This window comes from Cornus florida, unplaced genomic scaffold (genome assembly GCF_030987335.1).
Source record: "Cornus florida cultivar Cherokee Brave unplaced genomic scaffold, ASM3098733v1 CherokeeBrave_3.0.0_Hap2_Chr05, whole genome shotgun sequence".
NCBI classification, from domain to species: domain Eukaryota; kingdom Viridiplantae; phylum Streptophyta; class Magnoliopsida; order Cornales; family Cornaceae; genus Cornus; species Cornus florida.
In genome coordinates, this window is record NW_026775575.1 from 63806495 (window position 1) to 63878583 (window position 72089).

The 72089-nt window shown below is 35.6% G+C and overlaps 3 protein-coding genes across 5 annotated transcripts; 2 read left to right on the forward strand and 1 right to left on the reverse strand.

Annotated features, from left to right (window-relative positions):
* Nucleotides 1–2600: 2600 nt before the first annotated feature.
* On the forward strand, nt 2601–3644 carry LOC132309365 (uncharacterized). Its single transcript, XM_059807682.1, has 3 exons — nt 2601–2771; nt 2880–2978; nt 3075–3644. Exons 1-3 carry the CDS (start codon nt 2601–2603, stop codon nt 3642–3644), a joined length of 840 nt encoding a protein of 279 aa, XP_059663665.1.
* Nucleotides 3645–16367: 12723 nt separating this feature from the next.
* LOC132306645 (nuclear transport factor 2-like) lies at nt 16368–24237 on the forward strand. 3 transcript variants are annotated; one of them, XM_059804109.1, is made up of 10 exons: nt 16368–16508; nt 16674–16742; nt 16847–16984; nt 17504–17792; nt 17882–18108; nt 18392–18569; nt 18740–18861; nt 18942–19013; nt 22567–22633; nt 23722–24237. In XM_059804109.1, the coding sequence occupies exons 2-10, from the start codon at nt 16704–16706 to the stop codon at nt 23997–23999; spliced, it is 1410 nt and encodes a 469-aa protein (XP_059660092.1). In that variant the 5' UTR covers nt 16368–16508; nt 16674–16703; the 3' UTR covers nt 24000–24237. The 3 variants fall into 3 exon arrangements, with proteins under 3 accessions (XP_059660092.1, XP_059660094.1, XP_059660093.1); XM_059804111.1 differs by having other exon boundaries at nt 16674–16739; XM_059804110.1 differs by lacking the exon at nt 16368–16508 and adding an exon at nt 16560–16580.
* Nucleotides 24238–37891: 13654 nt separating this feature from the next.
* LOC132309366 (galacturonosyltransferase 8-like) lies at nt 37892–40747 on the reverse strand. Its single transcript, XM_059807683.1, has 3 exons — nt 40547–40747; nt 38875–40122; nt 37892–38326 (listed from the first exon to the last, which is right to left on the reverse strand). The coding sequence occupies exons 1-3, from the start codon at nt 40745–40747 to the stop codon at nt 38051–38053; spliced, it is 1725 nt and encodes a 574-aa protein (XP_059663666.1). The 3' UTR covers nt 37892–38050.
* Nucleotides 40748–72089: the final 31342 nt, after the last annotated feature.

A 72089-nucleotide genomic window follows, 5' to 3' on the forward strand; every position in this document is an offset into this window, starting at 1 on the left:
TCGTTAGTTCTAGACTTAGAGCTGGATCGTGCTGAGCAGATACAGTTATTCACTCCACCGATGACCAGGGTTTTATTTCATATTTTAGACTTGGGATTCATTTCCAATCTTTTGAGTTCAGTGAAATATTTTAGGGGTCCACTAGATGGATTCCCGAGTTGTAATAGGAATGGAGAAGTAGGATGTATCAGAATCATTCTTTGTTAATTAAATTTTATTCTGAGATTTTTGGATTATTATTCTAGTTTCTTTTCAACAATTTATTTATTTATTTTTTTTTTCTTTTCTTATTTGTATTCTGTGTTCGATTATTGCTAATTGATTTGATATCCTCGGGTTATCGAGCGTGGGCCTGGCCAACCCGCATCCGGAAATTCGGGGGTATCACAATCACATCTTTGGATGGGGTTCTTTATGTTGACACACCAGTTGGGGGACCAGTTACGTTGGATAGGATTTGTCAGGGTTGTGCTATTGAAATAGCCGGGCGGACATTGTGGTTCGACTTCATTCCTCTTGAGATGACGGGTTTTAACGTCATTCTTAGGATAGATTAGTTGTCTTTTTTTCGAGCCACCATTGATTGCTTTCGAGGGAGGGTGACCATATGTACTCCCAATGGAGATTGTTTTTACTTTGTGGGAGATCAGAGCGATTCACACACTTTGACCGTTTATGGTATTGGTGATTGGGGTTGCCACAGGTTCTACTTAGCCAGCCTTTTAGCCAAGGAAGAGTGGAGTCTGGGTGATAGTTTTCCAGCGGTGGTTGGTGAGTTCATTGATGTCTTTCCAGAGGAGTTAAGAAAGTTGCCTCCCATACGGGATGTTGTGTTCGCCATTGATGTCATACCCGATACTGCGCCTATCTCTATGGCGTAGTATCACATGGCACCAGTGGAGTTGAATGAGTTGAAGAGCCAGTTGGATGATTTGAAAGCAAAGGGCTTTATTCGCCCTAGTGCTTCACCGTGGGGAGCACCGGTTCTTTTTGCGAAGAAGAAGGATGGGTCTTTAAGACTTTGCATCAACTATCGTAAGTTAAACCATGCTACGATCAAGAACAAGTATCCTTTTCCGAGGATAGATAACTTATTTGATCAATTGAAGTGAGCTAAGTGTTTTTCGAAGATAGACTTGAGGTCGGGCTACTATCAGTTGAGAGTAAGGGATGAGGATATCCCTAAGACCGCTTTTCGCACACGGTATAGCCATTATGAGTTCCTTGTGATGCAATTTGGTTTGACCAATGCTCCAGCAGCTTTTATGGACCTGATGAACCGTGTGTTTAGTGCCTATCTTGATGAGTTTGTGGTGGTATTTATTGATGACATACTCGTGTACTCATCTTCGAAGGAGGAGTATGAGTCTCACTTGAGAACAGTGTTGTAGACCCTTAGGGATAACCGGTTGTATGCCAAGTACGAGAAGTGCGAGTTTTGGCTACCGGAAGTGAAGTACCTTGGACATGTTGTCTCAGGAGGAGGAGTTTCAGTTGATCCTTCAAAAATTGAAGCAGTGATGGATTGGGAGTGTCCGAAGAGTGTATTTGAGATTCGGAGTTCCTTGGCCTAGCTGGCTATTATCGAAGATTCGTTCAGGATTTCTCTCGTTTAGCGGCACTTATGACTCGACTTACTCGCAAGGGAATCAAGTTTGTATGGAATGAGGCTTGTGAGCTAGCCTTTCGGGAGTTGAAGACTAGATTAACTACGGCTCCAGTTTTGGTGATTCCTGAACGTGGTTTGGGTTATGTGATCTATTATAACACTTTACGGGATGGTTTGGGTTGCATCTTGATGCAGACGGAACAAGTGGTTGCTTATGAGTCTAGACAATTAAAGACTCATGAGCAGAACTATCCGACTCATGATTTGGAGTTGGCGGCAGTGATTTTTGCATTGAAGGGATGGAGACATTACTTGTACGGGGAGAAGTTTGAGGTTTTCTTACTGGCAATGGTTGTAATAAACCTGCTGGCCTCTGATGCTCGGCCTTCACTTATTGACAAGTAAGGCACTTGGCCACAAACTGTACAATATCCCGTTTTATACCCTTTCACCAAAACTGACGTCTTAAATTGTGATACATCTTGGTACCACCTGGATGAACAGCAAGTCGAGAATGGTGAAAGTCCTGAAGGACCCTATCACGAGAAGGCAAAGGGACATACATCTTTCCCTTGAACCTAAAACCTCCATCTGAGTGTAATGTCCAACCATCTACAGACTCGCCACCTGAAATCCATGTGCGAATGGACTCCATCTCATTATCCTGCTTTTGTGCCTCAATTACCCAGCTAACAAGGGTTGGTTGAGCCACAAGATTAAACAAAGTAGCCAGTGCATCATCATCACTGAAATACAGACCTATCTTTGCAAAATCCTCCATCATTTTCCATTCCCGAATGGCAATGCTGGCCAAGTTTCTATGTGACTTCCTCCTCAAGGCATCTGCCACAATGTTAGCCTTTCCTGGGTGATACTGTATATCAAAATTATAGTCTTCCATATACTCCACCCATCGTTGTTGCCTCATGTTCAAGTCCTTTTGTGAGAAAAAATACTTGAGACTCTTATGTAGAAATGGGAGTACGTTACCATGGATTTTGTGACGGGACATCCGAGGTCAAAGAAGGGGAATGACGCCATTTGGGTCATAGTCGACAGGTTGACAAAGACAGCTCACTTTTTGCCTATGCAAGTATCTGATGATGCAAAAAAGCACAGTAAGCAGTATGTGGGGCAGATTGTCAGGCTCCATAGGGTTCCGGTGTCTATTGTTTCGGACAGGGATCCACGGTTCACTTCACATTTTTTACAGGGTTTTCAGGAGGCTCTTAACACAAGGCTTCATTTTAGCACGGCATTCCATCCTCAGACTGATGGTCAGTCAGAACGTACCATTCAGACATTGGAGGATATGCTACGAGCTTGCATCTTAGATTTTGGAGGCAGTTGGGAAGATCACTTGCCTTTGGTAGAGTTTGCCTACAACAACAGTTATCAGGCTAGCATTAAGATGGCACCTTTCGAGGCATTATATGGCAGACCTTGTAGATCTCTAGTTTGTTAGACCGAGGTGGGAGAGACAGCTGTCTTGGGTCCCGACATTGTTATTGAGACCACGGAGAAAATCAAGTTGATTCGACAGTGGTTGGTCAGGGCTCACAGTAGGCAAAAAAGCTATGCTGATAAGAGGAGGAGACCATTGTTCTTTGAGGTAGGAGACCATGTTTTTCTCAAGATCGCTCCATGCAAGGGATTGATGCATTTTGGGCGAAGTGGCAAGTTGTCTCCTTGGTTCATTGGGCCCTTCGAGATCTTGGATTGCGTTGGTGAGGTTGCGTATCGCTTGGCGTTACTGCCACATTTGGATAGGGTTCACAATGTCTTCCATGTTTCTATGTTGAGGAAGTATGAGCCAGATCCGTCACACATTTTAAGATGGGCCGACATTGAGATTGATGAGAATGCAACTTACGAGGAGGGGCCAGTGCAGATTCTCGACACTAGGGAGCAAGTGTTGAGAAACAAAACCATTCCATTGGTTAAGGTTTTATGGAGGCATCACGGAGTTGAGGAGGCTACTTGGGAACAAGAAGAGGAGGTTCATTCCAAGTACCCGGATTTGTTCGCGACTTGAGGTATGACCTGATTTCAGGGACAAAATCCCTTTAAGTTGGGGAGGTTGTGATGACCAAGTCTTGTCTTCTATTTTTATTTTCCTTTTATATTTATTTTTAATTGCATTTTGTTATGTGATGGGGCCTAGGTTGACTAGTTGATAGGATATGTGTGGATGAGAATGTGTGTGATATGTATATGTGTGTTTGTATAGAGAGAGAAAGACTAAGATAGACCCAAAATCCTCTCATTCCTTCCACTTTACCGACACTCTCTCTTCTCTCTCCCATTCTTTTATTTTTCATTTTACTTCAACCATTTCTCCACCATTTCACCTCCAACCTTTGAGATTTTAAGCTTGCATAGAAGGAAAATTGACGGGGACTACGAGAGGAACAAAACCCCTCAATCAATTTCGGATTTGGAGCACATTTTTCCTTTGGAGTAGCTAGGGTTTGCTCCTAGCTTGAGGTAGGGGTGTATTGTGCTTATAACCTAGGAGTTCTTGGGATTTTATGACCATTGTGTGAGTTATGCATACACTTGAGTGTGTGGGTTTAATTAGAAAGCTTATATAATGATTTAATTGCATGTCCATAATTTTTATTGAGTTTTTATATCAATTTTCATGTGTAATATGTTATTTGTTCCATTGTTGATATTATGGATGTTAATTAAAGTCCTAGATCTTAATGTGTATAATTTCTTGTAATTAAAGTGCCTTATATATTGTGTTTATTCATGAAATTATCATGTATTTGTAATTTTGTGAAGGTTAATTTTGAAAATGTATATATCAATAATGATGTTAAACTTTTACACACTTGAAATTTGATATAATGATAACATGAATTTAAATGACTTTAAAATACCCAATTTGTTGACATTGCATCAAGAGTATGCCATTATAGTGATTTGGACCGTAAGACATGGATTGTGTGATTAGTATAATTTATGTGCGCATGTGAAGTGCATTTTGAGCATATCATGGAATATAGATTATTTTGTGGACTTGTTTGTTGATTTTGAGAGATACTCGGGGGTTGTTACTTTGAGATTGCGAGGGCTCGGCGCTCGCCGGTGAAACATGAGTTTCCCCACTTTATATTGGCCAATCGGTTAGTTTCCGGTGAACTAGTAATCTGAAAATGACTATTTTTATTTAGGCGCATAGCATGGCTATGTGACCGGGAGTGTGGGTGTGTTCCGAGTTATCCCGTTAATTGATTTCGACTTTTATTTTTAAGTTGGCATTTATATATTATTGCAACTTGTGAATTTATGTACATTACACTATATTATTTATGTTTGTCTTGATGAATGAATTAATATTATTTATGCTAGATTAGGATGATCCTATTTAGGTTCCCCTTGAGACTAGACGTTAGGGAGCATGTTCCTTGTATTGTATGACCATGCAATGTTTGTAAAATTTTGAGAAACCTAGTTTATATTCATGAGACATTCCTATGGATCAATTCATTGCTCACCCCATTGATTCTTATATTTTTCAAGAAAGGGCATTGCCCAAGAGGAGGTTCTTCATCCCTAGCTTGATTGGGATATTGACAACATTTTTGAACTACTTGTGATAATTGTGACATCCATTGTGTAGCTTACTTTTGGACTTGTATTTTGACACATGGTGTATTTTGGATATTATATTTGATGACATGTTTGTAATATTCCTTTGGAGGACGGAAATGACGTACGAACTCACCCATCTATCTTTTGGAGTTCTTATGAAATTTCCTCTCTTATCTTTACTCATATAATCCTTTAATATTATTTCTCACCTTAGACTGTAATGAGGCCATGGTAGCCATGACTTATATAGTGGGATTGAACAATTATTGTTTAAGTTGTGTACATGTGGGTTCATTTGGATAGTCTAATATAAATGGTTAATTAATCATGCTATTATTTATTTTATGAAACTATTATTATTATTATTATTATTATTTATGTGGTGGATGACACCGGTTTTCTCCAATTAATTAATTATTTACTCAAGTGAATATAATTATTTATTTATTTATCTTTTTTTTTTTTTTTTCTTCGCGACCCGAGTCGTGGAATTCAGGGCGTGACATCAATTCTGTCGGTGCCATTCGATACGAAGCAATAGAAATTAGAATTGTCCCTGGTACCAATTCAACGGTAAAATCTACTTCTTTGTCTATTGGTAACCCTGACAATTCTTCTGGAGACACATCTGTGAATTCTCGTACCACTAGTATATCTTCTAGTTTCACATCTTTATTTTGAGTGTTAATCACGTAAGCCAAGCAACCCTGACAACCTTTCTTCAACAACTTTCTAGTTTGTATAGTTGAGATGAGACAGTTTGGAATAACATTTCTTTCCCTAATAAATCTGAACTCTTTCTCCCCTTGTATCTAAAATACAACTTCTTTCTAGAAACAATCTATTGAAGCATGATACACAGATAGCCAATTCATACCCAAAATGATATCAAAGTCTGGTATGCTCAACGGTATCAAATTCACTTTTAATTGCCTATCTCCCATTTGCAATACACAATCCCGATATTCATTTGCCACCACTACCACTTCCCCTATTGGTGTGCAAATAAACAATTTACTATCTAGTGATGAAAGTGGTTTACCCAAATGCATAACAATAGATGATGCAACAAATGAATGTGTTGATCCAGGATCAATAAACACAATAACATTTTGTAATACCCCTAATTTTAAAAAGGATAGTCTCAGTATTTCTTTTATTTGCATTTTTATTTATTTAATTGATTAATTGATGATTTGTTTAATTGTTTACGTGAATTATTTGTGTTCATTTAATTGTATGCTTATGTGGAAATTGAACTAATTGTTTTATGTGTTAAGTGTTTAGTTGTAATTAAATATTTAAATTAGATGTTTATTTTATTTTAAGGAGTTAGGCTTGGTTAGTATTTTAATGTTAATAATAGTAATATTATGTTAGTAGGTTTTATATATATATATATATATATATATATATATATATATATATATATATACTTATAAATTATAGGTATATATTTGGTTATCACGTATAGGGCATTATATGTATATGTAATTATATTTTAATTTTCTTTTATTTTCTTTTGTGTAAGCCGACTTAATATCGGGTTGGGATTAGGATTTATATAAACTTATAAATATGTAAGGTGTTATCTGCCTTAGGGTTCATAAAACCCTATTCACACCACCTTATAGAAGAGAGTGGTAGCAGAGAATTGAGAGAGAGAACCGTGAGGAGAGAAGTGAGAACCAAGGGAAAAGAACGGGGTCTGCTTATGGGTTAGAACTAAAGCAGTAGGAGGCTTGACAGTAATTAGAAGTCACCGGAAAATCTAGGAAGACAACGTTGAGATTTTAATCCGAAATCTCGAAGGCAAGTTATTTCTCTTACTCCTTCCCTTAAACTTGTGTTCTGTGCATGCATAGGTAGTCTCCAGGAATTAATCAGATTTTAAATTAATCTTTTGTTCATGTTCATTTTGATCTAAAACAAGTTTTGTGAATTTAATTACAGTTGATTGATTTTGAAGTATATGGCATGATTAATTGTTTTATTATTATTAATGATGCATAATGGACTTTATATAATTATCTGGGATTGCTGGGACATAGAACGGAGGCTTAGGACCATTAATAGAGGTGATCGAAGAGGCCAGAGGTCACCGGAGACGAGGAAGAAGGAGCAGAGCAGGTCGAGAGCCGGCTCCCTTTGTTTTTTGGCTCTCTGTGAGGGAGAGAGCCGGCTCCATGGTGAAGGGAGCCGGCTCCTTAAGGCACTGTTTTAGGCACTGTTTGGATGTTTTGGGTTCCAGAACTGTTTTGGGTTAATGATGGGGATTCTAAATAATTTTTCATGACCTATTAGAATCCCATAATGCATAATTTATATCTATATGCAAATGACTAGGGCAATATGAAATTTTAAACAAGTTTGCATGTTGTTAATAGATATAGAAGATTTAATTGCTTAATATTATTTTAGTAACTTAAATGACTGTGACATGATTTTTAAATCTTGTATTGGATGCATATTATGGTCATATACATATCAGATTTTTATTATGTTTATTCTGGATTAATTGATGTTTTAATTTATTATTTATCTCATCAATTATTGGACTGTATGGATGTGATGCACCAGTATGGGATGGTGACATCTTAGGGATGAATTAACTAATAAAAGTTAAGTCCTACCTACTTGAATATATAAGGGATGGATTAACCATAGAGTTAAGTTCTACTTATTTATGTTAGGCCACTATATCAGATGAATGACATTTGTGTATTAGGATTATACGGACTTTATATATATATGATTATGGTACCGTGATATGAACTTGAGTCTTAGGATTATGATTAGGGTGCGTATATTGCCTAGGATGGATAACTGGATATAGTAGATATCTGGTCCCCTGATAGGTCTAGGTATATATGCCCACTTTATGTGTGATTTGCATGTTGCCTTCTATTTAGATTGTAACAGATGTATGGTCTAGTAAGCGTCTTATAGTGTGTATTTATACATATATGAATTATTTAGCTATTGTTGAGTTGTCTAGGATGTATTTGCGTGTCGAGTCTCTGTTTGGATTGTAGTAGAGTAGAACTTGTTCGTGAGCCTGACCCACTATTATTTTTCAAGTATCGGACAATTCCAGTCTTAGAGCTTGTTGGTGCTGAGCAAAGACATTCACTCACTCTTCCGACTATGTAGGATTATTATTTATGTTTTAGTTTTGGATTTCTTTTCAGTTCAGTTATCTATTTTCGGCTTGGATATTATTAAGGGTCCACTAGATGGATTCCCAAGTTGTAATTTTACTGGAGGATTTGGAGATTTTATTAGAGGATTATTCAATTAGTATTTTCAAGGATTATTATTTAGATTCTTTCAGGTTAATTATTTATTTATTCTTATTTATTTTGTACTCATGCTTGTTTATATACTTAATTGTTTGGTATCCCTCGGATCTGTGCTCGGACTTGATCACCCGTGGCTCTAGAATCGAGGGGTATCACACATTTCCATCCAAAATAGAAAGTGTACCTATCACCACTTCCGATGTTGCTTGAGCATCTTGAAGTATCATAGCAAACACTCTTCCCTAGGCTTATGAACCACTTGTAGAACCCCTACCTCCTCTTGACGAGCTCCCCTGTGCAAAACGTCTACCAGAACCAGCAACACTACCCACTAAGGTCACTCCTGTCAACATAAGACAGCCTCTCTTCCGATGACCCGGCTGATGGCAATGATAGTATTCTTCTGCTTTCAACACAGGACAATCCTTCTTCTGGTGGCCTTTCCTTCCACACTGAAAACACCCCCTGCCAATACCACGTCCCCCAAAGCTACCTTGTTATACAGATTGTTGTTCGGAAAAACCTTGACCTCTTCCAATGCCTGATGTTTGCCCTTGAGATTTACTACCCCTTCCCCTTCCATACCACGAATTTTAACCTCCCTGACTTGAAATTCCTTTGCCTCCTCTTGATTGTAATGGCTTAGATCTATTTCTTTTGTATCGTTCCCTCATTTTTTGCAATTCTTTCACATCTTTTTCCGCAATCATGGCTCTATTCACCAATTTATTATAATTTGTTTCCTCAAAAACTGAAACTCTAGATTTAATAACCGCTTTTAGACCGTCTTGGAATCTTGTACATTTATCTTTTTCATTTTGTATAAACTTAGGTGCAAACCTCAACAAAACTATAAACTTAGCTTCATAATCAGCTATAGACATTCTATCTTGTTTTAGGAGAATAAACTCTCGCTCCTTCTCCTTTCTATAAACTGGAGGGAAATACTTCTCATAAAAAGATTTAACAAATGGGTTCTAGAATATTACCTCTCTTTCTCCTGGAGTAAGCAATAAATGTTTTGTTGTTTCCCACCAATAACTAGCTTCTTTTTTTAACATAAATGTGGCTAAGTTTACTTTCTGGTCTTCAGCTACACCCATTACTGCAAATATTGATTAGATTCTTCTTACCCACCTTTCTGCTTCTTCTGGTTTCGTGGTACCTGAAAATTCTGGGGGTTTTAGCTTTATAAACCTTTCAAGATCTGAGCCTTTCTTTCCTTCCTACTGCCTCTCCTGACTTACAATAAACTTTTCTTTTTGTTTTGCCAATCTTGTTATAGCTCTCTCAATTTTCTGCTTATTAGTTAACTGCTACTGTTCTCTTTCCATACCACCCTGAATAGGTTGTTCTACTTCAGCCTCAACAGAAACATAAGAGGCTTCTTCCTCCGTTCTATAATAACCACTTCCTCCTTCCATCACTTATTATCTGCAATGAATCTCAAATATAACAACATATATATGATATGTATTCGCTCCAACATATTTGTTAGTATCAAATCAAGTCAATTATATGACTTTACTACCCACTTCCTACTACCACTGTCAGTCTAGACTCTTACAACCTCTAGAACCTAAAAAACCTAGGCTCTGATACCAAAAACTGACACACCCCAACCCAATTCACACTATTTAATAAATTGAACAGTTGGAATATATCTAACCATCTGCATTAACCTTATACATACGTGACGTCAACATATATTAGAGTGCCTGCTTAACAGTTATAATTAAAAATAACTATAAACCCATTATGCAAGTTCCGACAACACTAAACTGTTAATTACAAGTTATACTATTAAATTCTACTACAATATTTACATCTTATACAAAAGACGTTCCATTGTTCTTTTCCCCATTCACACTCAAGACTCTATACCTGACAGTAGCCACACAACCTTATACCTGAAAAATATAGATATGGAAAGAGTGAGCTTAAAGCCCAATGAATGCAATACTACTACATAAGAGTAATATAAACAAATATTATCATGTAACTTTAATTAAACTTCATTAACATATAACTTTACAGGCATTAAAATATACTACTCTCCTTTTAGGCCATAGTATGGACCATATATAATATAATACTCTCCTTCTAGGCCAAAGTATAGACCTTATATAATATAGTATTCTCCTTCCAGGCCAGAGTATGGACCTTATATAATGTATTACTATCCTTCCAGGCCAGAGTATGAACCTTATATAATATATTACTCTCCTTCCAAGCCAGAGTATGGATCTTATATAATATTTATAAACATTTCCACATCAATTAAACATTTTTGATACTTCAACATACACATTTAAGTATAAACTTCCAGTGAGTACACTCACCTTGGCTACTCCTCAATTTATTCACTTATCCTTTGGTATTGTTGAAGTTGTCTGCTCCTTCTCCTTGCCTGAACAAAATTGTAATCACGTCATACCTATTTCTAAAGAGAAATGAATAATAATTATCACCTTCCTATAAATCTCAATTCCATACACAATTATAGTGAAAATTCTAACTATAAATATTATATTAACTTCATCTCAACAATCCCAACAAACTATCAATTATTTAAACTCATATAATATAATACTTGAATCAAATAAGATAAATAAAACAGATGTAATTTATGTAGAACCACTTAACCAAGTTGTCCATGGAAATACCAAACAATAAACCTTCAACAAAAAAATTCTCTACCTTTAGTACCATTAACTAGAATTTCATATAGCAATTTCGTCCCCTTATTTCTAAATTTTTTCTTTTCTCTTTCTTTCTATTTCCTCCTCACTCTCTCTCCAACCCCTTCCTCAGAAGGATTTCATCGTTTGGTTAATTTTGTGGGTTCAATACAGTGCGCCATAGAATACTAAAATTTTGTTTTCTCTTGACATAAAACTTTTCACACAAAGCTTCCAAGACCAACTTCTCAATCTCATCCCTTATAATAATTAAATATATCTTAAAGATATTAATATATATCTAATTTACACATACCTATCAAGATTTATATCTCTTCATAGAAAACCACTCAATCAAGAGAGAAACAACGAAATTAAATGAAATATCATCAAAAAGAACTAAATAGCTCAACTTTTGAAGAATTAAAAATAAACTTTCATATACACTAAGATATGAATTTCTCTACCTTTAATATAATCCGGTGGAAATTCTTTCTTAATCTCCTTCTCTTATTATTTTCCTTTCCCTCTTTTCTATTTTCTTTTTCTTCTCTGTCTTTTCTTCTTCTACAGCCGAAAACCCCTCCTCTGTTTCTAATTTTTTTTTCTTTTGTTTTCCATGTTTATCTATAGATACACATGTTTTGTGCATGTGTGTTGTGCAGGAAGCAATTGCCTTTTAGTAAGCCTAAATCTTTACTCCAATTATAATATAATATTAAATATATACTAGTCAACTTTCTTTAAACCTTCAAATCAGCTTAGTATAATTGAAATAAAATTTATATAGAAAACTGTAAGCTTCATTCAGAATAGCTTGGAACTTCCACATATATCTTCATTTGGTAATATCTAAAACACACACACACATAGATCTTCAAACTAACAAACACCATGCTACATTCAACCCACACACAATTTAATCCCACTAGCCGCCACCCACACCACCTCCACGTAACAGTTTCTATATACTAAATATATATATATAGACTACTAGCTTAGTTAGTAAGCATTAACACACACAACAAGAATTTCATGAAAAAACCACTCCTTAAAATATTCATATATAAATCATGTTTAATTTAATTTAAATTAGGCTAATGTAATTAATTTTTTATTGGGGTCTTACAATCTCTTAGCACTGCTACCGCTACCGCTCCTTCTTCTTTCATCTCTTCATTTTCTCTTATATACATATATCACACACATGCACACATATACACATACAATTACAATCCAATCTACTCATACACTGCCCCTAACCTTCACCCAAATTAATCACAAAAATTCTCCCAAACCAGTTTCAATGCCCAAACACTGTTAAGCTTTGGAAGAAAAACAGAGTCAATCCGCGTATCAAAAATTCTCCCAAACTAGGTTCAATGCCCAAACATTATGCATCCCGTAACAAGTTTGGTCCCTCCTTTAATGGCTCAATTGACTATGAATCCTCAATAAAATCATAATTAATATCAACAGTACTAGTAATGGATTATGGTGAATCAAAATCAGCCCCCACCCCTTCAGCAACAAACCCAACAACCTATGTATTACCACCAGCAACCACCGCCTAAGGCGACGGCGCCACTGCAGCAGCTCCAGCAACCACTTCTCCTTGAACGACACCTCCGGAATAGAGCCGCGCGTGCGCACCACCGCCGCCACTAAAGAGAGAAAATGCTCCAACGACCACGACGACTTGAATTTGTCATTGATTCCATACATCACTCTGTTCAGGACAACGCCGTCGTTAGGACAGTCGCCGCAACTCCAGCGACCACAACCACAATACTCTGTCGCCGCTCAGCCCGCCAGCATTGACGAGAGCATCGTCGGTCCCTCCCTTGCCTTCGTTGCCGACTTTACTGACCAAGCTATCGATGGATCGGAGCTCCATTAAAAAAAAGTCCCCGAAGAAGCCAATTATCGCAAAGTCCTCTCTTGACCTCGATCTTAGCCCGTTCCTTCTGCAACTCGCGCGTGATATAATCACCGCTGGTGATGGCCCGATAAAGGCGTTGGAATACGCACTCCAAGCTTCAAATTTATTTGAGCTGTGTGCCACCAATGGTGAACCAGAACTAAGCCACATCACACCTAACCCCATATCTCAGCCTCTACTTTTGAATGTTTAGGGTGCGTTTGGATATATAGAAGAGAAAAGAAGAGAAAGGATAGTATTAGTTAGGAGAGAAAGGAAAAGAAAAGAAATGATAGTAATAATTTGTATTCATGTTTAGATAGATATGAGAGAAAAGAAAAGAAAGAATAGTCACATAAAATAGAGGAGAAAAAATAAAAGAAATGATAGTAACCAAATTACTGTTATACCCTTTTATAATTGTAAGTGGTTAAGTCCCTTTTCCTTGGGTGCAAAAATCTTAAAATTGGAAGCTAACATTAATAATTAGATCAAACTTCATATGCTTAGCCTCTACTGTATATATCTATTAATTGAATCCCACTTGTTGAAACAAACATCAAAATTAATAATAAAAATCACAAATTTATAATTTCTTTGAAAATTTCCAAAGAATATCTCATCTATCTCGTTACCATATTTTTTCAATATAGAAGAGCATTTCTCCTTTTGAAATATGCAGACTCATTTGTTTGTGATATAGTCAGGGTTACATGTAGAACCCTAAAACAAACTTACAATGTTGTTTGGTTGATAAGAAAGTATAGGAGAAAAAAAAAAAAGAAATTATGAATCTCAGATTTTATTCTTCAATTGGAGTCCAGGAAAGAGAAAGTGAAAAACTGCTAACCCAATTGGTGAGTGTGGATCAAACACAAACATAGCATGTAATTCCAAAAAAAAAAAAAAAAAAAGCCACAAACATAGCATAGGACTTGAATGGAATAACAAATTTGTATATTGATTTGTGGAGGCTAGTTTTGGTATTATCACAATATCACTAAAATCACTATACTTTCTCTCCCTATCTTTTCTCTTCATTTAAGCCATCCAAACACACTCATACTCTATTCTTTCTTTTCTTTTCTCTCCCTATCCCTATAAATCATCCCATCCAAACACACCGAAAGAAAGATAGAGAGGAAAGAGAAACATAAAAGGACTAAGGAGAGAGAATGTGTAGAAGGGCAAAAACGTCCTTTTAGTATTTTGATATTTTACAATGGGTTAATTTCACTGATACCCCCTTAGCTTTGGCCAAATATCACCTTAAAATATCTTTCGAAAATAACTATCACTAACATTACAAATTTTTTCTTTGCTTTTCACTCACACCCTAAACGTAACTTTTTAGATGTGTCAAACCACTTTTTCATGTAAAAAAACATTTTTACCCTTTTGACTTTGGTTTGACTAAATAAAGTGTTGTTTGATTATTAAACTAACATTTTTATCCTTATTATTCCATTGAAATCAGTTGAGGCAAGTAGCCATCATTACCTTTAAAAATAAATATAAAAAAAAAAACAAAAATTAGCCCTCATTATTTGGCTCCAATAGCAGCTGTAATTGCTTTGTAATTTTGTTTATAACCAGTAATTACAATATTTTTAAACCTATAATTGCTTTTATAATTGCTAATTTGAAGTTCATAAATGTGAAAAAAAATGTAGATAAAGTAGTGTAAGATAGAGTCTGAATGCTTTGTGTTACTCTTGTTGGTGCCATATTTATTAAAGTCAAACCTGAATAATAAGGACATAAATAACAAAGCATTAATATAAGAATAATAAATGAATTAAATACCTGAATGTTCTGTGCTGGAGCTACTTGATTAGTGGGTTGCATGGGTTTTATTTAATTAGTTTTATTTACTTAATTAGTGGGTTTGATGGGTTTTATTTAATTAGTGATTACTTTGTTTAGGAAGAATAGATATGTACGCTTTTGCATATCATGTTTGAAGTTGAAGTGATAAGTATGGGGTGGGGTCCAGAGTATTTTGGCCAAAGTGATTTCGCATGGTTTTGGTAGTTAATGGAAGCCTGATGGTGAACATCTTTAAATTACAGAGAATTAAGAGGAGAGAAGAAGCCGAGAGTTGGAGAGAGGGGGTCGAGAGTTGCAGAGAATTGGAAGATCCAGTTATGGAGATTAATGCAAAGGTAAACAGATTAAAAATTTGGGTTAATTAAACCTAATTATGGTTAATTAACCTTAATTCAAAAAAAAAATGATCAATTAACCCTAAATTGGGTTAATTAACACTTAAATAATCCTAAATTGGGGTTTATTAAACTTAATTAGGATTAATTAACCCTAATCCAACAAAAGTTCCATCAATTAATCCTAATTTTAATTAATTAACACCCAAATTACCCAAATTAAGGTTAATTGATAGAACTTTTGCTGGATTAGGGTTAATTAACCCTAATTAGGCTTAATAAACCCTAATTTAGGGTTGACTGGACTACGGTTTAATGAAAATAGGTGGATGAACTCTGCTGAGTGATAGAGAAGAGACGGAGACTGAAAAGAGATACAAAAAATATATTAGAGAGAGAAAGAGAGTGTGTAATAATGAGGGGTATAAAAGTCATTTAAGTAATATGATATTTTGGAATAAACTGAATTAAAAAATTAAGGGTAAAGTTGTCTTTTCTATGCTATTAACGGAGACTGTGACGGAAAAATTAAAATGGACTTAAGTGATAGTTATTTTCAAAATATGTTCGAAACTGATATTTGATCAAACCTGAGGGGTGTTAGTGAAATTAACCATTTTAAAATTAAAATTAATTAAATATTCATGGCAATCTTGTATTTTCCAACCTTTTAAAAGCCTGTTTGGATAAAAAAAAATTATAAGGGGGTGTCATCATCTAAAAATGGGTCAACTTGGATATGGCTATTTTTATGGCAAAACTTTAGAGAATGTTATTGTACTTTATCTTTTTTTTAAAAAAAAAAATTCCGAAAAGAAATAAAAAGAAATAAATATTTTATCATGCGTGTGAAAAATACTACATAAATTTTCACTTGTTATAAAACTGAAAACAAAATTATCCTTAACATTTTTTCCTTCCCATTCCTCCCACTTATGAAAAGAAGTACAATTTCTTTCCACTCCCTCTTTTTCATTTCCTTCCAATGAAAACAAAATTCCTTAACATTATTTCCTTCCCATTCCTCCCACTTATGAAAAGAAGTACTCCGTACAATTTATTCCTCTCCCTCGTTTTCCTTTTCATTTCCTTTCCTTTCCGTTCACACACATGTAAAACCTCTATATATTACAAAACCTAGAAAGCGCGAAAGAGGAGAGAGGGTAGAGAGAGTCACTTTCACACATTGCTGCTTCTACGAACCTCTCCGATTCCAACCAAACTCAGGTATAAAGCTCCTGTACTCGAACCAATCAATCTTTATCTTATTTGCACACTTTTACAAGCTAAGGATAAGTTGTACAAACCCTTTTTTTGCAATTTAGGGTTTATGCAAATTTTACTGTAGTCTGCTTAATGGTTAAGTTATCGTCCCCTTTTTTCTTTTTATAGGGTTTTGGTTGCTTTTGAGATCGATCAGTTATGGCGGCGACGGTGCAGCAACCAGTCTCTGCTCAAGTTGTGTGTATTTGTTTGATTTCATAATCATATATATTGAATTTCAATTGACCATGAATTTTAGTGGTTATGGTTGGTTTTGAGTGAATTTTTCTGTGTGGTGTTAGGTTGGTAATGCTTTTGTTCAACAATACTACTATATACTGCACCAATCGCCAGGGCTCGTTCATCGATTTTATCATGATATCAGTAAGGTTGGTCGTCCTGAGGAGAATGGTACCATCAGTATCACTACAACAATGAACGTAAGCTCTCTCTCTATTACACACACACGCGCACACACACAAACACACACACACACACACACACACACACACACATATATATAAGATTTGTATTAACGCATTAAAATTTGCAATTACTTTAGGTGTTCATTTAATCCCCAAAAGTTAGTGTTTTCACGTTTTAAAGCTTTAAATGATTGGTATAGTGAACTACTTTATGCTCCATCCGTTTGCTGAGTTAAGTGAATTAAAGAATTAGCAAAGAAACTAAATTTCATGTTTTGTGCTGTTTTTGGGTTTTGAAAAGAATAAAAACCCATTCTCAACTGAGTCAGGTAGTTGTTTTAGGCTAATTAGAATGTGGAATTTTGTTTTCTAGGTTACCCGTATAATGAAAAATTTATGAGTCAAAATTTTCTAATTTCTTATTTTGCTACTAATTTTGAGCAATTAAAAAGGTTAGTGAAAATTAGAGTGAAAGTACTTGGGAGTTTTGCAATTCTGAAGTCTCCTTGTTTCTGGCCCTATCTCAATGCATAGGATATCAATGAGAAGATAGTGTCACTCAACTATGACAAGTACAAGACGGCTATCACATCTGTGGATGCACAAGAGTCTTTTGACGGGGGAGTTCATGTCCTTGTAACTGGTTATATGGTGTTGACGGATGATTTGATTCGGCATTTTGCTCAAACTTTCTTCCTTGCACCACAAGAGAAAGGCTACTTTGTCTTGAATGACATGCTTCGGTATGTGGAAGACATCAATCACCATGTTGGAAGTCCAGGTTCAACTAGTGACGTGGAGGCTCCTCTCACCTCTGAGCAGGGTAATGGACTGCTCAGATTTATGCTTATAATTTTTGTTTTGTATTGTTTTGTTTTGTTTTGTTTTGTTGATAATTTTTTTGGTTGGCAGAACCTTCTACTGTTCAGGAGAACCAAATTTCTGAGCAAACAATTGTCTTGGCTGAGGAAGTGAATGGGGAAGAAGTCTACAATTCCTCCAACCATGGAGAAGTGTCGGCTGTGGAAGATGAAATGCCAGTACCTGAGGTTGTTAATGAAGTACAGGGTGATTCACGGATGGTCGTTGAATCGAACTCCAAAGTTGAAGAACTGCCACAGAAATCTTATGCTTCCATTGTAAGTGGTCATTGAGGAAGTTTGCTATGGCACTGATTTTTTCCCCCTTACTTGCAGGGATTAACTTACCTTAGTAATATTAGTATATTATCCCTTGGAGTTCTCTACATATAATTATGTATAATTTGGACTGCCAAGTGTTGGAAACAAACAATGTTATTCTTTTCTTTTTTCTACATTATTCTTTTGTAAGGACATATGATGTCATCTGCTAAGCCTATTTGTTGTTTCCTGCTTGTGTATCGATTGAAATGTCAAATAAACAATGGTATCGTTGTTTCAGGTGATGGTTAGGAAAGAGGGTACTGCTACTTTTTCATCTCCTGCACCTGCTCCTCAGAGATCTGTACCAAAGAGCCAAGAGCACCAAGTGAACTCTGCATTGCCTCCTGCCTCAGCAGTTGAGACACCAGTTTCCAGTTCAAACGCTATTGAGAATGATAGTAGTCAGGAGGGGGAAGGTATGCAGTAAATAGCATGCTAATGTTAGTTCTACTGGTTCCTTATTAAGGTTTCATTTCACAACTAAGTTGTGAATATTTTATATATAGGTTTATTTAGTAATCTGCTTATTTTTTATTATTTATCTGTTTATTTATCTATTTTGTTTATGTTTGTGTGTGTGTGACAGCTGAGGGTTACTCAATCTACATTAGGGGTCTGCCACTGAATGCCACACATGCCCTAGTCGAGGACGAGTTTAAAAGGTTTGGACCTATCAAGAGCGATGGCATTCAAGTTAGGTGCAACAGAGTATGTATCAACTAATTCTTTTTTGTGGTTCACCTCTGTTCATCATTATGAGTTATTTATTTATGAGCTTTATGTTGCAGAACCATGGATTTAGTTTTGGTTTTGGTTTTGTGGAATTTGAGGTGGCAAGTGCTGTGCAAAAAGCAATTGAGGTATACGTCGTTTTACTGTTTGTTATATCATTGATTCATCTTTTTCAGTTTTTTAAAATGAATGAGAAGATATTTGTCAAATGAAATCCGTGATTCATTCATTCTTGAGGGAATACAATAGAAATGATTAAACTATGAAGAATTGCTTTACATGGTTGATATAAGCTCATGTTTTTATCCTGTTGTCCATCAGGAAAAACAATTTCACCCTCTCCAAGAGTTCTTTTATTTATTTATTTTATTTATTTTTTATTTTTTCTGTATGATCTGGTTAATTACTTTCTAGTATGGACCGTAATGGTGCTCTTAATTAATGCATACCAACATTCTTGTCTGTGCATATTTCTTTTGTTAATGTTCTTAGTTTCTTTTGGCACAAACAAGTCCATGTGCATGTTTGTATGTGCATTGTAGAAATTCCAAGATGCTAATCATGAAAAAAGCAGCGTGAGAAGCATGCTTGGATGGTTGTGGCAATTTCACATGGAAAAGCATAAATGACCATTGTAAGAAAGATATGGCAGTCATTTTGAAATCAAATGGAAGAAGTATTACTTTTGTTATAAATTCATGAAACATTTTAAATACTGCATTCTTAAAGTAGCAAATTGTTGGGTAGTGCTCGGTAAAAGTGGTTGTATAAGCTTGATGGATTTTTCCTAGTTAGTTTGGGTTTCTAATCACTTTGAAGAGTTGTGATTACGGATGCAACAAATTGAGCTATTCTCGAATGATTTGGTTTGATAAATAGTGAACCGAGCTTGAGCCCATTTTCAAACTTGTTTCTTAATAGACCCCGAGCCCTAGAGAGCTATGATCCACTTGTTTGGCTGGTGAATGTGTCAATTTTTCACATATAGTTATTTTGAAGTTCAATTGTCGTATTAAGTCAAAAAAGTGTTGAGATTCTCTTTACTCATTATGTATTAAGAAAATCTTTTATAGTGAAGAATGGTTGATGGGCTGACTACTCGTTCCTGTTTGTACAGGAAATTTGTTCTTCGTGATTCCATCTGAGAAAGAGACTGGTTGTAGCGTGATGGGTTTTAAAGTGGATTTTTATGGGAATGGGAGGAATGGCTGAAATTTGTCATGGTTTCGCAATATTGGATGAGTGGTTCTCAGTTGGGGCTGGGTTGGGTTTAGGGGACCCATTCAAATATGCGCATTTTCTGCAGTACAGATATTTCTGCTCTATCTTTTAAAATTCAACATCACTCCACTGACTGCAACAAATAACTGCCATGCCCCTAGGTTATGAATTTATTATTATATATAATTATTGTTGTCATTATCATTATCATTAATAACTACTATTCCCACTACTAAATCATTAGCCAGTGTATGTGCTGTCTCAAGGAAGACCGGAGATAGGATTCACCTACATCATTAGCCAGTGTATGTGCTGTCTTGAGGAAGACTGGAGATAGGATTAACTTTTGGCATTATTTTGCATAAAGTGGCTGCTTTAGTCTTGAACTCGTCCTCTTGCTTATACGCCTGAGCTGTTACCTACACGAAATAGTGACTCTTATCTCCTAGGTTCGGCTAAAATACAGTTTCAAAATCAAGTTGTTGCTACTGCTGCCTCTACTCTCCCATTGAGCCCCATGATGTGGTCTCTTTCACCCTGGTATCTGATTTACCCTTCACAGCTGTTGTATTTGGCAAATTGGCTGACCTGTTCGACTGCCTCCAGCATTATCATAAGTACAGCTGTTGTCTTTTACCCTGCCTTTATCATTGCTGAGGCCACCCATACCATCTACTCTATGGACCCGTTTTTACTTACCAACGCCCTTCCAAGCAGTCATTAACATATCACTGCCTCCATAAATGCTGTCTTCTTCAGCTGGGACTCGTATGGAGTCCAGATGTGGAAATTCAACTATTTGAGCTGAAAGCCCAAGGACCAATATCTATTGTAGGCTATGTAACAGGACCAATACCTATTGTAGCCTATGTAACATAATCTGTGGATTAGTAATTGTTAGTTCTATAATCCTTCTTCTTATGCACATCTACTTCACCTCTACTATAATTATTTGAAGTAGTAAAAACTCTGTTTCCATTTCCAAGCAATACGTTGCTCCTGCTCTCACTCTTCAGTGACGCATATGGAAGGAATTTCTCTCCATGCACGTGACCGTGGATACACAAGATTTGGATAACTGATTACTGATTTGTGGTAGCTTTATTTTGACCCAATTACTACTTCCATGACCAAAATCTGGCCTACTTTTTCCTGTGAATTTATATTATCATAATACAATGGTTTTCCTCGGAACTTCTTCATAGTGGCTCCCATCCACGCCTCATTTCATAGGGAACCTCAAAGTGGCTCTATTTCATTATATTCCATTCATATCCCAAATTTCATTCATTTAATATCCCTTTGGTGTCATTGACATAACAGATGTCGTTTCTAGTCTATCTCTTTCTATTTTTATATATGTTCTATATATAGAAAGTGAAAAAATCATCATATAATAATCCAAAAATTGCAATAGAAAAGAAAAAGGGAGTATGCATTTTTCTTCTTTTTCTTTGGGTGAGGTTCAAGGTTGAACTTTTCCATTTCTAATTGTTGGTGATTTTGTTTTGTCATCCTAACTTTAATTGGTTTGGTTTGAATTTCCTTTTCCTTGCCTGAAATTCTGTTAACATAATTTATCCATTTGAAGACAAGTAATAATTGCACATTACATAGATACAATGAGATGGAGTCATCACATTTATTATTGCATTTGGAATCTGTAGCAAATAAGCTGCATATGCACTCACTACTCCGAGATGCATGAATGCATCCGGCTAGCAGGTTGATGCATTTATCACCATAAAAAGTAAAACCTTAGATCAGTGATCACTGGCATGCACCAACATAACTTGTGGCCCTATATGCATCAAATCTGGCTAAATTTTCTTCTAGATCTATAGAGGACATTGTCGGTTTTTTGGCCTCTTTGAAGGCTTAGTGGTTTTTGCTTTTTGTTGTTCCTTTGGGATGCGCTCCCCTCTTGAGCGCTTTTTTTACAATTTTTACTTATCAAAAAAAAAAAAAATTTCTTCTATAGTTGGTTCATTATTTTGTAATTAGATTGCACTTCTTTGATTTACTGAAGAGTATATCTCTTCTTCTGGATGCCAGGAATCTAAGAACACTGAAGTTTTAACTCTCTCTTTGGAGAGGTTCAAAGCTGAACTGTCATTTTCAGTTGTTGCCAAAATTGTGCCATCTAAAATTGATTACTTTGGTGTGAAATTCCATTTCCTTGCCTGGATTTCTTTAGCATGATTATCCAGTCATGGGCTAATGACATTAGCAGATTATGTTGTTACAGTGAGACAGAATCGTCTCCTGTTGCATTTTGAATCTGCCATAAGGAGTCTGCAATGTTTGATTGTTTGTATTGATTTTTTTGGTGTGTTCTTACTTTTTATTAGCCTTTGAAGTTCAGCAGTTCTATTTTAAAAGTAATTTAATATATACTTGTTTTTATTGTGAGCTATATTTCTGCCTGTTTCTGGATGATTTATATTTTCACTTTTTCAGGCTTCACCTATTATGATTGGTGGACGGCGAGCAGTTGTTGAGGAAAAGAGGTCTACCAGTTCTCGAGGCAAGTTAGATTTATGTTAGAACTTATTAATAGGGAACTATTTTCCAAAATGTATGTCTATGTATATTGCACCTAAATGCTTTGGTTGGAGGGATGAAAAAATGGATGGAAGAGATAGGGGGAGGAATGGATGATGTATCTCTAGGGAAGGGAAGGTGCCTTCCCCATTTTTTGTTTGGTTGAATGGAATGGATAGTAGAAAAGATGAATGGAGTGATACTTTTTTCTTGTTTGGTTGGAAGGGAGAGAATGAGAGTTTTTATATTCTTTTTACCAATACACCCTCATTATATAAAATTATAAAAGGTAGATATTCATTTCAAAATTTTTGAAACGGTTAAAATTGTAAATTATAAATTTATAGGTAGTTATGCCTTTTTTTCTCTCCTCTCTTCCCCCCAAAAGTGGGCGGATAGAAAAATATAAAGGAAGGAGGGATGAAGCATCCCTCCTTGTTTCCTCCCTCTCTTCCCTTCCCTCCAACCAAACATGAAAATGTTTATCCATCCTTCTCTCATCCATTCCCCCTCAATCCTTCCCTCCAGCCAAACATAGCAAAAATGATGAATGGAAAATAATGGATATATTGGTGCATAGAATAGCAAAAACAAAGCACATGCGGGGCTGCAGATGTCCTTTACAAAGTAAGACGAGGGGAATACAATTTCTAATTTGCTACTTGTTGAACCAGAGAGGAGGTTCTTTTATTCTACCAAAGTTGCATAAAAATCTGTAGTATAGTCTTGGGAAAGGGAATTATTGATTGAGAGGCATCTTCCCATGTTTTCTTCCATGTTTCAAATTTTCACGTCGCCTTGTGCCATAAAATCAACTGTTGTGGTGGAATTCACATCTGAAGTTCTTAACTGGTGGCATTTTATATACTCCCAAAATAGTAACAATAATAAAAAATAATTTCCGGGTTGGGAGCTGATTTTTCCTAGTGATAACTGCTGAACTTGTTGCAGTTCTCACAGAGAATATTTTTTGCAACAGAAATCAATTTATAATGTTTGATCCAGAGGCTGGGTTTATCCCAGCCACTCCTAAATTGTCCTTGTATAAATATTGTTACTCTTTTACTGCAGCAAACAATAGGGCAAGATTACCAGCTGGAAGGGGGTCAGGATTCAGGAATGATGGAGTTCAAGGGCGTGGAAACTATGGAGGCAGCAGAGGTTATAGCCGGGGCGATGTCGGTGGCAGGATTGAGTTTGGTAACAGGGGTAGCAATCGGGGAGAATTTTCAAACCGGGGAAGTGATGGATATCAGAGGGCTGATAATCATGGGAGCAATGGTGGCCGCATGAACCGTGCTGGTGGGATGGCCAAGACGATGGCACCACGGGTATCTGCAAGTGCTTGAGTATTCATAGCATAGAAGTTTCCTTTTTTGAAATGTAGTGATGATTAATTAGTCGATGTATTTTGGTGGAAGCTTCTTTATCCTTTTTTGGACGGGCTGCTGGAATTTTCTTGGGTATTTTCCAAACTTTATTTTGCTTATTGGGTGGTTATAGGTGGATAAGTAGATTAATATTTTACTGTGTAGTATTATTATATTATGAAAAGGCTCGGGGGATATGTTCTATATTTGTGAGCTATCTGTTGGTCTTTGTTCGCTCTTGACAGAGGAAATGGATTCAATTATGGATATAAAACAGTCTTGCATCAACTTTGGTTGAAGAATATTTCACGTTTTTTGGTTTAGTTACTGCTGAACAGTTTGATCTTATAAACAAATGAGAAAATGTGTTACCTTTATTGCATTTGACAAACTATTCAGTTGTAAATGAATTTTCCTTGGGTAATCATTGAACTTGGATCACAAGATTTCTTTTAAAAATCTAAAAGATCAATTAAAAAATAAATATTCAGCCAAGAAAAATCAATTTGTAAATGCATATGAACCTTTGGAAGCAGAAGCCTAAGAAAGCTTAAACAAACTATCAAAATATTTTAAGTTTTCTTAAGCTTCTGCTTCCAAATGAAAATATTTTTTTATTTTCTGGTATTTGGTTGTAAAATATTTACGAAGAAAAAAAATATTAAAATTTAACAAAAATAATTTATTTGTAAATTTTTGACAAGTTATTTTACATGTCCCACCTGATAGACTTGATCTCAACCTCGACCTAAATCTTTGCCAAACACCAACAAAATAAAAATAAAAAAAATATTTTACCTGAAAAATAAAAATATTTTTCAAAAAAAATATTTTACTATTATCAAAAATAAACAAATATATAAATATTTGTGATTGAGAAAAAGGTAACTTTTGTAATTAGTCAAACGTGGCTTCATTTGAACACAATGCATGAGTTCTGTGCAAATCATTTTGCATAGTAATCCATGTTAATGTCATTTATTTTATGAATATATACTAATCTTGATGGATTCCATTGATTCTTATGGTATCTGTTGCCAATTCAATATTGATGGCATTCAAGCTTAAAAAGAAAAATATTTTATGTTCTACCATTGGAGAAAACTAAAAGGTATTGTGAATGATTCAATTTTTCTTGAATTATATACTTATAATTCTGTGAATACTTAGTGATTTTGAGTGAGATGATTTATAGTGCAACCAAGGGTGCAGCCGATTTGAGAATTGAGAAAGCCTGTGTCTAATATATATATATATGTGTGTGTGTGTGTGTGTGTGGGGTATAATTTAAAACAAAAAGAAAAGTCAAAGGGTGGTGGTGGGACCCACCACCCACTCACCATTAATGGTCTAGAGACCATTTTGCTTTCTCATTTTTTTCTTCCTCTCTTTCGTAGCCCCTCTCTCTCTCTCTCTCTCTCTCTCTCTCTCTCTCGTTTTCTTTCATTTTTCTTTTCTTCTTGTAAACCAATTTTTGAAGCTTTGTAACTTTCTTAATTCTTGGCGGATTAAGGTGCCGTTTAAGGCAAAACGAAGTCCACTACAAGCTCTACGCATCCATACGAACAATTCCAGATTTGATACCTTCCTTGGAGTTCGAAATTCAAGACTCATTTTAAGAGTTTTGTGCAAATTTGAGATATGGGCTCTTAATCCACAAGTTTCTTGCTCCTATGTGAATTACATCTTCTAATTTGATGCTAGACATGCTTACTTATGCTAGTTGTAGTTTAAAGAAATTATAGCATGTGTATGTGGTTATGTGAGAACTTGTTTTAAATGTTTTATGTGAAAATTCTTGCTTATGTGATGATTTATATATGTCTGTTGTGCTAGATGCATTGTTGTACAAGAGCATGTTAAAATCCCTTGAGAAATTCTTGCGAAATTATGTCTTACTTGCTTAAAAAGAGTTGAATGTGAAATGATGATTAAATTCATGGTATTGATACACTCATGCACTTACATTGGGCATGAAACGGGAAGAATGAGTTTGAAATGAAAAATGGGATTTTGGGAAAAATGATTTGATGAAATGGTTTTGAACAGGGTACCAAAGGGCCGGAGTGTTAATATAGCCTAGAGGGGACTAGGGAGTCGCCCTAGCGTGGTTGAGCTAGTTGGGCCCCATAATGACGCCGCGAGGGTACCAAGGGTCAGGGACACTAGCCAATCCTCCTCTCGTGTCGCTGCGGGGTCACCAAAGGGTAGGTTATATTAACAGTTTGAAAGTGATGTTTGAGAACAGAAAATGGGAAGTGACATTGGCATGCATTTGCATTTTATGGCATCGTGTGGGTTGTTCTTGAGTTTGGTTGGAATGTTGTATTATTTCCCGACATTGTATGATCCCCATTTCCTATTGACCTATTCTTTGTATGGATTCGCAGGGAGACAAGAAAAGTGTCTTAAGTGTCACCTATTGAGCGTATAGCTCACCCCATCATATTCTAATTTTTTTTCAGGAAACGGGGAAAGAAGTAGCGAATGACTTTCCACCACAGACCTAATTTGGTTTAGAAGACTTCTTTTTGCTATTTTTGTATTACGTCTGTAATATTTCTATTTTTCATCATTTTTTTTTTCCCGAAATTTTTGTTGTTTCAAGGGTATTTTCGTCTTTTATCATTTACGTATCGGGCACTGCGGAGTGTGCCGGTTGTGTTCGAGAGTTGTTTGGAGCATTTCATTGAGTCCAGGACTCTTTGACATGCAAGGGTAACCATTTTGGCAGTTTTCTATTTTTCGGGCCGAACGGTTCCATGTAGGACCCGCTACAGGGACTGTTGCATACGAGAATTTTAATTGGGTCCATTTGCATTATAATCATTTTATTTAATGTGTTCTATATGGTTGTAATTTAATAGGTGTATGTATATATATGTGTGTGGTGTAAAATAGAAGCAAAAGAAAAAGAGAAAAGAAAAGAAAAATGGTGGGACCCACCTTACCATTCTTTTTAATTGTCTTTAGGCTATTTTGGCAGAATGAAGCTCTCATTCTTTTTCTCTCTCGTCAAACGCTCTCCCTCTGTTTTTGTTTTGTTTTTTTTTTTTTTTTTTCTTGAGCTTCAAATATTCTCCTTCATTTCCCGGCCAAACGGTCGGGTTTCCGGTCATGGCTCCTCGATAGAAAATGTTCATCTCATCGTTCTCTATCACATAGTCAAATGATTTAATTTTTTGAGGAGTGGTGATTATTTTACGAATTTTTGAAATTTTCCGATCTAAGGCTTCTAATGGGGTTTTGGGGCACTTGGAGTCGGATTCCGGAGATAACCATTTGGAACAGTAGAATCACCTCGTCGACGGCTACGTTCCCACAGAACAGTTCTCCGTTCCGCCTTTGACTGACGTTGACTTTTGTTGACTGGCATTGACCGCGTTGACCGGCATTGACTTTTTCGGCCGGGGATATATTTTGGCTACTTTTGAGGTAGGAATGTTCTAATTCACAATTTCTTAGGTTCTATATGAATTTTCCTTCTTAAATTGAGTATAAGCATGTTTAACTTCAATTATTTTGACTATGTGATTGTGGTAGATTATATATAAAGTGGTGGATATATGTTATGTGATAAATGAGTTTGTAAATTTAGTTACATCCTTGAAGTGAAGAAGCATGCTTAGAAATGACAAGGTGTTTACTTTATATATTTCAATTGCCATAGAAATTTGATGTCATGATCGTAGAAATAAATGTTTAAAATATTCTTTTACAAGTTGTGATTATGATATGGGTAAAATGTATGGAATATAGTTGTTGAATTTGGCATTTGGAATCATGAAGCATTTATGCATCCATTGAGAAAGAAAAAGGGGAAAAATATATATTTTTAAAACCAATGAAATTGTTTTGGGGAAAAGTTTTTGAAAAGTATTTGTGAAAACCCGGACGCCTAGGAGGCGCCTAGTGGTCCGTGGTGTTAGTGTGGTCTAGAGAGGGGACTAGGGAGAGACCCTAGTGTGATTGAGCGGACCAGGCCGGATGCGACGCCTTGGAGGTGCCTTGTGGTGGTGGATGGTTAGCCAATCCCCCTTTCGTAACGCCTTGGAGGTGCCTTGGGTCAAATTACACTAACGGTTTGGAAGTTGAAACGGTATGGTTTCGGAAACGGGGAGTGACATTGCATGGCATAGCACATTATTAGCATACGTGGTGCATTTGGTAATGGGTTGAGATATGTATGTTTGTTGATGATACAGTGGTTTTAGTTGATTCCCGAGATATGATCCCGTTCTTTTGCTTTCTATTCTCTATGTGGATTCACGGGGTCATAAGAAGTGTGTCTTAGACACTTCCTACTGAGCATTTAGCTCACCCCATCATTTTAACATTTTTCAGGACACGGATGACAAGTGGCGGACGACGCTCCTCCACAGGGTTCGATGGGTTAGTAGACCTTTTTGACATACTTTGTAGCTATAATCACATTTTATTTTTATTATTATTTCTTTATTATTACTTATTATTTTTAAACCCGGAATGACACGTATAATATGTATTGATGTAGGAAAGAATGGTGTTGTCCTTAGTTGATCTCGGGTTCGGTTAAGGACCCGGCTAACGGTTCGGACCTACGGGTTCGGGTGTTCACAAATTTGGTATCAGAGCGATGGTTCGAAAACCATTAGGACGACGGGTAGAAGCCTACCTAGGGTTGGGTGAAAGTTGAATTGCATTGTTTATGTACCTATGTGTTAAAGTGTTTGTTATTTGAAAAATATGCTTATTTGCTTAATTGCTTATGTGTTTACGGTTTTAAAAATGGCATGCTTATTTGCTAAATGTTCACATGTTATGTGTTTAATTGCTAAAATGTGTGTTATATGGCCTTGACGATGAAATGTATAAATAATTGAAAACATATTAATTATGATATTATGACAAGTGTGATTTAGGTGGTAATGGCAAGTGGTAGGCACGGTGTGTGCAGTTTTATTTTAAATGATAATGTGACAAGTAGTGAGCACAGTAGGTGCAAGCATGTCTCGTATGGTATTGTGATAGTTATTAGGCATGATTATGCAAGTATTTAAAAAAAAAAAAAAAAAGAATGAAAGATGGGGTGTTTTTTTTTTAAAATAAATAAATAATTGATGGGACATGATTGTATCATGGTATGGGGTACGGTTATTATGTATGTGTGTACATACGGTTAGGTACGAGATGGTTATTAGTACGGTAAAGTACTTGTTGCGGCATTGATGGTTGTGTGAATTTTGACCTGAGTAGGCGAGGAGTTCGGTTACTCAAGGGTTGTTTAGGTGTCGGTTCTTATCGAACTAATGGCGTAGGTCTTTAGCTCGTGGATCGAGCTATTTAGTGCATGGTTGCTTCATATTTCTTGTTGTTTTTGGGGTGTAGTGCTTGGGGCACTATTTTCGAATGATTGTGTATGGCATAGTACGACGTCCGGGGTGAGACGTGCAAGTTTCAGGTGATAGTGTATGGGTTTTGTGACTGTGGAGGTCAAGTGTGCACTGTGGGGGAGAGGTATGACCTTAGGGGTTTAGTGTTTATGACTTAGGTCACAATTTAGTATTAAAGTTCTATTCGAACCAGTTTGTGGTGGGTGTGATAGAGGTTGCTTGAGTCATAAGTGTAGTCTATGGATTGTAAACATGTATTTCGGGTATTTTGGTACAGTCTAAAGAAGCATGTTGGTTTTGATTGTTAAGGGGACTTGTTGGACTCTGTAGGTCTAGGGTGACATAGGACCGGGTGCGGGATGTGGATCATTTCGTGGTCATGTAAGAGTATGTCTTAGAGACTTATTAGTCTAGGGTGACTCCTATTTCGGAGAGCTATAGGAGTGACTCTAGGTGAGTTGATTGCATGGCTCGGTGGATGAGCGGAGTTATAGGTTGTCATGGTTGTCAAGACAGTCACGAGGTGAGGTATAGTGGTCAGTTTTAGCTGTGTAGTGTAGGATCACACGATAAGGCAGGTAGTATGAAGTCATTGGTATGTTTAGTTGTTGCAGGTGAAGTGATAGATGGTAGGTACTATGTTACCAAATGAACTGTGTTTTTGAAATTGAAAGCTGTGGAATAGAGTTGAAATTTTATGTTGCGTATGGGGTATGAGGAAGTAGTGCATGTTGTTTAAGAATTCTAAGAGATAGACTGATGATTGGAATGATTGAGATGAGGGTGATCTCGTAGGTTTAGCATTTGACTTTTGTTGGGGCCAAGGGTGTTTTGAGGAACGGTAAAGAATGAGAGTGATGGTGTTGGCGCTAGGGCGTAAGGCTTCTTTAACTGAGTGTGTAGGGTGTCTTGGGAAGAATGGTAGGAGTATCCGATTAAGCGATGTGATTGATTACATTATAAATGGTTTTAATGAGAAAGTTGGATGTTGAGCATTCTAGTTTTTGTGCTCTTTTTTCCTTGGAGATGTGTCGGCATGGTATTACCGTATAGAGGTTCTTTTCTAACAGTAAGTAATGGTTGCCATGGAGAGTATCGAGAGTAATGCTCATTTTCTTGTTATGATGGTGTTATCTTAAGGATATTTGAGGAAGAATTGCTTGGTGGTGGCTTGGTGGTCTGGTGAGATGATAGGTTTGAACCGTTATTTGGGATGAGTGGTAATAAAAGTGTTATAGTATGATGTTTAGTGCTGACGAGCAGGACGGTTTAAGGTATGATCCGATGATGGCTTAGAGATTGTGAGTTGTTTGTTGTATGTTATCAGGTAGGTGATGGTGGTTGTGCATTAGTCGAGGTGATGGTGAACAACTTAGTCTTTAGAGTCAGTGAGGATGATATTGCCAGATAGACACCTTTTTCTTTTGACGAGTCAGTGGGTTGTTATGATTGAGGTCACGAGTAGGGTGTAGACGGTGATCGAGGTAGTATCTTCTGGGAAGGTAGTGATGGAATGGGTGGTAAAGTGTCATTTTATGGCATAAGGGTTGTTAATTGGGAGTGATGGGATGCGGTGTCCAATGGGTTGTGATCGTTTCTAGTGTTGGTATGTTGTGAGCATTGATGCTCTTGTCTGATGGTTGTGTCGTGAGTTGCATCTTAGTACTCGACGAATGAGTGGTAGGGATCTGATTGGTTTTGGTTAGCATGGGCGTTGTGGGGTATCGTATGTGAGGTTTCTGTATTGATAGTGTATGATGATCCGTTAGTGGCAAGGTCGCCTAGAATTGAGTTCGTAGTTCCGTACGGGTATCCGATTGGTTCTTCTCCTTGTGTGTAAGGAGTTCAGTTCATCTCAGGTAAGATTGGGTGTCCACAGTTGGACGATATGTGAGCAGTGTGTGACAGGGTGTCAGGCGCATTCAGGTGCAAGTCATTCGTCTCTTGTGAGAGTGGGGTTCATTACCCTTTTCGTTTGTCCTAGTCCTGATAAGGGCGTCATTTGTTATAAGTCTTGTTCTCTCTTTAGGAGTTGTGCGCGTCCACGAATGGACGGACCTATGTGTGGTTTGTTGCGCTGTTTGAGTTCATCGGTAAGGTTTGGTTGGTTTAGTCGACTCACTCCCATGGAGGGGAATAAGTCATTGGTTCTTAGGGATTGTGTTTCCGGTGTCTAGTTCTGTCAGTGATGGCTAGGGGTGTGTCCTAAATGGTAAGTTTGAGGATGGTTCGGTGATGTGATGTGAGTCAAATACTTGGGTGTTTTTATTGATGCTTGATTTGGACAGTGTCTCGAGGACAAGTGTTGGTATTGGTTAAGTGCTATGCAATAGGAAGTGAATATGGGATTCCATTAAGGTATAATGGAAAAGATTAACTCTGGTTTCGAGATCTCTGGCATGAGATAGTTGTATTGTATGTTTTGACGAGGTAGGAATTAAATTGAATGATGTTATGGAGTTGTCTACCTGGTATGGATGTTATGAAAAGATCAAAGATCTTGTATGCTGATTGATGATTGTGGTATTTGGTGTCGTATTGCTTTTAGCTTGTTATGATTGTGTGATTAAGGCATGATTGGGATTCTTAGAGTATGTATATGACTGTATAGTTGTTGAGGTTATGTGGAACGATGGGTGAATAGTGAGTGGACCTCTTGGTTGTTTTGTGGATTGTGTGTTTAAGGTTTAGACCTGAGGACAGGGACGACATCTATGTTGAGACTGGATCGATGATGAGAATGGCCTGGCCAACCACTTTTCCTGAATCAGTCCCTCTTTAGCATGATGTCGGGTCAAAGGTCAATTATTGTTTTGATTTGTCAAGGATAATGAGGGCACGGTATTGTGCATTGTGTCGGCGTGATAGTGTGGTTTCAAGTGGTTAGTCTCGGGTGACAAGGTGTGTTAGGTATGACCAAGTGTTCGATAAAAGTTTGTGGTGTGACTACTTGATTATCGAGGATCTTGTTTTGAGGATTCGTGTCTTGAATACAGGATAGTGTGCTTTATTGATTTGGTGACTAATGATTGTATAGTTGTTGGGAGATTTGTCGTATAGTCATCTTGAGGTTGTTTAATGTAATGATTGTTGAATGGTGCGGTTGATGGTGGCTTTTATCGAGTTGTGATGGTGTAGTTAAGTGTTAAATAGTGAATATTTGGTCTGACAGGGATGTGTGGATTTGAGTTTGAGCTCGATGGTGTGATAGACAGAGTTCCTAGTTTGGGGTTTTGTGTGTCCTTTTATGGATAAGTGGAGTTTGGATGTTGTCATGTTCGGTGGTCTGATGACCGTTCTTCCTTCGGGCCTTGGAGCCTTTCATGACAGTGTAGAGTGGACCGATGGTAGTAGTGAGTGATTGCCAATTGACGTCTGGTGTCAAAGGCAATAAGGTTGGCTAGATCATAGCATTGTGATCTAGTGAGGTGCTTCTCGAGAAGGTGTGTGGCCGTAAGCTTCATTCTTTAAGGAAGGTAGATTTCGAGGACGAAATCTTTTTAAGGAGGGTAGATTATAATATTTCTATTTTTCATCATTTTTTTTTTTTTGGAATTTTTGTTATTTCAAGGATATTTTCGTCTTTTATCGTTTTACGTATCGGGCACTACGGAGTTTGCCGGTTGTGTTCGAGAGTTGTTTGGAGCATTTCATTGAGTCCAGGACTCTTTGACATGTAAGGGTAACCATTTTGGCAGTTTTCTATTTTTCGGGCCGGAGGGTTCCATGTGGGACCCGCTACCGGGACTGTTGCATACGAAAATTTTAATTGGGTCCATTTCCATCATAATCATTTTATTTAATGTGTTCTATATGATTGTAATTTAATAGGTGTATGTATATATATGTGTGTGTGGTGTAAAACAGAAGCAAAAGAAAAAGAGAAAAGAAAAGAAAAATGGTGGGACCCACCTTATCATTCTTTTTAATTTTCTTTAGGCTATTTTGGCAGAATGAAGCTCTCATTCTTTTTCTTTCTCGTCAAACGCTCTCCCTCTGTTTTTGTTTTTCTTTTTTTTTTTTTTTCTTTTCTTGAGCTTCAAATATTCTCCTTCATTTTTTGGCCAAACGGTCGGGTTTCCGGTCATGGCTCTTGATAGAAAATGTTCATCTCGTCGTTCTCTATCACATAGTCAAAGGATTTAATTTTCTGAGGAGTGGTGATTATTTTATGATTTTTTGAAATTTTCCGATCTAAGACTTCGGATGGGGTTTTGGGCCACTTGGAGTTGGATTCCGGAGATGACCCTTTGGAACAGTAGAATCACCTCGTCGACGGCTACGTTCCCACAGAACAGTTTTCCGTTACGCCTTTGACCGGCGTTGACTTTTGTCGACCGGCGTTGACTTTTCCGGTCGGGGATATATTTTGGCTACTTTTGAGGTAGGGGTGTTCTAATTCACAATTTCTTAGGTTCAATGTGAATTTTCCTTCTTAAATTGAGTATAAGCATGTTTAACTTCAATTATTTTGACTATGTGATTGTGGTAGATTATATGTAAAGTGGTGGATATATGTTATGTGATAAATGAGTTTGTAAATTTAGTTACATCCTTGAAGTGAAGAAGCATGCTTAGAAATGACAAGGTGTTTACTTTATATATTTCAATTGCCATAGAAATTTGATGTCATGATCGTAGAAATAAATGTTTAAAATATTCTTTTACAAGTTGTGATTATGATATGGGTAAAATGTATGGAATATAGTTGTTGAATTTGGCATTTGGAATCATGAAGCATTTATGCATCCATTGAGAAAGAAAAAGGGGAAAAATATATATTTTTAAAACCAATGAAATTGTTTTGGGGAAAAGTTTTTGAAAAGTATTTGTGAAAACCCGGACGCTTAGGAGGCGCCTAGTGGTCCGTAGTGTTAGTGTGGTCTAGAGAGGGGACTAGGGAGAGACCCTAGTGTGATTGAGCGGACCAGGCCGGATGCGACGCCTTGGAGGTGCCTTGTGGTGGTGGATGGTTAGCCAATCCCCCTTTCGTGACACCTTGGAGGTGCCTTGGGTCAGATTACACTAACGGTTTGGAAGTTGAAACGGTATAGTTTCGGAAACGGGGAGTGACATTGCATGGCATGGCACATTATTAGCATACGTGGTGCATTTGGTAATGGGTTGAGATATGTATGTTTGTTGATGATACAGTGGTTTTACTTGATTCCCGAGATATGATCTCGTCCTCTTGCTTTCTATTCTCTATGTGGATTCACGGGGTCACAAGAAGCGTGTCTTAGACACTTCTTACTAAGCGTTTAGCTCACCCCATCATTTTAACATTTTTCAAGACACGGATGACAAGTGGCGGACGACGCTCCTCCACAAGGTTCGATGGGTTAGTAGACCGTTTTGACATACTTTGTAGCTATAATCGCATTTTATTATTATTATTATTTATTTATTATTACTTATTTTTTTAAAACCCGGAATGACACGTATAATATGTATTGATGTAGGAAAGAATGGTGTTGTCCCTAGTTAATCTTGGGTTTGGTTAAGGACCCGGCTAACGGTTCGGACCTACGGGTTCGGGTCGCCACAACGTCCCATATTTTTTTGGTAAAATCTTAGTTTGTTATATTTGGTATAGAGATTTGTGAACTCTTGTTATTGTAACTAAATTTTGGGACTGTAAATATGATATTTGGATGATAGAGTATGTGGTTGTACCACCATGGAGTGTATTATATGATATTTGTGTTGGGACAGGTTTAAAATTCTTTTAAACAGGTTGTGGTAGGCCCATTTTAGGGGAGGTCATGTCGAATTTTTTTTAAATGGTAACAGTTTATGGTCGTTACAAATTTAGAATTAAATAGTTCCTAACGGTTCTATAATACTTAGAATCTAATCATGAAACTATTGGAACTAGGCCGAACCAAACCGTTCCGATTATGAGAGAAAAAGATCATTTTGATGTATATGTTAATTCGTCATTTCCATTGAAAGATCGTACAAAGTTATATATAATATATTTTTAATTATATATTATGATATATACTTTGAATGTTTAAAGGGCTAATCTTATTATTTTATTATTTATATAATATAAAATATATAAATATATATACAATTTATAAAACAGTTCGGTTCGGTTTGGTTACCGAACCGTGTTTATAAACAGTTTCACATTTTTAAAACCGAAATTGAACCGAATCGTGAAAAAGCCAAACCAAACCTATTAAAGTTAATTCTTAAAATAAATAATTTTCCATGTTTAAGCGCTGTGAATTTAAGACCCGGATAGAGGTTAAATATCTTGAAAAGTGACAATTCTAACTACAGTTTATAGTTTTTTTTTATTTATTTTATTTACATTAAATTAATTTTAAAAAATCAAAAAGATAAATAAATAAAAATTTGTGATTGAGAAAAAGATACTTTTGTAATTACTCAAACGCGGCTCAATGGCTGTGAACGCATAAGTTCTGTGCAAATCATTTTGTCATGGTAATGCCATTTATTTTTTTTGCAAGTAAATAGTAGCACTAAAATTCAATATTGATGGTATTCAAACTTTAAGACAAAATATTATATATCGAGACATTGAAGAAAACTAAGAGGTGATGTGAATGATTCAATTTTTGTTGAAGTATATATAATTTTTATTTGATAGGGAGTTCATAAGTTTGCCAGAAATTCTCAATGGGAAAAAGCCTTATCTTTATAGTGCAATTGTGCAATAAAAACATGATTAATAAGTTTATAAACATATTGTTCAATAAATTGAGTGATGAGATCGGGATTTATAAACATATTGTGATGAAATCTTAATTTTTACCTTAAAGTTGACTCTTAATAAATTCTTTTGACAATTTTTAGAAAAAAAAATAAAAAATTACTTCATCTTTCTTTATATCAGGTTAGTATATATATTAACACACATTTTCCGACCCATGTTAGAACTCCTATCCTTTTGTATGAAGTAGGGAGGTTATACCATTAGGTTAATGACATATTAGTTTAACAAAAAAAATTATGATTGAAGAAAATATTACGTTTGTAATTACTCAAAAGTTGGCTTCGTGTCAATGCATTTCACGAGTGATGCGTGCAAATCATTTGTAATGGTAATTCATGTTAATTTATTTTACTTTATTGATATGAAGTATCTTTCTTGTGAGTGGATTTCATGAGTTATGTTTTCAAATCATTTTTTCATGATTATTCATGTTAATTTCATTTATTTTATTGATATAATTATATATTACTGATTCAGAAAAAAATAATTATATACTACTGGGTTTTATATATTTGATGCTAGGTAAAAATTCAATATTTTTTCTTTTAAGTTTGAGACAATATTTAATAATGAGGCAATTGGAGAAAACTAAAGGTAATTTCAATGATTCAATTTTCTTTCATATATATATATACACACACATAATTTTGGACAAAAAGGTACTAAAATCTAAATTTTTTTATATAATTTGTGATGTGACATGAACAAATATATTTTATTTTAACATAGTAACAAAATCATTTTTCTGCATGAATCTATGAAACATTTTTATACTAGAGTAGACATTTTTATACTGGACCAGCTTTAATTTATTCAGGAGTGATAGTGGATAAACTGATTTAAAAAGTGCAAAATTGACAATATGATATTCTATTATTAAAATAAGAAATAGAACTGGGTATATTATGGGCTAACTGCAACCAAAATTGTAAAAAGGCGAAATAAAAATAACTTAATTGTTATACATTTCTAATAATTTCATTTCAAGAATGTCTCATCCATCTATTGTAGTGTCATTGGATTCATTTTCAACAAACAAACAAGCAAAGATAAAAAATAAAAGGAGTATAGAGATTTGGGTTAGCCTCGAATTAAAAAGCTTGTGTTGAAGAAGTTAAGTTTAACTTAACACGTCAACCCACTCATATTAGTATTCTTGTTCCTTACACAACAAATGTTCAGCAAATGGATAGGTTTTAAATATTTTTTTTTTTTGTGAATTAAAATCTCAGTTTTTCTTATACAAGAAATCATTCTAGCAACATGGCAAATTCACGGGCCAGGAGAGCTCAAATGCCCTACAAAAAAAAAAACGAAAAATATCTCAGAATGGAACAATGAGGACAACCTTTTAAAGAACCTGTGCTCGTATCTAGATGCTACTCAAACCAAAAACTATACGACACAGTGCCTAAAATGAGATGATTTTAGCCAATTTTACAAAGTTCTCCCACACTAGAATTTCTCATAATCTCTATGTAGATTTCCTACAAACTGATTCTGTTAGCAAACAGTCCATTGCATTATCACATACTTAAACTCACAAGTACCGATGCACAATCAGCAATGTTGATTACCACCATATAAATATTTATATATATATATCTGTATGTATGTATGTATAAAATGAGATTTCTAAAATCTAAAAGATCAATTAAAGAATAAATATTCAGCAAAGAAAAGTCAAATTGTAAACACATATGAACATTTGGAAGCAGAATCCTAAAAATAATAATAATAAAGCAAAGAAGAATGGCTATGTTGGATGGAGATGAAAATTCTAAATGCAAATACATGAAAACTTGATTTACATGTAAGAAAAAGTTGGGAGTCTAAAAGAACAGATGCTTGCAGCAGGCAGGACTAGCTTTGGCAGATCCCCAAGCAAGGTTTCAACTACGACCATTGATTTAGAGAGCGAAATTGCAGGCCTGAACAAACTCCATGTCATAGTCAACATACTTTGTCCAAAGTGGCCGGAACTGGTTCATGCCAATATCAAGCCATGGCTTCATATTCCCGTTGAAGTGCACAACTGCAGCATTACGAATCTCATCCCAGCTTATGCTTGGATTATAGCCAAGCCCCAGAACATGCCAAGACTTGTCCAGTGGCTTTGTTGTGGAATAAAATGTGATCAGGCCGGGGGGCAATGTCCCCAATTTCCACAAGGTCCGGTTCTCGTTCTGCAACAAAATTCAGCATTTCTGTAAGTGATCAAGCAAAATCAATTTTGCAATAAACAAAGTACCACGATAATAGCAGAACATCCACACATAATTTGGAATAAAACTAATGGGCATTAGTTCAGATGAAATGATCTCTCCTTTCGAAAGGTAATGTTTTCAAGCCCTGCTAGGATAATATTATGGGGGTGTGGACGCTTACTTGAACTTTTGAAAAAAAAAAAATGAAAAACAAAAATTAGAATAGAACAAAAATATAACACAGAGGGAAGATCTTTCTTCATGTGTATGGTTGTAGAGTCCCATGTAAAACATAGATAGTCCTATACACTCGCACAACTACTTTTATCCCAATTATTTGGGAGGTCCCTCATCATTTTGGCAACAAAACATGGTTCATAAGTTTAATATTGTAACCCTCAAAGTTAACTCTAGATTAATTCTAAGGGCTGTGAATTAAAAACTATACGACTATATAGTAGAGTTAATTACTATTTGTGTTATGAATTAACAAACGAATAGCAATATTAAAAAAAAATCAATCTCACCCGTTTCTGCCAGTAGTGATACTGTTGTGTGCTTTTCTCCTTTCTCCAAGCATCTAAATCAAAGAAGTTCATCCCATAAGCCCATGCGCACGCCTTTGGATTAAACTTGGCTTTGATTAAAGGGTGTGAGAAGTTCATGTACTGTGCATATCTATGGAATGATCCAAAACAAGTCTCAACAGCTCCATTAACCTTCCCATCCATATCTATCTTCCACAAGCCTGTCAAATCCCTCTGAACAACCACATCATCATCCAAGAACAAAATTCTGTGCAATTTCGGGTACATTTCTGGCAAGTAGAACCTCAGATGATTCAGGATGGATAAGTATTTGGGGTTCCTAAATTTCATGTTGTTTGCATCTTTTGTTGCGTTCTCAACCCTATTCTCAAAGTAAAAGCTCTGCATATTTGCCGACTCAAGCTGTCGAATCACGGGAACATACGTAGAGTTCAAGAACTTGTAATCCTCCACTGCCTTCACTTCAACATGAGCTCCATTGTAGTCCCTCATCTTGAACATAACCTGCATTGCTCCGAGATTCATCTTATCAGTCACAACATGGAACACATGCTTCCATGGCTCTTTCGAGTTCTTGATTGCAGAATTCACCACAACAGGCGCTGCAATCACATTATCGGAGAAAATGGCGTAGTGGTAGAGTTTTGGATCCTCCAATTCTGGAGGCATTGTCTTTCCTTCGTCGGAATATTTGTTTGGATGCTCAATTCTCTCTTCCATTAACCTCATTGTGAGGCAATGCAGGCTCTTAGGAATCGATTTCGCGGCAATCAAACTCGAGTACGCCCCTTGCTTCTTCACCTTCGAGACCAGCTCATTTGCCGCGAAAATCGTATCCTTCAGCTTCTGAATTTTGAGCTGATTGTCGAAAGACTCTTTCGCCTCTGCGATGACTTTCCGAGTGGCTTTGATCCGTTCTTTGACCGCCTTCTCGAACTGCCATACCTTGGCTTCATCAAATGAGTTCCAATACTTGCCGAACAGAGAACTGTAGGGAGGTTTCGTGATCAGATCTGTATAATTGCGAGAGAGATCATGGAAAACCCTAACAAGCTTGGAGTTCTCGAGCTTGAGCTTCCGAGCATATGCGGCGTAATTGAGAACAAGAGATCGATGATCGTCGGCTTGCTTTTTGATCTGGTCGAGTCTCGGCTTCAACGGATCCAATTTGAGACCGAGTACGGACCTTCCGATCGATCGAACCCCGTTTGGATCATCAGACAAATCCTAATTCAAAGAAAAATAATAATAATCCAGTGATTACACATATATATAGTTTACACAGAGAGTAAAAAATGCATACCAAAAAAAAAAAAACATATGATTCATACGAATCATCAGAGAAATCCTAAATAATTATAATAAAAAACAGTCTACAGATCGAAATACAGACACAATATTGTGTGTGTATATATATGACATATGAATCATCAGAGAAGCCCTAAAAAAAACCGTCATGGAAATACAGAGAAAATGTTATAAATACATGGATTTTATATACAGAGAGTGTGAAAATGCACATAAGAATCAAAGAAGACACCGTTAGTGCACATAGAAATACAGAAACAATGTTAGAACATATATATACATACACATATATATGTTTAATATACACACAGTATATACAGAGCGGGAGTGAGAATGCACATACAGGAGGGGTTATGGTAGTTACGAGGGTGAAATGGGAGGGTTTGGTGGAGGAAATGAAGAGAACATAGAGAATGAAGAAGACGAAGGCTGCGGAGGCGAAGAGTTTGAAAATGAAGATCGGGGATCGAATCACACCGCCGGCGATTCCACTTTTCCTATTAACGAGTGAATCGTAATATCTTCGAAGCATTGTGTTCCTCATCTCATTCGTGTGTCAGAGAGAGTTTAGTGTGTGTGAGAGGGTTTCACTGATAATATCTACGGAATGGAGTCTAGAGAGAGAAAGTGAGAAAGAGAGATAAGCGTGATTGCGCGGGAACAGGGGATCTAGCAGTTTAGGAAACTTGATAGTGCCTATCGGTCATCTACATTCTATATAATATACGCACACAATTTACACACACTACATAACCACTATCCAGTTGTTTTTACCGCAGTGATTATCTGAATGGATGTTAGTAATACTAAGTACATTTATAATTATTATGGGTGATTAATTGATTAATGTTATCATTAATTTTCTTAGATGAACACTGGCAGATGTAACTAAATTTGATCAGGGTTTTAAATCATTCAGTGTAAATTTGTCCCCATCTCACAAGAAGTGTGCGGAGTTTCCACACCTTTTGTGAGACCGAATTTTTAATCTTTTTTAATAATGAGTGTTTCGTGCAATTTATTTTTATTTTTAAGGGTGTTTTTGTATAATTACCCATTTGTTTTAATTTGGAAAGCTGATTGTCCTGGGAGCCCCCAACACCTTTTGTGAGACCATTAGTAGGAATGTCGTAGTTCTAGCAACTGCCTTATTTCTAAGCTTATATGCAATTTGTTATTATTTTTAAGGGTATTTTGTTATTATTTTTAAGAGTGTTTTGTATAATTAACCATTTGTTTTAATTTGGAAAGCTGATTGTTTTGTCTTACTAGACGTGTGTGAGCCACCCGCCACATTTATTTAATAATAAGGCAATTTCTTTTTATTTTTAATGTGTTTTGTACCATTAATTTGGAGACTGATATTCATTCGAACATTCACAAATTAATAAAAAAACAAATTCAAGAGTGCTAACATTTATTTCTCTATAAAATAAAATTTTATAAAGTAAAAGATAGATAATTCGAGAATTGTAGGGAAAAAGTTAAAAATTTATATTGACTACCAGCACAAAATCTCTAACACTCAAAATATCTCCATTTGAGTGTAACACACTATCAAAGAAATAAATAATAATTTTAGTTTCCTGTCAATAAAGTCAAAAAATTTTATTTGTTATGAGAAACATATTTACAAAGTTAAATTCTCTCAAATTATATAAAACAAAATAATCTATTATATCATCTAATATAATGTTGAGTGCATGATGTATCATGCAATGTTGGGTGCATGATGTATTATGCATGAGTTACTCCTTTAAAAATGAAATTTGAATGAATGACAAGGCATAATGAAAATGTTTTGTTTATGCTGTCAAAAAAAAAAAAAATAAAAAATAATAAAAAAAAAACAACAACAAGAGGACAAAGGAGAAAAGTGCGATAAATTGGTTATTTATTTATTTTTTTCATTTTTTAAAATAAAAAAAATGAGACAAAGAACAAAAGTGAGATAAATTATCCTTTTTTTAAAAATAAAAAATAAATAAATAACAAGATTTATGCAGAACTATAATCCTAGAAAATAAAAACATGTAGAATATATCAAGGTTAGGTTTTTTCTTAATCTAATTTGGACTGACAAAACTGTGATTATAATTTATAACTTTGTAAGGTGTCCATTCATATTTACTGAAAAAAAAAAAAAAAAAACTATGGAATTTTCATGAATATATATATATATATATATATAAACTGTATGTGTATATATATATATATATGGAATGCTAATTGCAGTCGCCCAAACGATTGTCCATTCACAGTTAAGATTGGTTAGTTTTAAATGCATTAATTACTTTGACTTTCCATTTTTATGGGCTCTACTAACATTAATATTTAGATAAAAATACCTTTTTAAATTATTCTTTTCTTCTTTTCTCTTTTTTTAATCAATTCATATGGAGATATGCGCGTATAACTGCGACTGTCAATGGACAGTCACTTATGCGTGCGTGTGTATATATATATTTGGCTGGCAACCAAAACAAAAGAAACTACAAAAGGAAAAACCAACTATTGGCCAACAATATGGCCAAATGTCCCATTCCAAATCACTCCTGGCCCAATGATTTTCTAGAATTTTTGTGTTGGGCTGCCTCAGTTACGAAAGGCTGGAAATAAAAAAGAACTCTGGTCAATTAAGCTGCTTTGGGGCTTCCGTGTTGTTATATGACCAGAAAGAAATGATAGACTATATTCTTATCATTATAAGGTTTCATGTTCTAACCAAAATGAGATCATAGTCCGTGACGCACCCAGAAAATTTTGTGAGGGGGTGATCTTTTAATTTTTGGGGCAAACTTATATGGTGGGTCCATTTTTGTAATTGTAATGAAGTTTTCTTCATAAATTTTTAAAATTTTAAAATATAAAATGTGAAAAAAAATTAATTCAATAGGGCAAATTGTAATTTTAGTGCTTCATAAATTTTTAAAAATTTAAAGTATAAAATGTAAAAAAAAAAAAAAGAAAAAAAAAAAAGAAGAAGAATTCAATGGGGGCAAATTGTAATTTTAGTAGGGACATCTTCATAAATTCTAAAAAAATTGAAGTCTAAAATGAAAATATAAAAAATTCAGTAAGGGGGCACTAGTCCAGGTCCAGGTCCAGGTCCAGGTCCAGGTCTGTGCCTAATCACAGCTCTAGTTGCAGAGAGAGTGTCGACTCTTTGAGGCTTTGGTAGATCAGCCGAGGATGTGTGGATCCAGAGAGAGTGGGATTTTCCAGACTCAATCTTTAACTGATGTCCCACAGTCGGTGGATGGCTCCCTAAGACTATTACATACTTTTCTTGGGAGGGTGTGGAGGGAAAAAATCCCCTCCAATGAGCATTGAACACGTCATCACTATATAAATCTACATTTGGTAGATTTCAGAAGCCCATCCGGATCAAACCCAAATTGAGTTTGATACTAGTCCAAGTTCACTGTTCACAAGCCCAATACTATTGTTATTTGACCTTCAGCCCTGTTGAAGCCCAGATCAAGAGATTATCAGCCCAACATGTTAATATTAAACATCCGGCCCATTATTCAAGCCCAACTGATTCAAGGTATATTCAGCCCAGTTTTCCAAGATTGAACAAGTCCTATCGGTAGAAGGATTTGTCATAAAAGGAGAATTCTTTGCTAGGAAGTTCTATACAAGGCAAGTTCTGCGTAGGAAATATTATATAATAGAAAGAACTCTATTTGTAAAGAAAGTCATGTATGGGAAGGATTGGAGGACAAGCAACGCGAGTCCCACCTTAATTCTACCAATTTTTGTGTATAAATAGAGGCCCAAACCTCCAATAAAAGGATCCAAGGAATTCTACGCTTCTCTATACACTGTTCTTATTTCTTATTTATTTTTATTACTTTTTGAGTGAGTTGTTTTATTTTTCTCAATCATTATTGGTTGAGCGAAATTTTGCACCTACACTTTGGCGCCGTTTGTGGGAATCGTATAAAAATATATCCCCACCAAAGTTACAACACTTCAAATTAAAATCTTCAAGACGACACTTCAGATTAAAATCTCCAAGTCTAGCAACGTGACTTGAAATTAAAATCTTCAACTCCAGGATTTGAACCCAAGTCCTCTCCAACAACGACTCTCATGGTCAAATGCCTTCACTATCATGGTCAAAGGCCTCCATGTAACAAGCGCCGACGTCCAAAAACGCAAGTCGGCCCGCAAGGTTCTTTCCATCAAAAACGTCGTTTTTTGGACAATAATGCATAGCAAGGCTGCGGACAATAATGCGTAGCAAGGATGATGAATGGAAAACCCAAGAGGCATCATGTGTGTTGGCCTTGGTAATCAGATGTCCATCCGAGCCCAAAAAGGCATAAATTAATCAGATAAGTGTTCTAATCTTGGTTTCCTCTTAATTTTGATTATATATATATCATCTTGATCAACAAATCCAAACATGCATAATTATTATATAAACGCTAGCTAGAAGTGATTAATTAGTCTTGCTTTGTTGCTATCATATTATTCTTTGAGTATTACATCACATGAACAGAGGGTTTTTAGGTGGATCAGTATGTTAGGATCTCAGTTATTGCAAAATATATTTGTTGGTTCATACTAATCTGAACTCAGGTTTATTAAGCCAAGTTGATCTCAAAAAATAATTTTAAAAATAAGTTCATGTTTTTGAAAAAACTTGAATTACCCGAAACACTTTTTCCGGCAATTCTTGCTGCTTTGGCCACAATTTCTGGGAATCCCAAACCTGACAGTGATCTGTATAGAACTATGCAAAGAATTAGAAAATCGATTGGGGTTGGGAAGCATTGATATGACCGAATTTCTCTCTCCCCAAAGTAAGTTTATGCATGTTATCAGATATGTTTGTCTATTCAGCCAAGTTCTTAGACTGAGAAGGATATCACGCCAATGGGAGGATTCCCCCATTATGGTTGTCACCTTGAGGCAGTCTCTGTTGACACAGACATCCAAGGTTGCCTTGGAGGAGACTAAACTTAAATTCATTGATACAAACCGGAATGAACGTTCTCGCAATGGACATCTTGATCTCGTCTCAGAGCTTGCTATCCGGTATGACGCACATTTTGCAGTCAAACCAACCATCTTCACCCATCACTGGCTACACATCAAGCCCACAGCGAGTTCAACCAAAATTCGCCGTCATCTCAGCCGGAACAGAATCCATCCGAGCCGGCTGCCATCAAGCCCAGCCACAGTCGTTGGCCATCACCGTTCTTTTCACTGGCCGATGTCAACTGAGTTATCATCGCTGCACCGCCATCAGGCCCATGCTCGTCGTCGCTCTCATTTGATCTATCGCGAATCGCCCTCAGAGCTGGACCATTGCTCACAGTTGCACAAGCTGCCATCACTCCAACGGCCTAGATCGTTGCTACCAGCCAAGCCCGTTGGTGCACCGGCGAGAGGTCACAGCCGCTTCCTCACGACTGGACCAGAGTTTATCCTAGCCGAACCACCCGTCTGCCGCGAGCTTGCTGGCCATGTCCATCATCGTCGGCCGCAATTCCTCACCAAGCACAAGAATCTGTCTCGCCGGCGGTTTCCATCTCACTAGCCGTCCATCTCTACCATGAGCTCGCTACCCATCTTTATCTTCGCCTAGCCGTTGCCCACAGGCGGAATAGCCCGCTGTTCACCATAGCCGAGCTTCTCATTGCTCGCCTCCTCTGTTGACAGATATATATATATATATATATATATATATATATCGCCTAATAGCTATTGTTTGGCTGGAAGAGCAAAGTTGTCCTAGTTTTGGATTAGTCCATAACTAAACTGGTTTTGTGATAACCCAGTTCAATATAAAAAGAATATAATTGCCAATTCGAATTGGGGACTGATTCTGGAGCATTCAAAGCTTGAATATGCTTATTGGAGTGCACGTAAGACAAACGACAAACATAGCTTTGTTTTGTAAGAACCTGAAGGAGTCGGGCTCTTAGGTCGACAAAGTTTTTCCCAACATTCAATTTTTCAAGGCTCAACACCACAAACTCCAGCAGATTTATTGGCCGGGTATTTCAAACATCCCAAGCCTTTTCAGACGTGAATCTCTCTAATCAGATAAGTTTTCCAATTTTTACAATTTGGGTTAAGCTTTTCATGATACAAATTATTATTAAAAATTAAATACATATTAAATATATATATGTATATATATACATATTATATATATATATATTTACACATGATGCAATCATATTTTGTTATTCATGTAGACGATTATTATACATAAAGATTTATGACTCAATTTGGTATAACCTATAAGAACCAAAATGTTTATTCAGCACACTCTATTATGTAAAAATATAAATGAAAGGCCACCGTAAGCTTCTGTTTCCGTCAACACTCAACAGATTCTTCAATCTCTCCTTCTTTGGTTGTGATCAGAAATCACTTTTCTTCACACTTAATTTGCATCTCTCCTCATATATATATATATGTGTGTGTGTGTGTGACTATCAATGTTATAATAGATCTACGAATTCATCCCTTCTTTCTCTCATCGAGGATTTTTAGCATTGCAATTTCAGTCATATCCACTAGCTGTTTCCTTCACGATTGACTTTGATCAGACTTTTAGATTATATCCATTAGTTGTTAACTGAAGGTTGATAATTGATCAAAACCTTAGAACCATAACACCTGATATTATTGGTTCAGACTCTTCAGAGGGATGCACTACTTCGTCAATACTCCACTAAAAAACGTTTGACCCTTTACATTAACTTCTGAATAAAAGATCTGAGGCCAAAGGCATTGTTGAATGCACGAGCTGTGCTATTTGGTTTATTACTTGAAATCCTAAAATATTACATACATTGAGTAATTTCAATATACTTGCTGCTAATTAGAATATCTTATTAAAAATTCAATTGTGATGTATAAGTTCTTAAAATTCTTTATTTCCTTCAATCAGTTGCTATATGCTACATGTAATTATTTTACATGCTTCTGATAACTTTGTTTACAAATTACTTCATATTTGCTCCTTATTCGTATATTGATTAATAATATTTGGGTTTGGTTTATTTGCATGGCAAGAAAGACTGATCCCCAAGTGAAGTGGCAAATAACCCAACTATGCAGCTATGCTATATGTGGTGTCAAAACGTTGGAAAAAAAACAAACAAAAAAAAGAAAAAAAAAGAAAAAAAGAAAAAAATTGGGGGTAAGTCGAACACCAAAAAGTAGCCTCGGACCTCAAGAGTTCGAAAGTATCAAAAAGTAAAATTTCTTCTAAGGCACAACAAGCTGCCGAGAAGAAAATTTATCTTCGGACCTCAAGAGTCCGAGGACTTCAAGTTTCCTCTAAGGCACACAGAGCTGCCGAGGAATAAAATTTATCTTCGGATCTCAAGAGTCCGTAAATTTCAAAATTCCTCTAAGGCACAATGAGCTGCCGAGGAAGAAAATTCATCTTCGGACCTCAAGAGTCCGAGGACTTCAAAGTTCCTCTAAGGCACACAGAGCTGCCGAGGAATAAAATTCATCTTCGGACATCACGAGTCTGCATATTTCAAACTTCCTCTAAGGCACACAGAGCTGCCGAGGAATAAAATTCATCTTCGGACCTCAAGAGTCTGCAGATTTCAAAATTCCTCTAAAGCATAACGAGCTGCAAAGAGGAATAAAATTCATTCTTGGACCTCAAGAGTCCAAGGATTTCAAGTTTCCTCTAAGGCACACAGAGCTGCCGAGGAATAAAATTTATCTTCGGACCTCAAGAGTCCGTAAATTTCAGAATTCCTCTAAGGCACAACGAGCTACCGAGGAAGAAAATTCATCTTCGGACCTCAAGAGTCCGAGGACTTCAAACTTCCTCTAAGGCACACAGAGCTGCCGAGGAATAAAGTTCATCTTTGGACCTCAAGAGTTTGCAGATTTCAAAATTCCTCTAAAGCATAACGAGCTGCAAAGAGGAATAAAATTCATTCTTGGACCTCAAGAGTCCAAGGATTTCAAACTTCCTCTAAGGCACACAGAGATGCCGAGGAAGAAAATTTATCTTCGGATCTCAAAAGTCCGAGGATTTCAAACTTTCTCTAACGCATAATGAGCTACAATAGGAATAAAATTTCATGAAAATTACCTCAAATACATCAAAGGTTAAATTTTCATGAAAAAATTCTCTAAGGAACAAAACAGTGCCGATGAATAAAATTACATCAAAATTACCTCGAACTCAAATATGTCGAAGGTTAAATTTTCATGTAAACTCCTCCAAAGCACAAAGAGTGCCGATACGTATAATTACATGAAAATTATCTACATCGCCGCCATTAAACGAGACATATTTTTGTTTCCTTCATGGGGGCAATACCTTCCATAACAGGGGCAATATAAGTAGCCCTAAAAAGATGTTAAGAAAAGAAAACATATTCTCTCTCTTTTAAGCCCAGACTATCTGGCCTAAATACAGTTCCTCTTAGGCTCATAGCCGAGGAACTACATACCTCGGACTTTGAGAGTCCGGTACATTACAATTCCTCTTAGGCTCATCGCTGAGGAACTACATACCTCGAATCTCCAGACTCTGATACATTACAGTTCCTCTCAGGCTCATAGCCGAGGAACTTACTACCTCGAACCTTAAGAGTCCGATACATTACAGTTCCTCTCAAGCTCATAGCCGAGGAACTTACTACCTCGAACCTCAAAAGTCCGATGCCTTACAGTTCTTCTCAGGCTCATGGCCGAGGAACTTACTACCTCGGACCTCAAGAGTCCGATGCCTTACAGTTCTTCTCAGGCTCATGGCCGAGGAACTTACTACCTCGGACCTCAAGAGTCCGATGCCTTACAGTTCCTCTCAGGCTCATGGCTGAGGAACTTACTACCTCGGACCTCAAGAGTCCAATACATTACAATTCCTCCCAGGCTCATAGCCGAGGAACTTACTACCTCGGACCTCAAGAGTCCGATACCTTACAGTTCCTCTCAGGCTCATGGCCGAGGAACTTACTACCTCGGACCTCAAGAGTCAGTTACCTTACAGTTCCTCTCAGGCTCATGGCTCATGAACTTACTACCTCGGACCTCAAGGGTCCGATACATTACAGTTCCTCTCAGGCTCATGGCCGAGGAACTTACTACCTCGGACCTCAGGAGTCCGATACATTATAGTTCCTCTCAGGCTCATGGCCGAGGAACTTACTACCTCGGAACTCAAGAGTCCGATACCTTATAGTTCCTCTCAGGCTCATGGCCGAGGAACTTACTACCTCGGACCTCAGGAGTCCAATACATTACAGTTTCTCTCAGGCTCATGGCCGAGGAACTTACTACCTCGAACCTCAAGAGTCTGATACATTACAGTTCCTCTCAGGCTCATGGCTGAGGAACTTATTACCTCGGACCTCGAGAGTCCGGTACATTACAGTTCCTCTTAGACTTATGGCCGAGGAACAACATGCCTCGGACCTCAAACGTCCGGTACAATACAGTTCTTCTCAGGCTCATGGGAGAAGAATAAACATTTGCCTTCAGACCTCAAGAGTCCAAATACGTCAAAGTTTCTTTAAGGCACAAAAGTGCCACGGAACAAAATGACATGAAAATTACCTCGAACTCAAAGAAATCGACGGTTAAAATTTTCATATCAAATCCTCTGAAGCACAAAGCAGTGCTGAGGGTAAAAATAAATTACCTCAAAATGCTAATCAGGAAAGTTGAAGCTAATTGCTCAAGAAAAACACTATATTGATCTCCAGGATGATCATTAAAAATGATCACCATCATTATTCATTAAGGTTAGTCACGCAAGCTAATCGCCAAGAGTGATCGCCGTCAATCTGAAAAAATGAAAGCACCAATAGCTTGAACAGAAGAAGGCTCAACATAAGACGTCACCTTTGAGCATGGGGGCACCTCAACTACAACCTCCTCAGAAGCCTTGATTTTGGGTCTTCATACTTTCCAAGAAGACAAATATAAGTCACTGCCTTCAAGGCATACTTCTCAAATTTTCAATTCCCTCTAGTTATGACTGCCACGTCAAACTAAAGGGAATTGGGGGCAAACTGTGGAGGGAAAAAATCCCCTCCAATGAGCATTGAACACGTCATCACTATATAAATCTACATTTGGTAGATTTCAGAAGCCCATCCGGATCAAACCCAAATTGAGTTTGATACTAGTCCAAGTTCACTGTTCACAAGCCCAATACTATTGTTATTTGACCTTCAGCCCTGTTGAAGCCCGGATTAAGAGATTATCAGCCCAACATGTTAATATTAAACATCCGGCCCGTTATTCAAGCCCAACTGATTCAAGGTATATTCAGCCCAGTCTTTCAAGATTGAACAAGTCCTATCGGTAGAAGGATTTGTCATAAAAGGAGAATTCTTTGATAGGAAGTTCTATACAAGGCAAGTTCTGTGTAGGAAATATTATGTAATAGAAAGAACTCTATTTGTAAGGAAAGTCATGTATGGGAAGGATTGGAGGACAAGCAACGCGAGTCCCACCTTAATTCTACCAATTTTTGGGTATAAATAGAGGCCCAGACCTCCAATAAAAGGATCCAAGCAATTCTACGCTTCTCTATACACTGTTCTTATTTCTTATTTATTTTTATTACTTTTTGAGTGAGTTATTTTATTTTTCTCAATCATTATTGGTTGAGCGAAATTTTGCGCCTACAGAGGGACAAGTGTATAAATTCATTGAATTACAAGAGGGCCATATAAATGGTGTCTTCTAGAGATCATTTGACATTGTTAAAATGAAAAACATTTCGCGTCTTCCAAATCCCAACTAGGCAGGGGCGGCATTATATAAAAAAAATTTATTTTATTTATATATATATACACATAAATTTCTATATAATGCCACTTCTAAAATTTTTAGTTTCTAAATTATTTCTTACCTTTTTTTCCTTCTTTTCTATTTTACTCTTCAAATTCCTTTCATTTCCTTAAAAAGAAAAAATTAAATTTCCCTTCTCTAATCAAACTCCAATTTTTTTTTCCTTTCAAAGATTTCATTTTTCTTTCATTTTTTTTTTTTTTAATGATTTTATTCTTTCTACTTCTTTAAATTCTTATTTTTGCTACTTCATTTGAACAACCTATTTTTGTCATGTTAAATACTATTTTTTACACTATGCCCCGCTAAGTTAAAATCCTGGCTCTGCCCTTGCAACTAGAGGAGTACGATGCTCGTGGCATGTCTTTTGGTGCATATGGTACCCAAGTGGTCACCCTTCATGATACAACGACAGCTTTCAAAATGTGTACGCAAGTTGAAGGCTTAAATTCGTCTCAATGAAGCCCAAAGATATAATAAGCAATGATTTTAGAACACAAAATTTCTGTTTGGATGGGTGGAGTGAGCTGGGTATCCGAGTTGGTAGAAACATTCCCCTGTGTCGTGTGGGAACACAAGTTCGACTCACCTCATCCTCCCCCTCCTTGCCAAGTTTCTGGCCAGAATGATGCTGAAAATTCACAGGAAATGTGCAGGGGGTGGCTGGACTGTCGCTGAATGATCAACGGCCAACAACTTATATTGGAGAAAGATAGTTGAGAGAGTAGCATGAGTGAGATAAATGATTTGGATAATCAGAATTTGGAATTTGTCTGATCCTGGTCTATTTATGGAGGATATCTCATATCTCTTGACGGTTATAAACTTAAATGCATCAGTAGACCCAACATTATGCCGTAATCATAATCATCTTGATTTTTTTTTTTTACATACATTACTACATATATAATTAAATTAATTAAAATTTTGAATTTTCTTGTCACAACATATCCTCTTCTCATTTGACCCAACTCGGTTGACAATAAGGAAGTTAAAACACTTATATGTACTTTGAAATTAAATTTTTTTTTTTTAATTTCCTCTAATATCTCCATTAAACATTGTTATAAAGAATATAATTTTAGTAATTTTTATAAGAAACATATCTACAAAGTAGACATTCTCTAAGATAATGTTAGAGTGTATGATGAGTCATGCAAGAGTTGATCATTTGAAAATTTAAAAATGAATGAATGATAAGACATACACAAAATGTTATGATCATTTGAAAATGAAAAATGAACGAAGGATAGAACATACAAAAAAATGTTTTATTTATGCCGGCTGGCCAAAAAATAAAAAAATAATAATAAAAAGAAAGAGAGAACCAAAGAAACTCACCAATCACCATATGCTTGTTTGTCTCAAAGGACAACAGAGAAAAGTGATATATATTGGTCTTTTTTTTTTTTCTTCTTTTTTTTTTTTTTTTTTTTTTTTTTTTTTCAGTTTTTAAATAAAAAAACAAGAAGATTTATGCAGAACTATAATCCTAGAAAATATATACATGCAATCTTTCTTCTAGAATTTTCAAGATTAGGATTTTTCTTTATCTAGTTATAATTATAACTTTGTAAGGTTTCCATTCATATTTACTGAAAAAGGGAAAGAAAAATAACAGTAATCAAATTTTCATGAAAGTGGAAATAACAGAATATTTTATTTTATTTTTGCTTGCAACCAAAACAAAAGAAAAGCCAACTCTTGGCCAACAATGTCAAGTACCTTGGGCTTCCTCTGTTACGAAATGCTCGAAATTAAAAATAAAAAAAAAGAATTGTGGTCAATATAAAAAGAAAAAATTGAATTTTTTCTCATCCCTTTTATTTCTTGCTGATTTGTGCTAACAAATTTCGTGCAATTTCTTTTTATTTTTCAGGATGTAATTTTGTACCATTAGTCATTTGTTTGAATTTGGAGGGTTGATATTGCATATTACCTATTTAATGCCATTAAACAGAAGTTGTCGGGTCTCACAAGAGGTGTGTGAGGTCACATGTTTTGTCAAAACCGTTTCGTGTTATTTCTTTTTATTTTTATTTTTAAAGTGTTCGTTACCATTATTTTAATTTGGATAGATAATATTTACTCTAACATACCAAAATAAGGAAACTATATTATGTTACTGTATATTTTCTTGTCTATCAAATACATTTAATAACATTTTTGTATGTCTTTTGGATAACGTATGGAAGGCCTTACTATTACCATTAAACCATCACTAAAGAAAATAACACAATGATTTTAGTTTCCTCTAATATCTCAATTAAACACTATTGTCAAGAATTTTTTACAATTTACAAAGTTATGATTCTCTCAAGTTATCTAAAAGAAACAATCCTTTATATCATCTATTACAATGTTCGGTGCATCATGTATCATTCTCACTTTTCTCCTTTGTCCTTTGAGACAAACAAGTAATTGGTACATGATTTCTTTGTTTTTTTTATTTTTTATTATTTTTTTTCATTTTAAAAATAGAAAATAACAAGATTTATGCATAACTATAATCCTAGAAAATAAAAACATATAGAATATTTCAAGGTTATTTTTTTCTTAATCTAGTTCGGAAAAGAAAAACTATGATTATAACTTTGTACAGTGTCCATTCATATTTCCTGAAAAAGTAAAAGAAAGTATCAAATTTTCTGGTAAAAATGAATATATATATTGGCTGGCAACCAAAACAAAAGAAACTACAAAAGAAAAACCAAACAATATCAAGCATCAAGGGAGGCCAAATGTCCCATTCCAGATCACTCATGGCCTAATGATTTACTAGAATTTTTGTGTTGGGCTGCCTCAATTACGAAAGGCTTGAAATTAAAAAGAACGTTGGTAAATTAAGCTACTTTGGGGGCTTCCGTGTTGTCATATGGCAAGAAAGAAATGATAGACTATATTCTAATCATTGTTAGGTTTCATATTCTAACCAAAATGAGATCACAGCTCTGGTAAGGTGTAGAGTGTGGACTCTTTGAGGCTTTGGTAGATCAGCTGAGGATGTGTGGATCTAGAGAGAGTGGAATTTTTGGAATCTGAAGTCTCAAGCCCTTCCACAGTAGTAACTAGAAGAAGAGTCCGAGTCTTAGATACCTTGCTAGGCCTTTCTTGAGACACATTATAAGCAATTATGGCTCTAAAACAAGTTTATGTTTGATTATTGGTTGCCTCAGGCTCCAATCATTCATCAAATTGACCCTATCCTTCTTCAATTAGCCCCATTTGCTATTCAATCTAAAGTTAGTGTGCTTATTTCCAACTTTCAATGAGATGTACCAGTAAGAAAAAAAAAAAAAAAATATGTGCTCAATTAATTAAATCAATAATGTTTAGTACAGAGAAAATGATGCAAGAACTAAAACAAAGTAAGGAAAAAACCTATCAGCTGAGGTATGAGACTTAACTCACTCTCTTTAAAAGTGATCTCGCCCCAACCAGGCAGGGGCGGAGTTAGTGTATGCATAAGGTGCTACATGCCCCTCGCCTGGCTTGGCCCCGCCCACTGCAATATGTAGAGCTTGTGGACTTGCTAAATGTGTATAATTCATGAAGTTCATTTCTCTTTATATTCAATTTGAATTCTTTTCCTAATAAGCATGCCATTTATTGATGAATTGCTAATGTAAAGCTATATCCTTATTTTGAGCATTGAGAAGCATGATTAATATGATATTTAGTGATGTAATGATCCTCACCGTTAATTATGTTACGAAAGGATTATTTGCATTCATCACACATGCATACGATGGATGTGTGTGGTGGATGAATTTTCGAAGTTTGGTGGAAAAACTTTTGCGAAAAAGGGGAGTTGAGCGGTTGTCCTGTGTTCGGTGTGTTAACCAACTTCGAGGGAGTACAAGGAGAGCACTCCGTATATAATTGAGTTACTTAGGCCCCAAATAATTATGGCGATCGATTGACCGGGATAGATAACCATTGTCGGCAATTTTTCCTTGTAGGAGGTGGGTACTGCTGTTCACCCTATTAATATTTTCAAGTAATGAAAAGGAAGTGGAGTGGATTCCACAACCGCAAGCTCTTAGAGACTCTCATTTCAGTTTTTGGGACTTCTTTTGCTATGTCTTTGCTCACCCTACATGCCAAATTTTATCTAATGCCTATGTGTATGAAGATATATGACCTTGGTGTACTTTAATGCTAATATGAACTATTGATATAATTATGTTCTTTTAGAGAGGCTATTTATGTTGGCCTGTATATTTTGAAAATCTTTCCATTTTAGACCACTTGTATGTATTTTGAATTCTTGGCATATAAAAATGGGTTTCTTTGGGTCAATTTGTTGGGAAACGTGCAAGTTTTAAAAACTTTTCGAGAGATTTTGATTCATAGATCTTGATTCATTACATAGAGACAAGTTTTACGCAAAAAAAAAAAAAAATATGATGTATCATTCAATTAACAGATTGAATACTTACATCAAAGGTCTGAGTAAACCTTTAAAACTTTCCTCTAAAGTGAATGTTCTCACTTATTGTAGATCTCTTAGCAAGATACCTTCTTCTTGGATCTCCATCTTCTTGGTAATTGTTTTGCCTTTAGGAATCACTCGTAAGCCTCCATGAATGACCTTGGAAAATTAGGCTTGTGGGAGCCTCCATTAGATGAGAACATAAACCCTAATTTTCTAGAGAGAGAAAATAAATTCCTTTTTCCTTCTCATTAAAAATCACCCCCTAAAATATACATAGACCATGTATATCTATAGGCAACATAAAAATAAAGAAAAGGAAACAACAAATCCTTCTCCATCTCTAATTCATATGTCTCAAATCTAATATGATTCCAATATCAAGTTGGGCTATGAGTGAGAATCCATTGGGCCTATTATTTTATTGGCTACAATGAATTAATAATTGGCCCGGTCCATGGACCCAATTCAATTAATTCATAAATTAATTTTTACTCTACTAAAAGAAATTAATTGAACTCCAATTAAATAATAAATAACCTCTAAGTCAATATTGCACTTTGACCCCTCTATGCATAATTAGTTATCGGATAAATAAAGTCATCAATCCGACTACTTAATTAATATATCTATTTTGGTACCTCTGATTATTTTTGGCTCGATCACAATAAAACATTTGTTTGACAAAAATAATAATTTAAATAAATAAATATATAATAAATCATTTTGTCTAAAAACACACGAAGGCCTTCGAATTTACTTTGTGATCAATCATAATCAATACAAAATAAATACAAGTAGCAATGATGCAAATATTGAAAATATAACCCTCTAACTATTAATTACATAACTACCCAAAGTGTCGGTCTAAGGATCCCGAAGAATCCGCTGAACAAATCAAAGTAATTATTAATTAATAAAAGAGTCTATACTTTTCTCATGCTTAAGAGTCAAATGCCATGATGGTGATAGGGAGTAATTGCATACGACGGCTCTCGCAATATATCTCAACCTAACGCGGATCCAGTTCAAGTCTTAATTAATTATGAGTCCATCCATAATTACCGACTATGAACAATTTATAATTACTATTTATATATCATGCATTGATTGCCATCACATACATATATATAAATATTTCTTGTAATTACATGGACACTATCAATTTTATAGTGAATCGAAACATAATACATTGAATTCACCAATTATATAAATCATAAATATTTCAGATATGTCAGGAACATATGTCACTATAACCCATATAGGAATTTGCTATGCCAGGGCATATAAATCCCAACAGCTCCCACTTGCCCTCATAGCCAATTCAAATTGCACCTAACTCCAATGTTATACAGATGATGATTAAAATTATTGATCAATGACACCTTTGATAATGGATCAACAAAATTGTGTTCCAATGCAATGTTCTAACTACAAGTGCATTTTCTTGCCGGACAACATCATGTAGAACATGATACTTCCTCTCAGTGTATCTTGTTCCTCTATGGAACCTTGGGTCATTGATTTGGACTACTTCTGCACTATTGTCACAACATAGCTCAATAGGCAGGCTAGTATACTCCACAACCTCTAAATCAGTGAGATCAAACTAATAGGCTTCCTTTGCCGCCTTTAAGGCTGCAATATCTTCCACCTACAGGTTTGAGTCAGCAGTTGAAATCTGCTTAACAATCTACCAACTGATCTCCCTTCCATTAAGTGAACATACACTAAGTCATGAACCTCATAGTATCTACTTCTGATTGAAAATCAGAACTAGCATACCTGACTAGGACCATATCATCACATCCATAAATGAATATGATATCATTGGTTCTTCTTAGGTACTTAATGATATTTTTCACAATAAACCAGTTGTCAAGTCCAGTATTGGACTGATCTCTACTGACTATCCCTACTATGTAGCGGATGTCCTGTTTGGTATAGACCATGGCATATATGAGACTCTCATATGCCGAAACATATTGTTCCAGTCTCATTTGCTCAATCTCCTTTGATAGTCTTGAAAAACTACTTACTAGAGAGAGCCATCCATATCAATAAAGCAAGAACTCATTCTTTGAGTTATGCATACCAAACCTGGTCAAAACTTTATCAATGTAGGATTATTAAGATAAACCTATTTTCCTTTTAACCTGATCTTACAAAAGCTTGATCCTAGGAATCTAGCTTACATCCTGAAAATCCTTCATTTAAAAGTAATTGAACAACTACTTCTTTATTGATGACAAAACTTCCACATCATTCTAAATGAGTAGGATGTCATCAATATATATAGAATTAGAAAAATAATGACATTCCCTTGTACACTCATGATTTATTCACTAAGAAATCTTCTGGTATCTTTTTGTAGATTAACTTGCCTTCCATAGGAATCACCCTACTAGAAAGTTCTACAAGATCCCAGAATTTATTAGAATACATAGATTCCAACTCTGATTTCATAGTAACTCACCAAAACGATCTGTATCCACATCGGTTCACGCTTCCGTGTAGCTTACTGGGTCCAACTCATGTTTAACAGGGATGTCCATAATGGTCTCACCTAAAAACATGATTCTGTCGAATTGGATGATAATCCTCCCACTACATCAATGTACCGATGCAAGAATCTGTGTAGTAGATGATGCTAATGCATCAATAGGGAATTCATATATTATTCTCAATCTCTATAATAAGTGTGTTCACATGTGGTACATCTGGTACTCATACCAAATTCTCTAACATTATGCTCCTAGGTATGTGATTCATAATATGATTCTCCTATAGATAAACAGTGAGTAAAAACAATCAACTTTTATCTTTGAGATCATAAAATAATCCATCTTAGTGACATTTAGAGTAGCTATCAAATCTAGCATGCCTATGATCTGCTTCCAACTTACTTGTCCATATCAAGCGCACATGTGCAAGACTACCCCATATGTGCATATGATTCAAACTAATATTTAGTAAAAAAACACAGCTCAACGGTATCCTTGAGACAGACTAAGATGGAATGCAGTTCATAATGCGCATCGATGTCATTAACGCTAAACTCTTAAATGAAAGAGATAATGTAGCATAGTTGATCATAGATCTAACCATGTTAAGTGGAATTCTGTTATTCCTATTTGACACCTAAATACATTTAGCGTCAATTGCGGAAAACTGGTACATAATACCCTCATTGACCATATAGTCTTTGCACTATCCCAAGAAATACTCATATTCTCGATCAGATCGAAGTGTCTTGATAAGTTTACCTAATATATGTTCCACATCAGTCTTAACCTTCTTAGAAAATACCAAGAGTTTAAGACTTGTGTTGCATCAGATAAACTTATCCAAAACGTGAGTAATCTTGCTTGGATGTTCATAAGACCACACGTGTCAGTGTGTACCGACTCCAATTGTCCTTTATGTCTATTTCATCTGGCTGATTAAGCCCTAAGAGTTATCTATCCTTCAAAACAGGGTTCACAAGTTTGGTTTAGGCTCCCCTGCCTCACTAGGTAATTAACCTTCTTTGACCAATCTTTGAATCTTATTTTGATTGATAACAATCCAAAAATAGACATTAAAAATACAATGAGTCAGGAATAACAATTTTTCTCTTAACATTCAATCTAGAAGATGCAACATTAGTTTCTACATCCTGCAAATCTTAAGAGTTTGTGATTATAGTATATTAATCATCTTTCAACGCACCAGAAGTAATCGCATATCTATTCAATTTTATAAAACCAGTTTTACAAAATAACAACACAGTTTTTATAAACCAAAAGTGAAATAAGAATGAGATTGCGTTTCACTTCTGTGCATAAAGATAGTTCTCTAATACTAATATCCTCATACTCTCTAATTTTAGATGTAATACTCCCACTGACTTAACTACAACCTTGGCATCAGGTCAAAAGATAAATATATATCCATATCATCAAGGCTTCTGGATTCCTAAAATCCTTACAATAAATTGCAAACATGTTTAGTGGCTCCAGAATCTATCCATCAGGAATTAATAGACGCAACCACATAACATGGCTCAATGATTAAATATATATTTTCCTATGACACGTCATTGCTTAAACAATTCGTCCTTTAGTGTTTTAGTTAGCGACAAAAGAAACAGTTTTCTTCGCCCTCAACATACACTGCCTTATTCCCTTTAACCTTTTTGAATACCCATGTTTTGTGCTAGTCTAGTCCTATTATCATCCTTCTTCTTTGCTTTGCCCGTCTACTTGGGCCTAGAAGAAGATGGTATAGACTAGGTTAGATTGATAGGAACGCCCATACTCTTGATTATCCCTTCATCTGTTACCAATTCTATAAGAATATCAGCGAGTGTGAACTCAAACTGATTCCTTATTTAGTTCACTCTAATAGAGTCGAACGAGTTTGGTAACAAGGCAATAATCATGTCAACTTGAAACTTACCACCCAAGTCAGCCTTATTGATCTCCAACTAATTTTTAAATAATAAACAATCATTTTTCAAAATTCGATTTCATACTGGAGTTCCTTAGGCTATCTTGATGCTATTCAAGTCTGACATAGTACTTTGGCATACTCTCTATCTAATCTCACCAAAACATCTTATTAAATTTTAACATGATGCTTGAAGAAAATAAAATAATGTAAATGTTAGCTTTGGAGCGTATTCGAGGTAAACTCTAGAATATTGCACCAAGTCATCTCATTTGCCTTATTTCACTTATTCAAAGCATTAATGTTCTCTTGGGTATCTTAAAGTAAAAGGATTAGGTTTAGAAGTAGTAAATACATTTGTACCCTTACATTGTGAATAAAATATCTAAGTTCCTTTCTCAGTCAATATTAATGAGATCCAGTTACATTGAATATGTAAGCAAGCAGATAAACTGGATTAGACATAATTAATCTGAATATAAATGCATTCATACAATATGCAAGGTGAATTATTAATACTGTCATGCATATTTAAAATTAAAATGAGCTTGTTAACCACATAATACAATAAATCTCAATCGAACAAGAGATCATTATTATTATTGGTGAACAATCCCTTTTAATTAATGCAGATCCCTCAACTCTGTAGCATAATAAATCAACCAATCAATATGTCAATAACTTATCCTGTTGGAGGAGTTCATTATTACTATTATTGAGATTCATTTGCTATTAGTCGAGCACTTCCATTAAAATAATAATATGTGGGTCCCTTAACCACTACATGAAAAATCGAATAACCAATACGCCAATAACTTATTCGGTTGTCGAAGTTCATTATTACTATTGGCGGGCAAATCCCATCATTTCCATATCTCTTAAGACAATGCCTTGTCTATCATATGAAATGATTCCCGATTTAATTTAGCCTTTCTAAAATCACCTAGTGTAGACCACTTCGTTGGGAAGCTAACACTATTGATTTTAGATTGAGTGTATAACGTTATTAAAACTCTAACGAAAAATTAAACATTAAATATGTTGTCATTATAATCTAGACTCTTTAAATCATGCGTAGGGCCTTATTTTTAAAGATCTAATTACAATGAACATTTAATATTTGTATTTTCATGAGACAACCATTCTTGTAATATTAAGACTCTTCAAATCATCCGTGGGGCCTCATTTTGAAGATCTAATTACAATGGTATTAATAACGAAGGCCATGGGGCAATGTATAAAAATCCCCGCTCCCACTCAATTTTTAATCATTCATAATTAGGGTTTTCATTTTATTCATTTACATGATATAATGCATGCAAAACGTCTTGATTTTAATCCAATTAAATTTAGAAAATATTTGGACTTTAAACGATTCACTAATATTTAATTTGAAGCACACTTTAAAAAAAAAAAAATTTACAAAAAATAATTTTACGTTTCCCAATAAGTGCCCTCAAATTAACTAGTAATTAGATCCAATTAATTTTCATAACTTAATTAATATAAATCAAGCCATTTAAATAAATATCATGGATCCAATGCATGAATAATAATTAATTAACAATTATATATTCCATGCATTTCATACATTGCATAAATAAATAAATAACAGATAAAACAAATAAAACGGCCAATGGAATCAGCTTTTAACATTTAACTACTCTAACTATCGCGGGAAGATCATCCATCGGCTTGCAAACACCCACATAAGGCTGGTACGCACCAGGAGAAGCAAAACACCGCTTGGAACACGCCTGGAGGGCCCCACACTCGCTCACACGCGCCTGGGGCATGCTGCAGGTGAAGGCACGTGCCCCCACGCGCTGGCACGCGCCTGGGGCGCGTGGGACATGCCCCCACTCGCTGGCATGCGCGTGGAGGCCATACAACCTTGGCTGGCGCGTGTAATGTACGCGTCAGCATATGTCACCTCCTGGCGCGTGTTCCTCACGCGCCAGGCTCACCTCCTATGCACCACATCTGATTCCAGCCTCCTCCGACGCCTCTTCTCGCCGCCGGCGATGCTCCGGCCACCGGAAAAACGCCGAAAAATTCCAGAAAAATCAGAAAAATTCCCAGAAAATTAAATTAAGCCTCAAAAAATTCCAGAAAAATTCCAAAAAATTCGGAAAAATTTCAGAAAATTACTGAAGCATAATTTAACCCTTTTGGACCTTCTTGAAGCTTCATAGCATCCTTTTATGAATATTACATGGCTTTAAAAATATTTACAACTTGAAATACAATGGGAAAAATAAATTACATCATTGAACTTTCAAACGGCTAAATCAAAGCCTTAATTACATTCATCCAAAGATAAAATTACATTCAATATTCCTATAAGCTTCATCCATGGCCCAACCATACATCATCATTCATTCACAATTATTCATACATCATCATGTATCAATATATATCAACATATTAAATCATACATCAACATACATCAATAAAAATATATATGAATATAATTTTGGATCCATGAATGATGATTTTCATAAAATCATGATCTCTAGTAATGAATCAAACCATGCTCTGATACCACTGTTGGGAAACGTGCAAGTTTTAAAAACTTTTCGAGGGATTTTGATTCATAGATCTTGATTCATCACATAGAGACAAGTTTTACGCAAAAATAAAAATATGATGTATCATTCAATTAACAGATTGAATACTTACATCAAAGGTCTGAATAAACCTTTAAAACTTTCCTCTAAAGTGAATATTCTCACTTATTGTATATCCCTTAGCAAGATGCCTTCTTCTTGGATCTCCATCTTCTTGGTAATTGTTTTGCCTTTAGGAATCACTCGTAAGCCTCCATGAATGACCTTAGAAAACTAGGCTTGTGGGAGCCTCCATTAGATGAGAACATAAACCCTAATTTTCTAGAGAGAGAAAATAAATTCCTTTTTCCTTCTCATTAAAAATCACCTCCTAAAATATACATAGATCATATATATTTATAGGCAACATAAAAATAAAGAAAAGGAAACAACAAATCCTTCTCCATCTCTAATTCATATGTCTCAAATCTAATATGATTCCAATATCAAGTTAGGCTATGAGTGAGAATCCATTGGGCCTATTATTTTATTGGCTACAATGAATTAATAATTGGCCCGGTCCATGGACCCAATTCAATTAATTCATAAATTAATTTCTACTCCACTAAAAGAAATTAATTGAACTCCAATTAAATAATAAATAACCTCTAAGTCAATATTGCACTTTGACCCCTCTATGCATAATTAGTTATCGGATAAATAAAGTCATCAATCCGACTACTTAATTAATATATCTATTTTGGTACCTCTGATTATTTCTGGCTCGATCACAATAAAACATTTGTTTGACAAAAATAATAATTTAAATAAATAAATATATAATAAATCATTTTGTCTAAAAACACACGAAGGCCTTCGAATTTACTTTGTGATCAACCATAATCAATACAAAATAAATACAAGTAGCAATGATGCAAATATTGAAAATATAACCCTCTAACTATTAATTACATAACTACCCAAAATGTCGGTCTAAGGATCCCGAAGAATCCGCTGAACAAATCAAAGTAATTATTAATTAATAAAAGAGTCTATACTTTTCTCATGCTTAAGAGTCAAATGCCATGACGATGATAGGGAGTAATTGCATACAACGGCTCTCGTAATATATCTCAACCTAACGCGGATCTAGTTCAAGTCTTAATTAATTATGAGTCCATCCATAATTACCGACTATGAACAATTTATAATTACTATTTATATATCATGCATTGATTGCCATCACATACATATATATAAATATTTCTTGTAATTACATGGACACTATCAATTTCATAGTGAATCGAAACATAATACATTGAATTCACCAATTATATAAATCATAAATATTTCAGATATGTCAGGAACATATGTCACTATAACCCAGATAGGAATTTGCTATGCCAGGGCATATAAATCCCAACACAATTCATGTATATAAATGCTATGGTTTGCTTATTCATGTGATGAGATTACGTTTTGAAGGAAGGCTTTAACTTTTGATTGAGAACCGCTTTCTATCAAATATATATCTATATATATGGAATTGTTGTTGATGTAAGACCAAATATAGTTTTTAATTTGTGATGGCTTCTCTTAAATAATACTGCTTAATTGTACATATTTAGGGCCTGTTTGATTTTCCAATTCAGCGCTGAATGCAGAAGACGGTAAGTGATTTTTAAAAATAAGCGTGTTTGATAAAATTTTAGGGCACCGCTTAATATGGTAATTAACGCTTTAAAGAGGCCAAAATTTTAAGCGTTGGAGAGGTTGCTTATAGCTTATCGCAGAACATGGTAAGTGGTTGGGTTGAAAAAATAAATTTCTAATGATTACTGTACCCTCATATAATTGCATTATCTCTTTTAGGGTTTCTGTCTGCGATTTCTCTAAGGCCTCTCTACAATTTCTTTAGACTCTTCTCTGTGATTTCTCTCTGCGTTTGAAAATAAGTTCTCTCCTTTGAGAAACTCTTCTATATATAGTTCGTTGGTTGTATTTTATTATTAGTTTTTGTTACTTTTACATGATAGAACAAATTCGTGAAAAATATTTTACCTATAATATTTTAAACACAAGAAATAGCCTTTTGGTTATATTTAAATTGATTCATATATATTTAAATTAATTCTACCTAATATATTTTAAACTATTACCATTCATATCGATTCACTATATATAGAAAATAATTATTTGTATAAGAATTTTATTCAATTTCACATACTTTCTTTAATACTGTTAATACATTTTTATACCCTACATAAATATTATGTAATTATTTATATTTTAAACTGTTACCATTCATATTCATATTGATTCACGATATATAGAAAATAATTATTTATATAACAAAATTCTATTCAATTTCACGTATTTTGTTTAATATTGTTAACACCATTTTAAACATATTACATTGTAGATAAATATTATTTATGTGATGCTGCATACACACACCCGAAGATTTATGGTACTTATCTTAATGTACGATATTGGTTAGCTGACTTTCGAAAAGGTGGTCGTCCTAGAACAAAAGAAGAGCTATTTAACTATGCACATGCCAAGCTAAGGAATGTGATTGAACGAACATTTGAAGTATTAAGAGGTCCATTTTCTAATCTTGAAAAGGATGGCACCTTATACATTTGAAGTGCAAAGGAATGTTGTTATTGCTTATGCAGCTATTCACAATTACCTTTGAAAAACTATCGTCAAGGATGGACTTTTTTGAACAGTATGAGACTGAGGATTTGCAATTTGAGACTCCACCTAATATTGCTGAAAATTTGACATCATCTAAAATTCACACCACAAAAAGGCAATCTGATCAAGTGTTTATGATTAATTTGCGTAACCAAATTGCAAATGACTTGTTTAGTTCTCGAGTTTAAAATTTTATATGTTTAGTTTAATGTAACATTTTTGAGACATTCACATTTTTAATGAGTACTGCTTGAATAATGTTAATTATTTAAGTTTGAATTTATATTTTTTTATAATTATATTTGACATTAATATTCATTGTTAAATTGATATATTTCATTGAGTGAATGTGGTTATTTTATTAATATTTTTGTATTATAAATATAAAACTGTTATGAGTATCAGATATTAAGGGCAAAAATGTAATATGTACAACTTTCAGACTTCAGCTTTTGTATATAACAAACAATCTTAATGAATTCAACACTTAAAATTAAAACGTTATCAAACAGGTTTTCAAATTAATACATTAAGTGCTTAAAGTTTTTGCGTTTAAAATTCAGTACTTGAAATTTTCAGTGCTTAATTTTCAGTTTTATTAAACAGCACCTTGGTTGGTGTTTTTTTTTTTTTTTTTTTTTTTTTTTTTTTTTTTTTTTTTTCAGAAAATGCAGTTGATCACCCTTGACATACAGTTTTTAACCTTGACTTATTTTAGTAATGAAATGTTGAAAAACAATATGCAGCTTTTACATTTGATCAAGTCCAATTCCATTTGATGACCATTGTAATATAAATTTATGAAACTAGTTGGTTATAAATTTCTGAATGTAAATCAAATTTTACAAAAATAACCAAATAAATTACAAATGTGATCAGGCACGGAGGGGCACTTGCCCCGCCCCCTGGAAATTTTCCTGCTCTTATTATATATATATATATATATATTATATTCTATATTTTTAATTTATTAATTTACCCCATCTCAAAAATATCAATCTCTCTCTCTCTCTATATATATATATATGTATGTATGTATATATATAGTTGTGTCTCTTTCCACATATATACTCTGTAAACAATAATTTATATATGTATACATACTGTTGAGGTCGAAATTCGCCGTGGCCTGGTACGACACTATTTCCTGCAAAACAAAGACGGTAATCATCCTTATCCCATGGAACTTATCCCATGGAAATCTCATCCATTGATAAGATTTGTCATCATCCCCATGGAAATCTTATCCTAGATAAGATTCGTCATCATTCTTATCCATGAAAATCGTTACTCCTAATAACTCGTTTGATCATCAAGTAGTTCTGGCGGCTGGTCAACACTTAGTTGCCTCTATCGCTAGGTCAAGGTAGGCTAGATTTATTTTCCCTATCAGTTGCCCCCTATTTCCACATACATTTCGGACCAAGGAAATAGTACCTAATATATATATATACTTTCTTATATCTTATTTATTTCCTTTTTACTACAAACCCCCTTCCAAAGTTAAGTAGGACTCTTTCAAGAGAATTCTATTGTTACCTAAAACAGAATTTTCATGTAAAATCCTTTAAACTGGATTTTCATGTAAAATACTCTTTCAAGAGAATTCTATTGTTTATTTATTTACCTCTTTTATTTTTTCTCTTTCCTTGTTGTCTAAAATCCTTTAAATTGGATCCTATCTCTGAATTTCTTGTGGATCGTGGTAATTATTGTTGCTTTCACTTGGATCCTTCCAAATCTCAGTCTGTGAGATACATAACTCGTCCAGTCGTCTCTGTCAAGTTGTTGGTGTAATTCCAAAGTGGTTTCGCTATTTTCTTCATATCCAAAATCTTATCATGTCTGTGCATGAAAATAACTTGATGGTGAATCTCAGTCTCAAGACTCAACTTCTGAGAGTGTTGAAGAACTTGATCCTGACTATGCTGATGAATCTGGTGTTGATTACTCCTCAAGACCAAGGACTGTTTTTTTCCAATCAACCCCCACGCGAAGGAGAATCCTTAATTAATGAGAAAAATTTACGTAATTGTAAACTTAAATATTCAATTCCTTCATCTATTCACCTCCACAAACCCAAACCAGGGGATAGATGCTCTTCTGTTCGCTTGGGTGAGGTAAATTTTTTTGAATCAACTTTCGCTGCTGGTTTGCGTTTTCTGATTCATCCATTTGTAGAAGAAATACTGTCCCATCTGAAAATTGCTCCTCTCAAATTGCCCCTAATTCATGCAGAATTATTATAGGCTATTTGATTGTTTGGGGAAAGTGGTATGTCGTCAATTCAAACCTAAAGTTTATGCAATGTGGCCAAGTTTTACATTTAGAAATTGCCACTACTACCTTTCACTAAAAATATAGCTACGGCGAGTAGGGATCGTCCCAAGGGATTGAGGGTCGCACTAGGTTGAGGGATCAAAATTAGGGTTAGTAGGTCGAGTGATCAAAATAGCGATTGGTTGGTTGAATTAAACTAGATGCAAATTAAACTAAAGTAAACAATAATACAATAGAGAGAATAAAAGAGAGAGAGATCTTGGGGTTTAGAGATCACCGCTAAGCATAGCTTTTCTACACCTTTAATGAATGATTAATGAGGGGAAAAAAAACACATATTGCAACAAAGTGTGTGTGTGTGTGTGGTTGTTCTAACAAACATGGATGACAAATTAAGCATATATTGTCTAAACAACATGGTAGATAGCACAACATATCAAATTAAGCCATTAATCCTTTCTTTAAGCTCACAATCCAAACACATCACAAGGTTAGAGATATATGTTACTTGCTTTTCATAAGTATGGAACATCAACAACAAGCATGGATTGTCCTCCCATTTAACAACTACACTACAACTAAACTAATAACATGAAATTAAACTAATTAAACTAAGGGAGAAGTACAATCCATCAAGCAATGAGTATGAAACATCAAATAAATCACAAGAGCATGACATTATGCACTATGTCTTGACAATTTCGAGATCTATAGCATCAATACACATAGACATGCATCAATAACACAAGAAATAGAAACAAACACATGAACATCTATTCTAGCATACATAGACATATGGATAGAATGAAATGATCAATTGGAAGCATTAAACCACATAAATCTTGAAGAAACAAGATCTATGTATATAAAAGTGTCAAGACATGAATTATAATACAAATCCCCTAAAAAATACATAAATCAAGAAGTAAAAAGCATGCTTAGGGCTAACTCTAGCCCCAAGAGGATGTCTAGCCACTCATGGATGATGTCCTCCAACCCTCAAGGGCAAGCTCCATAGAAGAAATCTGCTCCTTGTTTGATGAAGAGTCTCCAATGGTGTCTCTAGCCTCCTTCTCCTCTTTTTGCTTCCTCCCTAAGAGTTCTACAATGTATGATATGATATGATATGATGTAAAAAGTAATCCTTATCCTTATATAGGTAGGTCAAATGACACCCAAAATGAGCTGGGGTCGTATAACAAATATTCCCCAATGATTGGATAAAGGACAACTTTTTGTGAGCTGGAAATTTAACTTTTTTGCACTGGAGGAAGTTGGATCGATCGAATCTTGGACTTGGATCGATCGAACATGGCTGAGATCTATCGAACTTAGGCTGGATCGATCGAACATGGCTGCGCCTTTTTGGATAAAAACAAATCTGAGATATTTTGAAGATATTTTTGGGAAAAGGACAAAAGCGGTTAATAGGGTGGTACAACTGGATAAGATCAATCATTTGGATAAGGATAAGAATGTTCGATCGATCAGAGAAGGAAGTTGGATCGATCGAACTTTTAAGACTTTTGAACAGGGACAAACATGATTCAGATCCATCTTGAAGTGCTGAGATCGATGAAAGTTGGATCGATCGAACTTTTCTTGAGATCGATCGAAGTTGATGAAATTCCACCTTTTGCTTCCTTTTGCTCTACTTTGCTCCTTTCTTTGAATCATCCCAGAATTACTTCAATTATGCTCTTATTTGGCTGAGTTAGCTTATTTTGGAGATAAGTACTTGAAAATGGAAATAACACGAAATCAATACAAAACGGTAAAATAAGATGGATAAAGGTTCTAGAATACCTAAGCTTAAAGGGTTTAAATATGTACTTTTCAGCGCTCATCACACCCCCAAACTTAAATATTACTAGTCCCTAGCAATGAACTAGAAAGTAAAGGAATGAAATGAACAACTATACAACTTTGAACTAGAAAACAATAAATGGATACTGCCACTTTTATAGGGAACACGATTGCACTTAGCATATGCAACAAGCTTTTTAAACACCTAAGTTACCCCTAGTGGACGAGTAAAGTCTTGTGAGGGTTTCCAGAAATAATACCCACAAATATTAAGCTCATTCTTTCAAAAGAGGTACCAATATTGCAAATAAACATTGGGAGAAAACTATCTCAAGTATGCAATGTTTCAAACATTTCCAAGCAATCTTCCAAAATTTCAACATCAAGCGAGCAAGTATGGTCCTCCATACATCAAGAAAATGATCATGAAAATCAAAACAACTCTAGAATCCTTTTTGAGTGGACCAGCATCAAATATGTTGCTATCTTAGCCAACTAAAAAAATGATCACATCCTTACCCTCAAACTAGCACACAAATCTAGTACCGATCATCAAGACAAAAAGTGGATCTTTTATTAAAACTTTATTGTTCTAGGTGCGCTTATTCTTTTCACTCGAATTTTTTTTTTTTTTTTTTTTTTTTTTTTTTTTTTTTTTTTTAAGGATCAAAGATGGAAGAATGGTGCAATGTGTTGATCTATTAAGCTTTCTAGCGATCCATGAGGTCGAGCGTTAGGTCAATGACTCCCAAACCAGACGACTTTAGGGCACTAGGTGTTCAAACACCCCTAAGGACTTACAAGCTCAAATCAACTAGACTACAAATCAAGACAACCTCCATCTAATCATTTCCCACTTCTCACCTTTTGGGAGAAGTCCTCACTTTTTATTGCTTTTGCAATTTCTTTCTTCTTTTTTTTTTTTTTTAATCAAGTTCAATTATTAACCTAAAGTTTGGGCCCTCCACCTTTCGGCGCGAGAAGTTCAGTGCTTGATGATGTTAGAATCCTGGCTATTTAGTAAAAAGGGGTTGTTATCCACTTTTATCAAGAATGAAAGCTTTCAATACACTACTAGCCCAATTGGAATATAACCAATTCAATAATCAACAAAGTATGTACTAATGTAGAATCCTAAAGTGAATCTCAAAACAATCACAAAATCATGATGATGTGGACCACAAGTGTAAGCAAGATATCAATTTTTTGAAAAATTTACTCCTAAATGGCATCCACAAGACATACAAGGAGTATTGGACTCTCAAGTTAAGCAATTTTCAAATTTTAAGCAATATAGTCCTCAAAAAATCAAAATCATAGCTAATCATGGACCAATCATAGAAAATCCCTCAAATACACAAGTCATGCTCAAAATTTTGAATTTAAAAACAAACACTGCAAAGCATCATTACCCCCAAACTAAAATGGCACAGTGTCCTCAATGTGCAAAGAGAACAAAATGAAAGAGAATACCAATGCAATTAAGGCAAAGAATGGCTGGGACAGAAGTATACAAAGTAGGTGGCATAGCCCCCCCAAACTTGGGATTAACTGTGGTCCTAAAATTTAGCACTTAGATAAGCTCATCAGATAACAAAAGGGATAATAACAGTGCACAGTGGGCATGCAAGTGTAAATGGGATAGCAACTGAAAAATAGAGAGAGGTATAAGAGTGGTCCTGAAAATTTTGGGCAGTACGCTATCTCACTGAAGTCACTGGGATGCACCTGATGGAGTCAAATATATAGCTATAAGAATATAAAAATATGACATCCATAAAGAAAGTATATATAAACAAAAAAATAAAGTACGGTACATCCAATATCAGAGCCGACGGACACGGCTGCAAAAATAGTATAACAGTATCAAAAGCATGCAAATATAATAGATATATGAGATGACAGGAGAAAAGAGATAGAGAGATCAGGAAGAAGAGGTAGGACGGGCAGGTCGCGCTCCGCGGATGTCTCTGGATAGATCTCTGAATGCGGTCATAACATCCGTACGGAGGGTAGCAATATCAGCTCTAATGGAGACAGCATCATCTCGGAGAGAGACTGTATCAGCGCGGATGGATACTACAGCATCTTCCAATGCCCTGAGTCGCTCTCCAAAACCGGGTGTCTGAGCTGAAGCCTCAGGTGTGGATGGATCGGAATAATAATGATCCTGAGCCTGCTCCGCGTCGTGAATGGGTGACCCAACTGGAGAGTGCTGCTCTGCGTCCTCGGCAGGCTACTCCAAATCGATGTCCATATATACAGCAGTCGGATCGACTGGTATATCGTCCGCTGCCGAGTCTGCTGCTGCTGCTGCTACCTCCTCAGCCTCTAAATCCTCTGCTGCCTCGGCTGCGTCCTCCTGTAATCTCTTGATAATAGCATTGTAACTCTTATCCCAGTCCTTCTTCTTGAAGGAAGGGGCTCATCTCTCAGGTCGCTCCTGTGGATGGAAAGGATAGGGCTGGTCTAGCAAGATCTGGGTGATAAGGTGGCCAAATGGGAGAAATTAGCCCTTTTGGGCCATTCCTTGCTAATGTGATCATCATAGAGCTTCCTCATCACGCTCCAGATGAGCGTAGGGATAGACAACCAATGCCCTGTATAGAAAGCGTACAGAGCTGTCAAGTAGGTGCCTCTCCGCTAAATCTTATGGCCGGCCATGAAGACGTTGTGGAACAAGACTGAGTCAAAGAACCACAAGTCATCTGGAAAATAGGTGCGGGTGGCGAATGTCTCGCCAGCGGCATAATGTCCTGTAAGGAAAACGGCCATATTTGCATATGAAGGCCGGTATAGCCTGGGATATGTCTCCTGTAGCTTTGGAAGGTAGTCATATAGACAATAGCACGATCTGGATAATGTGTCCAATG

Excerpts from the sequence above, each read along its gene's own strand:
- LOC132309365 (XM_059807682.1), top strand. The coding sequence starts at position 2,601 with ATGGATTTTGTGACGGGACATCCGAGGTCAAAGAAGGGGAATGACGCC. Across the intron at positions 2,772-2,879 it reads TCAGGCTCCATAGGGTTCCG|ACTGATGGTCAGTCAGAACG; the intron begins GTGTCTATTGTT and ends TTCCATCCTCAG. Across the intron at positions 2,979-3,074 it reads GGGAAGATCACTTGCCTTTG|ACCGAGGTGGGAGAGACAGC; the intron begins GTAGAGTTTGCC and ends CTAGTTTGTTAG.
- LOC132306645 (XM_059804109.1), top strand. The coding sequence starts at position 16,704 with ATGGCGGCGACGGTGCAGCAACCAGTCTCTGCTCAAGTT. Across the intron at positions 18,570-18,739 it reads TAGTAGTCAGGAGGGGGAAG|CTGAGGGTTACTCAATCTAC; the intron begins GTATGCAGTAAA and ends TGTGTGTGACAG. Across the intron at positions 19,014-22,566 it reads CTGTGCAAAAAGCAATTGAG|GCTTCACCTATTATGATTGG; the intron begins GTATACGTCGTT and ends TCACTTTTTCAG.
- LOC132309366 (XM_059807683.1), bottom strand. The coding sequence starts at position 40,747 with ATGAGGAACACAATGCTTCGAAGATATTACGATTCACTCGTTAATAGG. Across the intron at positions 40,123-40,546 it reads TAACTACCATAACCCCTCCT|GATTTGTCTGATGATCCAAA; the intron begins GTATGTGCATTC and ends TCTTTGAATTAG. Across the intron at positions 38,327-38,874 it reads ATCACTACTGGCAGAAACGG|AACGAGAACCGGACCTTGTG; the intron begins GTGAGATTGATT and ends ATTTTGTTGCAG.